The sequence below is a fragment of the Oxyura jamaicensis genome, chromosome 6 (genome assembly GCF_011077185.1).
Source record: "Oxyura jamaicensis isolate SHBP4307 breed ruddy duck chromosome 6, BPBGC_Ojam_1.0, whole genome shotgun sequence".
Taxonomy (NCBI): Eukaryota; Metazoa; Chordata; class Aves; order Anseriformes; family Anatidae; genus Oxyura; species Oxyura jamaicensis.
The window spans coordinates 25925384-25980055 of NC_048898.1; the positions used below are offsets into that span (position 1 = coordinate 25925384).

General features: G+C 41.6%; 1 long non-coding RNA gene across 1 annotated transcript; it reads left to right on the forward strand.

Annotated features, from left to right (window-relative positions):
- The first annotated feature begins 16666 nt into the window (after positions 1–16666).
- On the forward strand, positions 16667–38285 carry LOC118169075. The gene is made up of 8 exons (XR_004751914.1): positions 16667–16794; positions 18588–18694; positions 23880–24035; positions 26066–26137; positions 33008–33062; positions 36042–36211; positions 36577–36634; positions 37956–38285. It is a non-coding gene; the product is annotated as an uncharacterized LOC118169075 (long non-coding RNA).
- The last annotated feature ends 16387 nt before the right edge of the window (positions 38286–54672 follow it).

Consider the following 54672-nt stretch of genomic DNA (forward strand, 5'->3'; position numbering starts at 1 on the left):
ACCAGACTTCAAATTCCATCTCTGCCCAAGTAGAGTTGACCCTCCAGATCTCAGTTTGCACAGACCAGTTAAATGCTGATCGTCACAAGAAGACTGAGAGGTAGCAAGGCCCTAATATTTGGCACTGATGCCAAGAAGGAGGCAGTGGGTGCTGATAGTTGTTAAATGGATGTAAAATAGATGTTGAACCAATAACTTACCAGCTCTTTACCTCTTCTGTCAGAGATGTGGTTTAACCCTGCAGGACACAGCCGTGTTCCCATTTGTGTCACTAACTCTGGCTTCATTACACTTGAATTTTTGTCACCTTGGGCTGAACCCAAGATCACTGCTCTGAGTGAGGGATGTTTGCATCCCATCAGGCAGGAGTGGGAGAAAACTTCAAGCACAGCAGGAATGAGGCACCAAACAGTCCCCAGCCTGCAGCCCTCTCCTTCAGTGCCTCTGTCCCAGGGACCTTCAGCTGCTCCTGTAATATAGGTGTAATAAGACTACAAATCATTTATTTAAAAATTAATCAGATCCTTCACGACACTTTAGTCTTTGCCTTATCTGCTGGAGCCTTACAGATTGCTATGTTTACAGCTGCTCCTACTGCTAATGTGGTTTTGTTTATGATACAGAAAAAAAACATGCCACTTTTTATTTTCTTTGCTTCTCCTGTTTTATATTTTTTTGCCATCCATCTAGAAGACCGGAGATAACTCAGATGAAAAGGAGTCAATTAAGTGGTGCCTGGGATACTAGAAGTCTGGACTTTATGAGCCGGGAAGTTTCTCTCTGCACCATGCTCCCAATTTGTTGGCTTTTTTTTTTTTTTTTCTCTTTAATATCAACAAATAAAATAACATATCCTGGATACTCTGCAGTCAACAACATTCACTTATTGGCAGTAACTGGCTTGGAAGCTACTATATCTCCAGGACTCTTCCATTTAAATAATAAATATATATTTAGATAAATATATCATATTTTTCTTACATCAGTTAGGAATTATATTTTTTTGCTTTTCATCAGAATTTGGATGTTTGCTGACACCAGATATTTGAAGAGCTTCTGAAATGAATCCAAGCCAGGAATTTTCAATTTTCCAATCTGCGAGGAGCATGGTATTTTAGAAATACCACTGATAAAATAAGAGAAGAATTAGGTCAGCGATAAGTCCTTGGGACCTCCTAGCCAGTGGCTGCTAGGACTGTCAAGCTCTTCTTCTTCCTAAAGATTAGATTTATTCCTGACTTAGGGAGGTGTACACCTTGGACAAATATCTCCTACTAGCGTGATTGCAATGCTTAAGTCTTCCCTCCTGAACAACTTTCTGTCTAAAATGGCAAGCAGCCAAGCAATAATGGCCGTGCTTATGAGACTTTTGAATTTTTATTAGTGTTTTAAAGTTGAAGAGGAGCTTACAGATTTCAGTATTAGAATGTATTGAGAAGCGTGCTCGGAGTAAAGTCACCATCCTTTTTGACTGAGTCCTAGGACAGTAGGTTTGAGGAGATATTGTAAGGGTGAGAGTGTGACTTGTTGAAAAGTACTGGAAAATTGTTCTGCTTCTGCTGAAGCTTTATTTCTGGATGCTGAAAACCCACTGAAATATCCTACATATTGTGCAGTATAAGGCTACATATTTATTGTATTATTTCAGTATAAGATTATGCACAAATATTCTTTACTATATTTGAGGGAGGATTTATTCATTCCTTGTTCTTTATATTTTTATTATTTATTTATTTATTTATTTTACCTGGCAGAGGGCTTGTTTTGAATGTCCATGCCTGTGGAATAGCCCGTGTATCTCTGCCCAAGCCTGGCTCTGCCGGCAGGGTCGGGACCCGGTCCTGGACCCAGAGGAAGCAGCTTGCCCTCTTTCCAGGAGCTGCACCCATCGGCAGTGCCCTTGCAAGGGGACACTTTCAGAGGAGCCAGTGGGGGAGAGCTGGCCTGCAGGCTCAGGGCTGGTACCCAGCAGTTCTTCAGGAAGAAATATTACTGAAGGGGAAAAAATACAAGAAAACAAGCAAATGCAGGAGACGACAGGAGTAGCCATAAGTATGTTATCTTAAGGGAACTGAAAGCCCTCTTGCTGCACCACAGCATTTTAAGCAGAGTCATTATTATCAATCTTCTTTTAATATATAATAAAAGAGAACACAGCACAGCCCATGCTTCTCTCACTGATGTGTACCCAGGAGTGGATTTAACGTAAAGTGATCCTTGTAATCTGGCAGAAATAAAATCCTGAAGGCAGGAATTGATCAATTCAGAGAGTGGTAGGTAAAGGCGGTGCAAATACCTGCTCTAAAAGCTTTGGATACAGTAATTCCCACAGGCATCAGGAAGCTGTTAGCTAATCAAACAATGATGCACCATATGGTTTGCTGTTTAGTTAAAAGAAAAAAAAAAGGTGGGAAAGGGACAAAATCTCAAAGCGTGCCATCAGCAAGTGTGAAATGTCCATGCTAAGCTTCCCTGAAAGAGGGGAAAGCCACAGCCAAGGCTGTGACTCACTCGCTAATTAGCAGGGCTAATGGCGCTGCAGAAGCTGCTGGCTGGGTTTCAGATGTGACCAGCCATGTGGCCGTGTCATTCACCACGGGCCAGCCCAGCACTGCCATGAGCATGCAGAGCAGGTGTAGAAGAGCCAGCTCTTTCTTCCCCATGCAACTTTGAGGTGTATGGGAGAGTGCTTCCAGAGGGCTCTGCCAGCCCGTCCTGCACGCACCAGGAGTCCTTGCGGAGTGCTCTGAAGGCTGGAGGGGCTCCGTGTCCAGTGGGCTTGGCTCTAACCAAGGCAGAAGAAAATGGTGGTGGTTTGTGCTTCAGCTAGAGGCAACCCACCAGAGGTTGGTGTTACACAGGCTGCTTGTGGGAGAAGCCACATGCAATCCACAGCAAAAGTCCTGTAGAAACCAGGAGCTCCTGTAGATACCTTTGATCACCACTGTTCGCACACACACAGATATATAACCAATATATTGTACTGGTTATATTATAATCCTATATGTAGAGACTGTGCTTTATAGATCACAGATTATATTTTATTCTGGGTGTGTTATCAGTTCTCTTTTCTATATCTGTAGGTTCAGATCAAGAAGTACAGAAGTGCTGAAGCATTGTCCTGGTCTCAACAGATTTACAGGCTGAGGGTGCCATAAGATGAGGTAAGATCATTTCCTTGTTGACTACTGCTCACTAATCCTTCATCCTCTCCAGTCCAACTGTTAAGAACCTACCAGTTATCTGCACAATTTCTGCTGCCTGTAGGGCCCTTTTTATGCTGACAAGACTCACTAACCTGGCAGAAAATTTACTACAGCAGGAAAAAAAGAAGTGTTTTGTTTTAAGCTGTATTCATGAGTTGATTTCGTTCCTGGTTTTATTTCCATAGATGAGTAGGAAACCTCCTTTTAGCTCATTAGTGGGGACTAATTCTCATATCCAGTTTTATCTCATCTCCTGAACCATTCTGTCCTAGATGCCCTTTTGACAAGTGTAGGTACTTGCAAAATGAACCTCATGCCTTTTGCCTCCTCTGTCTAGAGAGAGAGTATTTTATCATTGCAGATGGATGCAGCACTGAACATTTCCTTCCCAGCACCATGTGGAGCTGGGCTGCAGGCTGCTTGGAAAGTGCATGAAATGCACAGCTCCAAGTGCTGCGGAGGGCAAAACAGTGGACAAATAAAGGAATTGTTTTTATGTGCATTGATAGCAGGGGACTGACTGTCAGGTTGGGCACCAACGGGTTATTTGTTTTTCCTTAGATTTGTATCTCCCAGAGCTGGTTTGTTTGTTATTCTTTTCGTTAAGCAATTGTTTGTCGTTGCACAGTGTTTTAAATACACCTGCCTCATGACTGCTGGTCTGGTCTGGTGTGCAGGGAAAAGTCTTCCCTGTAGGGCAGATGTTCAGCTCCATCCTCTGGGCTGCCCCAGACTTGTTTCAGGGCTTAGCTCCTGTGGAGGAGTCAGAGCTTGGTGTACCCAAGCAGGACCCTGCAGGGAAATGTCTCTCTTGTTGAATATCTACAGCTCTCAGGTGTGTCTGGTGAAAGGGACAGGTGCTTGACACTAGAAGCATGCCTGACTTGTGGGCCATGGAAATGTTCCTGACAGTGGCTTTCTTCTCTTTTTTCATCCCTCAGCTGTTCTTCTCCACTACCAAAATTCTTCCTACTTTCTGCCTGAAGGCCCTCTGAGAACCCTCCCAGAATTACGTCCCTTTCTCCATATTCAGCTGCCTGCTCTGCTTCTCTGCAGAGATGCCTGGAACAAATTGGTTCTCTTGGATCTCAGCCCATGAACCCACCACCTACTATCTGATTCAAGTGCAATCATTAAAGGCTAATGATGCTCCATTGTCTTGAATTATATCTATATTGCACAATGTAGTGGAGAGCTATCAAACTAACTGTAAATGAATTTAGTCAGCACAGTAAGCAGTTTAGCTAAGCTACCATAGGGCTACTAAAGGGGTAATTTACCCCCTCTAGGAGCAGATCAGCAGAGACAAACCTTAATCTGCAGTCTAGACGTTCATCCAAAACTCAAGCTGAGTTACACTTTTGAGAAGAAACCAAAGCAAACAGCCTGGATTAATCTACAGAGTAAGGAAAAAAAAGAAAAGGGTAAAGTGAAAAGAAGTCTCTTGTTTTGTAATTGCATTTTCTGTAGCCTCAGAGCTAAAAGGATACTTTGCACCTGTGTTTAATCAGCAGGTGCTATTCACTGTGGGCATATAGGTGTGGTAGTTAAGGCCAATGGCAATGATATGCCCAGCCTGATACAGAAATAGCAGTACTGTTTTGGGGGACAGGGAGACCAAAAACAGTTTTGCCCTACGAAATCTGTGTGTGCGAGAAGTGCTGAGCTGGACAGGAGACAGCACACAACCAGTCTGTGGGAGGAGCTGTCTGAGATCATGGCTGCAAAAGCAAATGAGCATTGTTAACCTGTCTGGGAGCTACCTGGGTGAAGGACAAAACTGAGAGGTCAAGCTTTCCCCACAGTGAAGGCACTGGTCTCTTCCATTTCATTAGTATTCCCCAGGCTTCCTCCATCTGTCATAGTCTGCATCAGACACGGAGGGATGAAATCACCCTTATCATTTCCCCTCCCACTTTAAGTGAGAACTGCTTGTGCTTTGTGTAATTAAAATATGCTGTTGTTGTTTTCAGGATTCATTAATAGCAGGATTAATCCAAAGCTACTGTACAAAGAGAACGTTTTGGCACCTTTGACAATAAGCTTAATGTGACACGGGTCTCAGTGAGGTGTGATATCTGGGCTGGAGGGCAACGTTGTGGAACTGTCCCCACGTGCATTATTGTGTCTTCTGATAAAATGGTGGCTTGTCTACCTTTAAATGGTCCCTGGAAGAAAGCAAAGCTGAAACACTGAGCATCCTGTAGATCAGCTTGCATTGGGCATCTGTGGATTTTAGGAAGATCTCCAAGACTGGAAGGGTTAACAAGGTGAGAACCCCAGAGCAAAAGACTGACTCACTGCTGCCTGAAGTGTAAGCAGAAAGAAGGGCAGAGATGCCACCAATACAACAAAACTAGTTTGCCAGGCAACTTGGTATCAGACAACACAACTTTTCTCCAAATAGATACAAATGGACAGAGTGACGAAAGCAGTAGATAAGGGACCATAGGTTAATGATGTTAGAGTCTACTCTACCCTTGGGCAATGGCAAAGACTGTGTTTGGTCGTGAAATGTGGAGACGTCACCACATTCCAAGTGCTATCTGCAATTACGGATGTCGTAGATCTCTTGCGAGGACTTGTGTAAGGGGAAATGTTTCCCATAGCTGGAGAGATTTCCATGTAAAGATTCCTTCTTGTCTTATGCCCTGTGCCAAGGAAAACAGTGCTTGGGCAAGGGAATCTTACAGCAGAAAGAAATGAGTCCATGAATGAGCCCACAGTAGCACCCATAATGGGCATGAATGTGTACTGGTCTTCGCGTGGGTGGGGGAACTGGAAATGGGCACCGGACATAGCCCTGCCCTTTGGCTGGCTGTTGTTGATCCTGTCTCAGAATAGAAGATGGAGAAAGCTGTAACAAACTGCCAGGCTTGTCAGTACTGGAAGGAAGAAGAGAAAGAAAGAGAGGATGGAAGGACAAAAAGAAACAAGGAAGGGCAGAAGGAGAGCACTCCTGAAAGAGAAGCTTACATCAATCCCCGTGTTTCTGAACCAAGACAGTCAAGTGTGAAAGTCATGATGAGAATTCATTACCCCTGGCAACCTATGGTGATTAATTCTCCCTGGCAGCAATACATAAGCTTATGGCAACGTCCAGCTTGTGGCTGGAGCTCTGCATGCTGGAATGCAGAGACACAATAGGGCACAAATACTCGCATTATAGGTGTTAAGGAAGTTGAAGAAGATAAAAACAGTGCCATGGGAAATGGAGCAGTTAAGTGGGAAAGGTGAAACAACAAATCATTGGCAGAGATTGCTCCTCCTGGCACTGAAGTTCAGTGCTGCATCCACAGGAGAAAACACCTCTTCCAAGGATGACAGATACTCTCCATCTATCGTTTCATAGCTCTTCATCTTCCCTATGGTGTCACAGGAACTCACAGCCATAAGTACTTTATTAACTTAGTCCTTAAATGCTCCAGGAAGGAAATCAACCTGGCTGAGCTTTCCCTACTACATTGAAATAGCCCAAGAAATGCTGAGTCTGGTTCAGTCCAACAACCCTATAAGATTTTTTTCACTACTGAAAAGAGGGATGCTGGTATTTATGTAACAGCCTGAAAAGTGGATTTTCTCACCACACTTTTTCACCCTTTTCATTTGCAGCCATTCTAGCTGTCTTCCTGGGAAAAACAATCCCTGTCTCTCAAACCCCTCCAGCCTCTTGGAGACCCTGCTGTGTGCCTTGTGGCTTAGGGTCTTCAGACAAAATCAGGGATCAGAATCTAGATTCCATTAGCAAAGGATCTTCAAAGGGAATGCCTGATCTCTCACGCTGATAGGTATAGAAATCCACTTAACTGCCCTGCTACTCTCAGCTCTGGCTGTTGAGGCTGACAGAGAGGAATGCTGTCTCAGAGTACGCCCCTTAGCCACTCTTGATCAAAGCCTGGATCAAAGCCGGGCAGCTGGTATCCAGAAGCAAACAAACAAATGCACAGGTGAAGAAACGAGGATCTGAAATTTGCCCTTGGGTAGCCTACCTCCTATATCAACACCGTAAGTATTCTCAACCATTAAATAAAATTTGAGAAGATAAATCCTGAATATAAGAAATTAAAATCAATAAACTCACCGAGTCCTCCATGTCACAGTTCAGACTCATAAAGAGATACAACCACTAAATCCCTCCAGTGCTGCTCTTTCACAATTGCACACATTAAGAAAAGGGAGGAAAGAGTTATATGAAACATTTGGCTGGGTATAGGAATCAGTTATCTTAATGATGCAATATCAAAAGGAAATATAGTCTCATTTAGAGATCTACCAGCTACAGTCACTACAATACTCCCCGAAGGATGGTAACTATTCTCACAGATGCCTAGAAATTAAGAATTATACTCTCGCTACATTTAATATCCTAGCTGTACTTTCAAAGATCATCTATCTTAGTAAAGCTTTGGGGATCTAATTCAATTGCTTTCTGTCTGCCATTGCTTATTTATAAAACACGTGTCCTTCTGATGATACTCTGTTCCAGTGGATCTCCCAGAAGATGGAAGAAGAACTGAAGTTATTCAGTCTCCTGAGCGATGAAAAAGAAAGATTTGATCTGCTCACCATGCCTCTACGACTGCATCCTGTCCTTAACTGTCTTGTTTTGCAATGCAAACAGCATACCTAAAATATGCATTTTCCTCATGCTAATCTAGCCACGTGGTAGGACAGAGACATACTTGCCTTTAATACTTTGTGCTGATTGTTCTGCTAAAATGAACAGCTAGCACAGCAAGCAACATCTCTCGTGTGTGTTACATTTGTTTACCTGTGTGCAAAGAATTATTTATATTAAATTATTAACAGTTAACATTTATGGTGTGACTTTACCAGGAACCCCCGAGTAACACCAAATTGATAAACTATGCACAGACAGCTGAAATGCAGCCTTTCCTCAACTGAGACTTCGTGGTGCTTGAGGACAGCATATGTATGCGTTTATGATACAGTCAAAATATCAGTGTAATATGTGAGAGCAGGGAAAAAAGAAGGACTCAGTGTAAAACTTCTCAGCAAAAATTCTGCTCATGTTTGGGAGTGAGCCCAAGCACGCAGTGCTATGGGGAGACCGCACCCTGGGAAGGTAGGATCTGAGAAAGTGCTGAAAAGCGAATGGTGGCAACACAGGATCCTAAGGAAGGAGGCAACATCAGTGGTCCCAGGGGTGGACTGGGTGGGATGAGGAGCAAAGAGGTGGTGGTGAAAGGAGAGACACTGAGCCTCCTTCAGCTGCTAAGCCTGTAAGCACATTGTTACTTATCTGAGCTGGGTTTCCACAAAGCAATTAAAAATATTAAAAGTATTAAAAATGCACTCAACTCGAAGGGCAGAAGTACTCATCTTGGATTAAATGCTCACATGCTTAAAACTAAGTATATACTTAAGCACCTTTCTGGATGGGAACATTAACTGATAGGTAGTGTCAAATGCTGTGCCAACAAGTGTGTGTAGGGTCTTATCAGCTTCCTATAGAAAACAATTGGCAGTGCCTTCCAGCCTTGAAAGCTACTTCCCTCAACAGTCTTAAGTATATTGTTCCTCTGATTAACAGACCGCAAGATAGATTTCTTTCCAGACATCTGATGCTTTGTGAATAATTTTCTTAATCAAAATGAATAAGCAGGAAGCACATATTTTATCATTGTTGCTATGATACTTTGAATTATTGCATTTTTACTCAACTGCTCTTGTGGTTTTGTTCAGTTCTAGGAAATACGTGAAGACATCATTCTGGATAAGGCTTTAATGTGATGCTATAGGAGTTTGGATTCAGCTGGCTACCAGATGCTGAGTCATAAAGGAGAGGGATGCTTCAGAGGTAATGGGTTACAGATAACGTTTGTAGGACTCAGTAGTTATTTTTATTAAAAATCAGCGATTTATGTTGGTGATGACTCTTGTTTGCTCAAGATCGCTGTCAGATAAAATTTCTGGTCAATGTGGGAGAACTTCTGACCCTGGCAAAGCACCGGCACCAGCTGTACAGCTGCTGATGCAGGTCTTTGGGCAAGAGGCAGACAGGCTGTAACACCAGTGAGTGCATCTAGGGGAAAAAGATCTGCTGAGTCTGGAGAGTGAATAAGGGCAAAAGTGGAAAAAAATTATCATTTGTTTTTAAATCCTGCCGGGGAGCACAGCCGTCTGCCATAAAAGTGAGAAACCAGCACAGAGCAATGGCAGAACCACGCAGGGAGAAGCGCAGGTGAGTGGTGTCACTAAATCCGGGGGGAGGGGGGTGTGTGGGTGTGTGTGTGTGTGTGTGTGTGTGTGTGTGTGTCACAGCACAGCTTGGGGCTCTCCCAGGTGCTCTCAGGCTGTGACCCTGCTCTCTGCCACGGTGCTATGGCCACTAGTCCTTGGGGGAGCAGGTGCCCTAAGCGGGGATGGAGCGTTTTGCTCTGCCTCCAGTTAGTGTAAGATTCAAGTCACTAGTCTGGATTTCTCTCTCACACGTGCACATGTATGCACACAAAGTGATGATGACAGCAAAACACAAGATGGAAAGCACAGCTGTCAGGAGTTTCCTGGCTAGCACGTGGGAGATGGGGAATGGCCAAAAGAATTAGGAGGAGGAGGGCAAATCCCTTGTAAAGAAAAACAAAGTAGATAGAAAAACAAAAAGGGGGTTCTTCTAAAGCTAGAGAGAGTGGAAGGAAAAGAAAACTGTGGAGGAGGAGGAAGAAGAGGAGAAAAAGGAGGGAAAGCTGGGGAGATACTAATGCTGCAGGGTCACAGATATGTATGACTGCTGTGTGCTAATTTCACTAGGTTTATAACAAGCATCAAACTTCATCCCCAGTTGCATTTAGGGATTGAAAGCTCTTCAGAGCGCTTGTTAGGGAAGGTTGTTTTCCTTCTGAGATGTTTAGTGATGGGAAATGATCTGGTGGCCACTGTGCCCATTTTCTAACAGAAGCAACCTTCCACAAAACCAGTAGTGAGATTCCCACTCTGTGAACCACTCTGCTCAAGCCCAGTTTTAATTTCTGCTGGAGAAATGTGATCCCAAGCCTGCAGACTGATGAAAGATGGGAGTGAAGGTGTGTGAGGAAGGTAGCTGGGGGCAGCTGGGAAGAGAAATAGGAAAATGGATGGAGAAAATATACCTGGGTGCTAGCCCTCTCTGTTCAGGCATTTGCAGTTAAAATGTGGTGTAGTGACCTCCAAAATATGTATAAATATGTATCTGACAATAAGGTTTTTTTTTTTTTTTTTAAATAAAAGGTATTTGCTATAAGTTCGGAGATGTCCCTGGGGATGACACAAGGTTTCCCTTGTTACTCTTACATTTGCAACACAATCTCAGGGAAGGGAGGGCTAGGGGAACTGCAGTCACCATTGCCATATGGGGTTGTGTTCCCAAGGAAGAAAGTTCAAGGAGAAGTCAGGAATGAAAGAGCAGAGGCAAGATGAAGAAAGTGCTGACTCTGAGGGATCCTCACAGGTCTTTGGAGTGGGGCTGAACCCACCTGGCGCTTGGCTATGGGGTTGAGCCTGAAGGCCAGTGAGCAGCAAGAGGATGCTGAGGTACTCGCACAGCTCAGCAGCTGAGAAATGTCTCTGAGACTCCCAAAGTAGGACCACAGGACAGAGAGGTCATTGTAGGCACAGGCTTTTCAAGGTACTTGTTTCTCTTTTGCAGCTTTCAATTTGGTAGTTGAGAACTTAAATTAACCCTTGAACTTTTGTCTCTAAGCTTCTCTAGGCACATGGCTAAGCCCAGATCAGTCCAAGGCTTGCTGCCTCTCTGGAAGCAATAAATCCAGGTAAGGCAGAACATGCAGGCTGCACACCTTTCCAGCAGGGATGCGTTAGGAAATGGCTGCAAAATGCTGAAAGCCACCAGGGCACACCAGGGTCAACCCAGCAGTCTGAAAGAGACAGCATGGGCTTAGTGCCGTCAGTGACAGCTCACAGGCAGAAATTCCTCAGGTTTGCTCATATGCCCACCTTGAGCTGGAGGTAAACTATGGGGAGATAGCTTGGTATGTGTTTTTATCCCAAACTGTCCCACTGAACAGTGACAGCCTCACATGTTAAAGCAGGTGGCCCCACTATTAGGAAAAAAAGACGAAGATTTTGAAACAGAACCTGACTTCAGCCTGGTACTTCAGGATTGGTTTTGAGGAGTCAAATGTGTCCAAACATGTTCTCTTCAAGGTGAACCACTTCTGTCCCCGTTGTTTGCATACAATATTTTCAGCTTCTTATCTCACTGAAACCTTCCTTCCTCTCTCCCTGATGCAGTGTTCCTTCAGTCACTTACCTGGCAGGTACCCATGAAATACAGTGTTAGTTCAAGGACATTTACTAATAAAATAAACGTATCACCTGGTCAATATGCTTAACAATTTGTGCCACAGATAAAACCAGAAGGAGCTGGTGAAGCAACAGCAGTGTTTATGGAGTAGTCACACGTTACTGAGCAATGTAGACAGGCAGGATTCATCCCTGGTCAGTCCTCCCTTGCTGTTATATTTCTCCAGGGAAGAGTGTTTTATTCATCTACCTGTGGAGTCCAGCTATTAATAGGGTTCTAAAGTGCACCAAATTGGCCATTGGCAGTCCCATTAAGATACATAAGTGCATATTACTCATTTTATAGTTTGTGTGTAATTTGAGCCTTTCAAATTTCCCTTGAAAGTCTTAGCTTAGTTACTTACCATCACCTTAAGCAAAGGTCATGAAGTTCAGGGAATGTTTGCTGTTGGGCTCCCTGCTGTAAGGAGCCGTTGGGCTGCAAGTTTCTGTGCGTGCAGGACACAAACTGCTGGAGGCTGTCAATGTGTGCTGGGGAAGCATCACAGTGGTTGTTGGTGACAGCCTAGTGTTGTAGACAGGATGTTTGTCCAGCCCACTTCGTCTGTGCTTATTTTCTTTGTTGTATCACAGCCGATAGCCCAGGGGACAGGATGCAGCAGCTTTGATTTGTACTTTTCATAGGGCAGTTGGAGAGGACTCCAGGCTAACCCAAGATACCTTGAGGGCTTGCTGACAAACCTGCACCCCATGCTAAAAAATATAACTTGGTTCCATCTCATCAAATATTGCTGATTTGAGAAAGGACCACCAGAAACAGCCTACCTGGCTGTCCTCTACCTTGCCTGAGCACAGTGGGATTGCCTGGACCCCTGGGCAGTTGGCCCCACTCTGGCTGAGCACTTTCCCAAGTGAAGGATCTGGGTAAGCCTGTGCTGGCAATGCAAAAATCACTCTTCAGAAGACTATGTCTTCAGGAAGAGAAAAACATGATCTTTTATGGGGGACGTAAGTGCCCCAAATACTTGCATCGTGCTGCTCAGATTGTACATGCTACAGCTCTTCTGCCTTCTGGCTGTGCGTATTCTGAAGACCCTGATCACCTTGGCATGAATTATTGAGAGGAACTGAGCAAATGCTTAAAAACAAGAAAATGTGCCTGTGATCCAAGAAGCTTTTTAAGCATCTTTTTAATGCCTTCTTCATCGTATTGCCTGCTGCTTCCTAAACAGTGTGGATGTTCTTGTCTGTACTTCCATTAGCACTGTACGTGAATCCTTAAGCTGACTATTAACATCCTTCAACTAGGAACAGACTTCCCGTAAGGGGAATTATTACACAATTATGGCAATTTTGTAACTTCTTCTGAGGCATCCAGTGTTGGCCACTCAGTGCAGACAGGGCTTTGGCTTATAGTGACTATTGGCATGGCAGTGTGCAGAAGCATCTTCTCTTGGAGCTGTCTTGGGTGGGTAAGTAATAGAATTAAGTAGAGTGACTACAGGAACAAAGCCAGAGGTTCCTTCATCTTATTATTATTTTTTATTTTATTTTATTTTTATTCTTGGATGAGCTGCAGTTCAGTTTCAGTTGGGATGTTTCATGAGAAGGTAATGAAGGAATCAGAGAGAGCAATGTGAACTGACCTAGGCTGGAGAAAAAGGCATTGGACAAATTATCTTTCCTGTTTTCTGGCGAGTGTGTAATATGTCAAAGACTTGCTTTATGCTTTATAGCAATACTATCATCAATATTGCTGATACCTTTACCACATATACGCTGTTTGAAACCAATAGAAAGAAAAAGGATTTCCTGTAATAATAGTTATATTACCAGGCTGGAAGACTTATGGATCAACACCAATGAACGTTTTGATTCTTGTTATTTGTTCTTTTGATCACATTAGTATCTAGTGTTAAAATAGGTCATGTGCAGAGTGCTGTGCAAACATACCAGAGCAGACCTTCAGCTAAGTTGTCATGGAGCCATTGTTTTCACTGGTAAACCAATTTCATGCCTCTCTGGCAGCTCTGCGATCCTTTTTCCTGGGACAGACTTTTCAAATAACTGGAAGGAATGATGTGGTGGGATGTGGGAAGAGGTGACATGCAACAAATGATGACTCAAAGGCATTTTTTACCTTGTCAAGAACAAGTAATAGAAGTGACTTCATTAAGAGATGGCATTTCTCCTTGGGTTTGGAGAGACGAGAGTTTTGGAGATGGTTGTGTGAAGATGGGATAGTGTCTGATAGTGGTTTTGCTATAGAAAAGAGCCAGGTTGTGTGCATGGGAATGAGATTGCCATCTCAGATCATTCTGGGTTCATTGACTGTCAGTGCTGTTAATATTGAATGCTTTTAACGTTGTGAAAAGGAGAGGGAAAGCCAGTGATTAATAAAGAAAAAATAATAATAAAACAACAACAACAACAAAAAACTGGGAATGCAAAATATTTAAATGCAATTGTGCCCCTCTTATTGCTTATTCTGTCACATGAAGTATCACAAAGCTCTTCTGTATGGTTGTTAAGAGATTTAGGAAAGGGAGTGACTCAGAAACATGAGAGAAAGTGGCAGATCATGAAGTCTTCCTAAATAACTGGGAAATATAGCCATATCTCTATAGCCCCTTGCTTTCCCAAAGCTCTTCTGAACTGCAGCTTATCAATGGGGATCGCTTTATCCACCGAATACAGCAGGTTGAAGACTACACCTGTTTTATGGAGCACAGCCAACTAAACAACAATTTGGAGCTAGAAGAGTGCAGCTTGTCTTTGATGCTGGTTGGGGTCTGTTGACAGAGAGCATGTAATGAGGGTACAAGCACTCCCCAGGGCTTAGACATCTCTTGCAAAAAGGCTGTCAGACACCCAGTGACCATGACATTTTGAGGAATTTATTTTCAGTTTTGGCTCTGGTATACAACTTCTCTGAGTATGTGGACTAGGGAAAAATGGTATACTGCAACCGTTAGGGAGGGTGGCCCCCAGATTAAATCTGGTCTCAGTCAATTAAGTATGCAAAATCTGCAAGGATCCTGGTAACACTCCAGTGGGCAGTATCCAGACTTGCAAATGAAGCGATTCATGTACAAAAGAGAAGGGATGAAATATCAGTCAAGAGTTCCTCCTGCCTTCCTTTCCCTTACATTTCAGTGCATCACATTCTCCTGTGTACAGGTAATGCAGAAAATAATGCAGCCTCCATTTATCTTGGATAGCAGCAAAATAGCTGAAGGGGAATCAAGAGTCTGATCTATAGCAGAAACAAAGGACTGCAAATGTAAATTCACTTAAATTTAGAGCTACACAGATCTGGATTTGATTTCATTTATGCCATTTCCAAAACAATATTATAAGTTCAATGTGTGAAATGTATATTTTATTCTGAACAGAAATGTGCATACAAGTTGTTAGTATGGTTTTGTTAATCCATTAAAAAAAATAAGCCTAATTAATGTTTCTGGATGTTTACATGAGTCCCATGAAAGTGTAAAAGGATGGCTTCAGGATTTCCTTTCAAATAATACAAATCTTTTGGTTTAGTGTGCCATATTGTTCAGCTTGAGTTCAACGGAGAGTAGGACTTTGCCAGGCAGGTCTCCGACAACACAGGGGATGCTCAGCTGAGAACGAGTGGAAGACCAATAAGAGAATACTCATCAAACAAAAGTGTAACAGATATAATTTGATAAGGAATCTGGCCTCATGGGTTCTTGCATTGGAAGTAACAAAAGTCTGGGGCAGTTTTAATTTTCTATTTCAGACTACCGAGGTGCTGTGCCTGCAGCTACTGGCAAATTCCCAATGCACTGAGACATAGGTCATCTCCCATTATCAAACTGGTAATAAAGAAGAAATCTGCATGGGGGACTTCATGGAAGACAGCCAGTCAGATCTGGTTTTCATTTGTCCAGAGAGAGAATTTCCTTTGCTATGTATTGGCGTCTGCCTAACGTGAACGAAATGATGGAGGAAGGCTGTCTGCAATGAACCAGACTCACTCTGGGCAGATAAAATAGAAAGGCAACAGAAGGGACTTCAGTGCAATCTGGAAAAGAAATAAATAAATAAAAAGGGGATTAAAGTGATAATTTTTAGTTGACAGCCTTTGTTTGTAAACTACAGCCATCTAATAGGGAAACTGAATTTCCTGGATAGCATATATATGCTGCCCTGGAGTCACCTGATTAAATAATGGATGGGAAATGAAAGTACAAGTGCATGCAGGATGAGAAGGCACATGGTCTATCTCTGGCATCCCCTCCCCCTCCCCCCCCTTTTTTTTTTCCTCTTGTACTAAACCAGTCCCACCAACACAATTCTGAGGGGAGCTTCGTCTTCGTACCTCACTCCTCCAGGAGAGCAGGCTGGTACGTAACGCTGCTTCACATCTGCTGGGTGGGGAGGACAGACTTCTTGGAGGTGCTTCCTCAGCTTCAGTTACAGGTACTAGAATAGCATGGGGGCCACTGGTCTAAATGTGCTGTGCCACAGAGAGGCACAGGAGCAGGACTGAAAGCTGGTGATGATACTTTCAGGGATGTAAATAGGCGGTCATCCTCTTGTAATGTAAGATGTTAGAGCCATAAAAGTGATCAGAGGAAGCAACTTCCCCAAGAGGATAGAGGAGTGTGTAGGCGAGTACTGCAGATGGGAATCTGTAGTACATCATGGACATTGAGGGACACAGGCCATAAGTACGGAAGAGAACTAGGTAGGGTCTTTACTGGGCACAGTCTTCACTGTGAAGACATGGTCTTCACAACAACAATCTGGATCAATAATCTGGATCATGACCTAGTTTACATAATGATAAACAAAAAGGCCTTCTAGGTGGGCTGTTGCATCTGGAAGTGTTCATGCTAAAGGTCAATGCAGATTGGTGGAAATGGGGCTGCCTTTCTATTGGATACAGTGAGAAATGAGATCTTCAAAGGGGCAACGTTTTCGGAATGTGAGTCAGATTTATTCCTTTCCTAGTAAGTCATCCTGGATCAGGGATGGGGCAGAATAAAGCCCCCAAGGAGCACAGCGTTGTCTACTGGGTTATAGCTAGCCAAAAGAGATAGAGCCATTCTGGTCAAGAGATACATTAACTCTTCATCTTTCCAGGTTTCCTCTCATGGAGTTTGTACGAGAGCTTCACTGACTTCCCAAGCAGACTGCATGAAGGAACTCAAGGAGACAAGGAAGTTATTTCCTTTCCTGATGAAGTAAATGCCCTCTCTGAGTCATACAGTTCAGGGTAGTCCAAAAGGCAGCAAATAAAGAAGTGCTCCGTGCTCACTGAGTAGATGTGGAGCCCTATAAATAATACAATAAGGTAGGTGTGGGCAAATGGGGAGACCTCAATGTCTTCCTGAAATCTGTGTCAGAAACCACATCAGCATGAAAAGCAAATGGGGCAGAGCTGCCCTCTCACTTGCCTCCCCATTTCTACAGTCTGAGATGACCTCTCCTAGCCAGAGTGCTCTGCATTGTGGAAGAAGCACAGTATTTTTTTTGGCATTTGAGATATCCCTTAAGCCATACTGAAAGAAAAGGGCAACAAGGGCTTAACACAGAATAAGCTTCTGTGCAGCAGCAAACTTCATCAATCATGTTCCGTGCTTTCATTTTGTAATCAGACCTTCAAAGTCAGCTTTGGTTTACTTGACATAATTATTATAATAGCACTCATTTAGGGTACAGCTTGTTAAAGAAGGAGGCTTGGATATTTGGCATTCAGGTCAATATTCCATATGTAGATATTCCCTGTCTTAGCACAGTACTTCTTAGTGTCATGCTCAGGAATAGGCTAATGTTGTGTGAATGTTTTCAGCAGGGCAAGATTATTTAGATCTACTCACCCGCAAGCTCACTTTATTTTGAAGAGCCATATTTAAATTCATAGGAAGCAGAGAAGACTGCTCAAGTGAAGGGTTGCCTCCCAGCAATATCCAGTTTAAACAAAATTAACCCTTTGGGAAGTCTAAATTGTTTATGATTCCTTTGCCTCCAGCTCAGTGGAACATGAAAAGGATCCACTCCCTCCCTGAAACCCAACCCAAGTACTTATGTGCAGACTAACTCAGAGAAAAGCAGCACATAAAAGTCTGAAATGTATGGTTTTATCTCTGCACCCACATTAATAATCCAATCCTTTCCAATAACTTCACATATCTGTGCTTGTTTGTGACAGTTAAGTTTATAGAGCCATGGGGATTTATAACAGATCCATAAAGATCTTCCTTAAGTAACTGTTAAAACTCTAATTAGTTAGGAAATAATTTGGCTTTTCAAATTATAATAATCTGGCCTCAGCCACTTGGCTTATGTAATGTTTGGTGCCTTAATAGATAAAAAAAAAAAAAAAAAAAAAGTGTTATATGTCATCGCCATCATCATCAATAAGCTGAAAGAATAAGACCTCCTCTTCTCTAAAATATTTTCCATTTTTGCCACAAAAGACATTTCTTTTTCTGCATAAATATTTGTTGAAGATTTTCATTATTTTAGAAGAGACACTACTGCCATTGCCTTTTTACACAGAGGAAAATCAGACAAGGAAGAGGTTAAATGATTTATTTTGGTTTCTGTCAGGGTAGTGATGGGAGATGTGCGTGCTGGCAAATGTGACCTTGGACGCTGATGTTCTGGGCACCCCAGAGTTGCCTGGCTGCAGAGGAGTAGGACCAAGCATGAGAGAACAGGCTGTGTTTTACACAACTTTGGACTTGGGTCACAGGCTCCTACATGCCTGCAATCTGCTGGGTATGCTAAAATATGCTTCAATGCCTGGTGTGTCTCAGATTGCAGGGTAATGTAACTTCTTAGTGCCTTGGTTTCTTCTCTATTAGTTAGGATCCTTCTCCAGAAAAATGAAATGAAATTGAATTCACTTACAGTGGGAGGAGACAAGAAGTTGTAGAAGCACAGTTACCTGTGCACATCCCACCGAAATATGCCTACAAGATATATTAAGGGAATACACCTGAGCCTAGAGACAATCAAAAGTCATGTTGTTAGTATGGTTATTATTACTATTATCATCATCATCTAATAACTATTTTGCTTAGGAATTTTGCAGCTGAATAATTCAATGACTATTTCTGGACTACTTTTGTTCCCTTGCAGGTGTGTCCATCATATCAGGGTGTGCGTAAAAGATTGCTGCTTGATAGTCTGTGTGTGTGAAAAGATCAGACGCTTGGAGAGTGGTAGGCAAGCAAAAAGAAGTCAAGGTAAACACTTTGCTGCTTTTTGAAGGGTCTTTATTGAAAACTTACTGAAGGCAATACAATTTTTTCTACTGTGTAGGGTGAGGATTTTATCAAAGAGCAGATAGTCATCATTACACTCAAGTTCAAAACATGGCAGTACTGAAGAGTTTTCAGCTCCTATTTGTTGAACATGTAATGAGATGATAACTGACATGAATAATTCTTCTGAGATATGTGGGACTGAAAAATTTACCACAGGCTCCTACTGATATGGGTAGGGATACAGGGCTCCATGTTTTGCCTCATCTTAATATTAGTCTAATACACTCTTATGTACTTTAAATGGAACAAGAAGACTGAAGTAGAGGATACTGAGGCCTGCCACTAATGCATGATCTGGGAGGGGAGCCCGACATATCATCATTCCAAGTCTGCCTTTGTTTAATAGCATTTTCAATATGTAACAAAGGTGATTCTGAATTTTTATTTTTTTTGATCTAGTTCTATTAGTGTGAGGGGGAGTTTTATGGTGCAGTCGTATTTTATTACCATTTATATAGCAATAGTGTGGTAAGATTTCAGAGCTATTAACTATGATTGCCCAACCTTGGTGAGCTATGGGTAGAAACTGGTGAAAGGAACTGACACAGCCAGTCCCTCTGTTCATTCCAAATATTAGGATAAAACAAAACAAAAAAATCACGTCCAGTGTGCTTTGATATAGGTTAAATTCACTTAGATGTCCATCAGACTGTAGCAGTTTATGCCTCTCCACTGCAATGGGAAACTTTCATTTGATTTCGAAGGAGCTTGAGTTTGGTTTCCTGTTAAATTAAGTTGTTAGAGTGTTAGTGCCTCTGAAAACTGTTACCGAACTCTTCCATCCTCCTCCATTCAACTTCATGCTTCTAATTTCTATGCTTCTAATGAAAGGGATGTTTACTACCAGACATCTAACTTGAACTGATCTGGCAAGTTGCTGAGAAATCTAGTTGCAAAACATTTGATATGAATGAAGTTTTCTCCATCAAAAGGTCTTACGTTAAAAGTGAAGACAGCTCTCTGCTTTTCCTCTTCTTAAGTACTGGATGTTAGACATTAATAATTGAACTGGAAATATAATTACAGGATTATTAATCAGATTCATTTTTTTTTTTCAACTTGGAAATAAAAAAGGCCAAGTGAAACATGAAAGTCCACTGGGAAAAACTGCCAATATAAAACAATTAAAAGAGGATGTGGAATTCTTAATTCTTACACTTGTCTAAAAAGATGATTGACTAGGCTTAACTCTCCTGGGAGTGGGTGTACTGGGCAGTTTTTTATTTGCCTCTTAAGATCAAATGTTTCTATTTCTTTTATGAGGCATAATTAATTTTCTTTGCAGCAAACTTTACTTATTATGATATGGGTAGCTGATCAAGTTTAAAATGTTTGATCAGGTTAAGCAATGCCTGTCATTTAACATTCCCACTCACGGAGAGAAGCACTTATTCCTTCCACTCTCATAACATTCTGCAGACAGACTTTCTGACAGCTGAAGTGTAGCCAGTAAATTTCTTTTCCATTAGTTGCAAATTGTACAATAATATACTAAGGTAATTACACCATAAATCTTCTTGCCATGAAGTTAGGCTCTGCGGTACACACTTATAAAATTGTGCAGTAGCAGATAAAATCCTTGCATCTGTATCTACTAGTCTTGCAGTAACTTTTTTGAGGGTGGTCTAAAATACTGCCAAGGGAAACTGAGGGGAACCGGGAGGAATTCAATGGTTCTTGTTTTTCGTAGGAGAGGAGCTATAATAATTAAGGACTTCAAAAATCAGGGTTACCTTGTAGCCACACATGGGGCAGAGCACAGATTATTGTCAGCAGTATCTTTAGATATGTAGTGTGAACTGGAATATATTCTCTGGATCATCCAGGATATGAGGAGTCTTAGTTGAAGATCTGAGTCTAATACAAACTGTGTTGAAGCACTTAAGGAGCCTACCCAATCCAGATAGAATACCTCTGGGCTGAATCTGATCATTGCATGTCTCTAAAATGCTTTAAAGATGAGGAAAACACAAGCAAGAATATTTGCACTAAAAGAAACATCCACCAGTACATCTGTTCTTGCTTCCTTCTTAGGTCCCTAGAAAACAACAGACAGGTACTGTAACTAAAATGTCTTTCAGCACCTGAGAGCATTTGAGACAGTCTTCCTTCAACCTGTTGTAGGTATTTGCACCCACATATCCACAGACCTTTCTCTGGATTAGGAGCATGTGCTTAAAACTTCAGTACTGACCCAAGGCAATGGAAATTGCATGTGTACTTTGCACAGCTTCTCTTCTTCCCTTCCACTTCTCCAGGTGAGCTACCAGATCCCCAGGAAGCCAAATTTTGCTGAAGACCAGCTCCAGGTCTATCTCGTCAGTTGCCCAGCTGGATACCCTGAGCTAAGAAATGCAGACTGGATTTATAGCAGCCCATGTCAGGTTTAATTTGCTATACTGTATGTGGCTTAGTGGTGAGAATGCGTGAGCTTTGCTCCCTCCCCTTCCTTTCCAGAGAAATGCCATTCACCATTCACTCCTGCGTAAGGGACAATATTTACAGAGGTCAGGTTATTTACAGGACCATTCTTCTTCTTCTTCTTCTTCTTTTTTTTTAAAATTTATTTATTTATTTTTGGGGCAGGGGGAGGGCTTGGTGGCACAAGTGGACAGGTGGATTCATGGTAGTGATAACACAGCTGAAGGAAGCAGCGTAGAGGCAGGGTGCAGGGCAGGAAAAGCTTTGGATAAAAAGGCCTGCATTGCAGCTTCCCATTCATTCTACTTAACACTGAGGACATAGGCCTCTGCCAGGGATCAGGCAAGACCATAAGTAGCCTTCAGCGTAGGATCATTTTAGGTGAACAGACTTTGTTATTCTGTGAATAATTACCCTCACACAGGCAGCATCTTCGACTGGGTCTGGAGTGACTGAGTAGTGTGAAATGGGCATTTGACTTGTATTCATCTGGGAACTGGGCATGTAGGGGCACTGGAGAGAGATTTTTTCCCACACATCAATGCCCAGGAAGTACATTTGATTTTATTCACTATATTTGGTGTGATTTGCTGCACTCAGATATTCAGCTGCAATTAGGTGGTTAGAAACTCATCATTTATCTTTGGCTCTGTGCTGTCTATCATTCTGTTCCCCCATAAGTCTTAGCTTATGGCATCATTCTGAACATTTTGATTAGGAAATATCCCTGACTTGGAGCTGTTGTTGGTAGGATTTTTGTGTGCATCTCCTGTCAGTATCTAAATCTCTTCTATTCAAGGCTCTTTAGAGCACTTGTTTCTCAAATGATGATTACAATTCCTGTCTGATTCAGCGAACTCTCAGAAGCCTGCTCTGACATTAGACCCCAAGAAATTTTTTGTTCCCTGATATCTGAACATATTCCTTAGTGAATGTCCTAATTTTCTTTTTCTGCCACTAGGGTTTCTTAGGATGTTCAGGTTCTCCTAAATAATCTCCTTCTGCTTTCCTACCTCCTAAAACAGCTCACATTCTTGGTGCCCTTATTACGTTGAAAATGCTTTGGATTTGATTCTGCACTCACTGCTCTTCCTGCTTTTCAGTTCACTCTTTCATAAACAATTAAATAAGAGAAAAGCAGGGAACATTTAATTGTGTTTGTGGTGGGGAAAGGACTTATTAGGAAAGACACTGTGGGAATGGTAGTGGGGAACCTTTGCTCTTTTACATGTCAGATTATTTAAAGGCAGCTCTCAATTCTCTTAGCTTTTAGCTGATGAGAGAGGCCAGTAAGTGGATGGACTTCTCCCTGCCCGCACCCTTATGTCTGGAAGATTTAATCTTGTTTAGCCTTGGTCTGCTATGAACATATGGCTCATTGGTGATATCTCCTACCAGGTAAGGAAACCCGAACAGACCACAGGTAAAGCTGATCTATATCCATACAGAGCACAGTCACCCTGTAGACTGATCAACCTGGACAGGTTTATGGGGAACATTTTACATATGTCTATCACTCTGTTGCATTCTGTATCGCAGCCACCATTCCCTATGAAATCCCCAGGATGTTTTTGGTTAATGATGAACTTGATTTTTTGATTTTTTTTTTTTTTTTTCAAGTACTAGAAAGAACAGATGCACCCAGGATAGGAACTCTAGCCTAAGCCTTATGCTTGTACCACATTGAAGAACACCATGAAAGACATTGGGGAAGTGATGGACAGAATCCAAGCAGTTCATGTGTTTCTCCTCATACACAAATCACAAACAAATCTCAGTCTTAAGAAGCTTTTCATTTGCATCTCATTCTTTATCTGTGGAGTCAGCATGAATTTTGCCTGGTAATAGAGCTCACCCAGTCACTGGAGATACTAATGTCACTCTGAATCTTCCAAGATTAAAGACTCTGAGACTCTCCTTTTTAAAAAAAAATAATTAAAAATTCAGCCACACTCTAAGATATGCTGAGGAAGTTGTGATGTGGATGGAGCTATGCAGAGATTAGACTTGACTAATAGTGCTTTTGAAATCTATGGATCTACCTCAGTTATACCCTCCTGCTGATGAAAAAATAATGAAACTGTAAAGCTGGGCGTTTTGTGGAATTTAGCATAAAAGAGCATTAGCTCCTCTTACCCTGGGATATCCCTTTATGCATCTCTTAATCTTCCTACAAATTCAGACTTTTTTGTTTCACTGTTTAGGCAAGTGTGGGTGCTATATTCGGTCTATGATATAGATATAATAGTGGAGGGAAACTGAGCTGGATTATTAATATTTTTCTTCTATTTCTTTGATGAGATATTTTATCAGATTGGTTCTGTCTGTCCCTTAGATATTAAAGATGCAAATTGGTGATTTTAATAGCTCCATTCACCTGCACAAAATTCCCCACAACTCTTAACCAACAAGCCAAATCCCATGGACATCTACTGTAAAAGGAATAAAAGCAAAACCAAACCAAAACTTGTGAAACAGGTAAATGCATATGAATTTCCTCTGATAAACATTTGCAGTTACTTTTGGAATAGCCAGTTTATTACAAATGCTGTAAGTATAGTACTGAAATTAAACAGTAGGAAGAGAACAACATGAAGCTAGCTATTAATCTCTTTATATCCAAAGCTGTTGTGAGTAAAAAAGTTTTGGGGAAGAAAAAATATTGTCTTTGTTTTTGTTCCAGAGATGGGTCAGGGCCTCCTCACTGTCTGAAGTCTCTGCTCTGCTTTACTTTCACCATCTGGTTCCAGAGAAGCCAAACCAAATCATTTACTGCATATCTTGCCTTGCTGTAAATTTACATTTGGCATCAGGATACAGCTGTACTGACTCTTCCCAAGTAAGTCAAGGTCATATTCATCAGTCCATATTTAAATAATCCTTGTGTTTTCAGTTTTTTGTAGTACACATCCTACTAGACCATTAAATTATCATCATGAAATTTGTCATTTTTCCTGAGGCTGGTGAAATGAATGATGATGATGTACTTCTTACCAAAAACATCTATCATTTAAAATCCCACACGTCCCCTGAGCCTTCAGAACTGTTAAAAGTCAATATAAGGCCTTTATCCTGATATTAATTTGTGAAGACTGACAATAGTGTTTACGTGGAATCCAAAGGGACCCAGCAGGTATCTGTTATTGGGGTTAACATCTGGACTGTTTTGTCAGAAGTCCAGTTTCCACTAGTGACCAGGTTTTATGGTAATCCACATCAATTCTGTGCAATTAGGGGAGATCAAATAAAAGTTTTTCTATTTTCTCTTAGGAAAAAATGCTTAGCAGGCAAGAAATCTGGGAAGTTTTGCTTAGTGAAATTGCATTTTCTCTTCTTGTCCTCTTCCTTACAGTTGATGAGGTATTAAACATGAGACTCAATTTGTTTTCTATTTTTATGGTGGAATTCACCTATCTGAATAAGTAATAAACAAGTTTAAATCAGCCAGTTCTTAAAAAACAAAACAAAACAAAAACTAAGATGCTTGCAGCAGGTATTAGATAAACCAATGCTGGTGCTAACATTATATTTTGTAATATCCAGACACTAACCAAATCTGGGAGAAGTGTGGGAAAAGACAGATTTGGAAAGATTGAACCTGCATGTTATAGGCAAAGGTTTTTCAAACAACCCTAAACATTTCCCAGACTCATCAGAAGTTATCAGAAAGTTGTTCGATTTTGTGTGTGTGTGTTGTTTTACCCTTTTGAAGTCACACTCTGTGTCTCCTGATTGTTCCTACAGGGGATAATGCAGGGCCCTTCCAGTGAGAGGTGACACTTTGGCAAGGATTGAGAGGGTTGAAGATAATTCACTAATAAACTCTAATAATCAACAGCATTAAGAATTGGAATTAACACATTCAGCCTGTAGTACGCCTTGATCCAAAGGATATATTTACCCATCCTTTATGTCCGTCAGGGTGCCAGGTCGTTTCACAGGTGGTAAGGCTGCGGCAAGCACTGAGCACCACTCAGGAAGCACTAAGATGCTGTTTTTCTGCAACAGACTTACCTACTCTTAGATCTTAGTAACAAAAAGGAATCCTAGGAGGACATAGGGCAGTCCAAATAAGAAAAAAAAAAAAGAAAAAAAGAAAAAGAGAGAATTTGTGCAGGAGACTTGCAGAAAACTATCATGACTAGCACTGGGAATTCATGGTAATGTAAATATCAATTTGCATGATTAAATTTAAAAACAGCTGCTTGGTTCAGTATAGTTTGTACAGGCACATTTTGTGTGTGTGTATGTGTGTGTGTGTCTTATACTTCTGAGTATATTAGCCAATTTCAGCTAAATCAGATGAAGGGGCCCAGGATTGTAGGACTTGGGATAATTCAATTCCCATGAGGTTTTTGGAACACAACAACTACAGATTGTGCCAAAGTGAAAACTAAGCACTCTGAGAAATTGTATTTGTTCCTTGGTTGTGCATCACTTACAGGATATTCTCAAAAGAAATGAGGAGACCACAGGAAATGCTTTTAAGCTGATATGCCCGAGGCTTAGAGCTGTGTTAGCTTTCTGATATGGGCAAAAGTCGCTTTAGAGTGCTTTGATGGTGTAGCAATGCTACTTGTAAGTGATTTAATCCAAACTTTTCTGTATTGCCAACATTCTTCCTGGTAAAATATCACAAACATGGTGTAAAACAAGAGAGCAGTCTCCACTGGAGACATGCATGTAACGCTAGAAACCAAGTCCAGGTAGAGCAAAAACCACTACGAAACACTGAAATGTACTGGAGCACAGCCTTAGTATGGTGAGTCATATCCTCGGTCCTTAAATCGCAGACAGGGAGGTGGGTTGGTCAGTGAGCAGCTACAGCCTTTCTGCAATTGTTCTTATTTGTATCATCTGTCCGTGTAGGAGCTCAGTCGTAGTTGAAGATCCTTTGAGTCTGTACTGCGCAAACCTGAAAAAAGATTCCACCTCATGGAGGTAAGTACATTCTGCTGTTCACTTATTTATTTATTTTATTTTCATTGCACATGTCACTGTTTCTTCATTCTTTAGTTTACTGCCTCCAGGGAGAAAAGGAAAATATTTAATATCTCATCTTAGGCAAGAGAGAATAATTCAGAGATATTTTCACCTCAGTACAAGCTGTTAGAGTTGGTTCTTTCTAGGTAAATAGTATCAGATCCCTCAGGGTATGGGGAAAGACACAGAGAGATTTCAACCGTTGATTGAAAATTGAGCTAAGAACTCCTTTTCCAGCATGGGTGGATTTCAGAGGAGCCAAGGACTTAAAGACAAACCAGAGTGAAGCCTGGGGAGCTCGTCTCCCTGAGGGTAAGAAGCAGGAATAAGGCAAGTGCTGGGGTCGAATTTTCCGATAACTCTCCCAGAGGCTGCAAAACTCTGATGTCCAGAAATGGATGAGCAAGCCAGGTGCTGAAATTGCAGCAAACCTGCAATAATGTCTGCATGCTGAAGTTTTCTCATAGTGGATGATGCCTTTACTTTGCTACAGGAGGTGCTCTAGAAAGGCTGTAGAGTAGAACTGAGGTTTGTCTTGACCCTCTACTAGAACTCCAGACTAAGGCTAGAGACATAAAGGAACTAGAGAGCAGAAAGACATGAGGTAGCAAAATTTCCTTGTTTCTCCTACTTAATGACACAAGAACTCCTGATTGAGAAAAACTTTTTCATGCTGAGAAGGGCCTGATTTGTTCTTTTGGAACTTCCTCATAATTAGCTCAGTTGTTGCCTACCAGGACTTGGAAAGCTGCTGCTGAAAATGTTGTATTTCTTATGTTCTTCATTACAAGAAACCACAAGCGATGACAACCACAACTGTTGGCCAGTCTTTTATCATTATGCACCATTATGAAAATCTTTTATCCATTTGGATAGGCCAATGGTGCCATTGATTGCATTGTTCTCTGGCAGTTGGTGCCAGACTTAAGATCCTTTAAGCCACATGAAGATTATCTTGGTTTCCTTTCCGCTGCATAATTTGTTTCTTGCCACTCATTGCAAGAATTGATTTGGGACTACCTGGCTTTCTATCTTTGAGTATCCCATCAAGGTTTCTTTCTTGTAGGAACTCAGGACATTTTTTTTTTTTTTTGGTGAAGCCTGTGCCATGTGCTCAAACTGATTTAAATCATAGCTGTTGTGCCTGATGGGATGTGGGTCTGAGCAATGCTGTCCCTATTTGCCTGCTGGGTGGGTGGTCACGTTGCGAGTGCTGTAGTGTGTTGTAGAGAGGTCCAAATAACTAATCACATCTATTCCCTGACTGAGTGCATTGTATTTAATACTGTGTAAGAACAGGAATTGTCATGACATAAGGCAAGTTAAAAAATGTTAATAACAGCTAGCCAGTGCGATAGACAACCTGAGAGGGGATCAGGTCTGACCTAATTTAAAGAGACAAGTTGTTGAATATTTTAGGCCCTGTTCTGGTTTTGCAGAAAAAAACTTTGCAAAAGTATGAGAAGGCTTTAATTTGAAACCTTTGTGCAGCTTTTCAGTGTGCATTGGGGTATGGACTTCATGCAAAATGGACATTTAAATATTCAGCCACCATGCTGAGCCATCTGGATCTTGCAGTGGCCTGCAGTAGCCAACCAACAGGAGATGATCATTGTGACATGAATGGAGAGGAAAAATGAGCTAATTTACATCTAAGGTTTTTAGAACTCTTAATACTCAGTGTATATTCACATCCAATACATGGGAAAATTATAGATGTGCTTTGGGAGGTATTCTCACATCATGATGACATTGTCCTGAGCTGGTAACCACATCAGGCCCGCAATGAGGTATTTCCTCCATTTCCTTGGAGTTGGAAAGTCTGCAGGCTCCTGGTGATGCATGTTCATTGGTCCAGCAGCAGAGGTTCCTGCAACAATGCTGGGGTCAATAGTGACTCAGCAGGGACACAGGCACACCATTCTCCGGGAGCCATTTGCTTGGAGCAGGTAGTGGGGAGAGAAGTGGGCTTTCTGCTGCTCGCTGCTGCTCTGCTGTGCAGGCTGAGTCAGAGGATCAGAAGGTGATGCTTCCCCAGCATAACATTTATCCAGTATTAAGAACCTGGGAGACTTGGTGTGATGCATCTTGCATTTTCTGGCAGAATATTATGAGTAAAAATAATTAAACTGTATTTTGTGGCACACCAATGTAACAATGCGATGGCAGATCTACGGCAATATGATGACTCATTTAGTTTGAAACTTTGAGTCTTCATACAGCATTATGTGTAAGAAACCAGCAATGGCTGGAAGCATCTTGTAATGGTAACACAAGTGTTTCCTTAGGGCCTTCCTGCATCTACTGGACTTGATCTCTTTTGGGGTTGTTTATGTCTTTAGGGCTTTGAAAAACTTCTGGCAACTTTCTTTTCTGTGGTGGTTAAGCAGATGCATTTATTGCCAGAGGGCAATAAAATTAAAGAAGTCAATAGCAAATAAAGGCAATCGCTTATCTTCTTTGGCATCTACAAAGAGACTAAAACTGAAATGGACTTTGTGCAGACATAAAATGCAGTTTGTGTGATAAAGCTCCTTGTGGTTCCCAAATCAACCTATCATCTCTTCCTAGATGGAATAGGAAGAATCTAGATTACACTTGATTATGTGGTGTAATATGCCAGATTACAAATGGATAACCCAGTTCAGGAGATGGTTAAACACACTCAAGCGCTTAAAAAAAATTACCTAGTGAATAAGACAATTTTCTTGAACTAGTGCCTGAAACTACTAAGTCTGTGAGCACTCCCAGGAAACACATCCAAGGATTTATTTGAGAATCAGCACATCATGAGACCCTCTGGGAGCCTTCCTGCAGTCCTTCATATATTGTGAGGCTCCAGCCAGCTGGATGTAAGTCATTAAAGCTCCTTATTCTGTCCATTAGTACATTCATTAATATTTCTCAGTAACTTGGGACACAACATTCCCCATGCCAAGCTTAGGAAAGTTTTCTCTTCCAACTAATTTTGACCTAGAGACAGTTATAATGACCAAAAGCTCACCACAGAGTGGAGGAAAAACTTTTCATGAAATCTGTTTGCAGAACCTGTTATCCTGTGCAAAATGGTAGAGGGCTTTCAGGTTAGAGCTTAAAGTCTTCCGCAGAGTTGTTGACTGCAAGGGTGTTTAACTTGTCATTGGGCATAGTATTCCTGTCTGAAGCTCATTGATCTATTAGCAGTAAGGCAATGAACTTTTCACAATAGGTCTCGAAAAGGAAAACAAAGAAATGCAAAGACTCCTTCTGGGACCTGAAGAACTGGATAAACATGGTGTTAAATTGTCCATATACTCCAGAGATGGGTACCAGTAGAAGACAGTCAACTTAAGCACAAATAATTGCTTTTGGGTAGAAAAACACAATCCAAGTTTTCTTCCATACATTTGTACACACATAGTCATAGATATATTCTTATATAAATATAGATTATATATGCATGTATATATATATATATATTAAAATATAAAAAATATCATATATGTATATACAACCATATGTTTTAACAGTAATATCTGGGACATTGGCAGGAATCTGCAGACTTGCATTCGCAAGGGAACCTGAGGGGAAAAAACCCTAACTATTTGATTCCACCAAGAAAAAACACTTCAGTGCTAAACCCAGCAGGTGATCTAAAATGGTGACGTTATTGCTGTTCTTAAAGCAACCAATAAACAGTGGCTTCTCATCACTTACCATGCTGTAATTTAGCCTTGAGGTCAGATGTTAAGTGTTTTCTTTTCGCTCTTGGACATATGTGAGAATTTTTTTTAAATAAATATCTTTCATTCCTAAGAGGATTTTATGGAAGAAGCAAACTAGGGGCAGCAGGAAGAGACTCAGAGCCCTGCAGGGTGTACACTGTGCTGCCAAAGTCAATATTGCCTTTCTGTACACAAAACAAGGAACCCTCAGGCTCCAAAAACAAGTACAAGAACTCACTTTCTGAAGGATTCTGTTTTAGCTTTCCATCTGGGATATAGTGTTTTGATTCTTGCATTGGTAGCACTACTGGAATTTCACATTCTCTTCTATCAAATTGGGTATTTGTGGCATTTCTCCACTTATCAGAGGTTAACTTCTTGTCCTCTAGTTCTCTTGTATTGACTCTCATTGAAAGCTCGGTAGGACTCTTGTTGAAATCTGTCTAGACTGTGCAGGACTGGAGCAGTGGTATTGTATAGCTGATGTCAAACCATCTAATTGAAGAAGACAGAGCAGCATGGCCAGAGGGGCTGAAGTAAGGATGGGATGGACAGTGGTCCACAGAGACAGTTGAGGAATGGAGAGCGTGCATTGAATCCCATGCATTTTGAGCTTTGTTGTTCAGAGGACTCTTCTGGGACACCACAGGGCCCAGCTGCTGAAGGTGTGGTTTTGTGGGAATATTGCTAGGCCTCTGGCACCTTGCCCAGCAAGAGCTGCTTTTGAGGGTGTTTGGTACCTCCAGCTGAGTAACTGATGCCACTGGCATTTAGATTGCAGCCACATTTCCTCCTATGCACAGCAGCATTGATAATGATGAGCAGAAGCTCTTCTTCTTGCCATCTACCTGCCTGCTACATCCTCCCACAGTCTTCAGGCCTGGGAAGTGGGCTCTCACCAAGTGGATTTGATCTGAGCATGGTACAAATGGTGTTTGTCAGAGAGGCCTGTGAAGTGCTGCCAAGCCAGGACAGGGACTCTCTTGTCCTTCCATACCAAATTCCCCTGTGCATTCGATGTGGCTTCTGGTACAAAGGAAATTCAGAGGACTCATCTCTTCTGCCTGTGTCTCCTTCCTTCTCATAATCCTTCTCCAACATTGTATGTACCTTTCTTCCTCTGCCTCAGCTTAGAACTCCTTGTTCTTCCAGGGCTTCTGCATAGCTGAGGTCTTCAAAGAGTCTGCTTAATTATTTGTTTGCACTTCGAAGTACTGAATGAAGGTGTGAGGCAGAGGCAGGTTCTTTCAGAGTATTTGTGTATAAACATGAAAGTTACAACCTTTCTGCTCCTTGCTCCTTTCATCTTTTCAGGCTCAGAGATAAAAATGCAGTTGCGTTTTTGAACTTTACAGAAAGTTTTATTAAAAGAATGACTCAGACTCAGAAGTCTTCTGCTGAGTTCCTTTTCTCTTTTTCATTCCTTTCCTTTTTCTTCTTCTTTTTCTTTATATTAATTTTTCTTTATATATATATTTTTTTCTTCTGCTTCCATTGTTGCTTTCTCCTATTTTTTACTCCTTTTCAATCCAGCACTAGTTTCAGGCTATTTTGTTGGACGTCTTGTTGCATTGTTGTTTTGCAGCACATCAGGGATATATAGCTAGGGGCCTCCTTCATTACAGTCCCCAAATCTGTATAATGCATAGATTGTGCCACCTTTGATATGGGTGAAAATGTGTGAAAAGTTGAGAGTTTCAACATCATGTTGCCAGTTTGCCTCCAGACTGCCATGGGGAGGAGTAGTAAGAATGTGTCTCCATTAACAAAAGAGAAAGCATAGATGACTAACTTCAATACATAATTTTCAGATTTTTTTCCCATATTTCTTGGGGTAGTCAAGCTCAAGAAATCTTCCAACAGGAAGGTGGAAATTGGAGCAGGAGTGAAAATGATGTATCTGTACATGAAGAGAGGTGACTTTGAATGTTCTCATATTATCCAGAAACACAGAAATAACTTCTCTCTCAGGTTCCCAGCATATTCTCAGCTTCTTTTTCTTCGTCATTCTTTAAGTAGCTCAGTCTATCTATACCAGGTTTGATTTCTTATATTGATATCAACTGTAAAGTAGCATTGACAGGTAAAATAGCAACAATAATTTCAAATGTCAGTTCTTATATGTCTAGGTTACAGTGCCTGTTAACTCTAACAAGGATGTTATTGTTAAAACTAGAGGTAGGATCAAGGATTCCTGAGTTCTTTTGGGCTGAACCTTCCATTCATCCCAATTTTCTTTTCATCTTCCAACCAAAATTTAAGCAATGAGCATCCCAGTTGCAAATGTCTGTCTGCTCTTTGAGAAAAGAGGTAATTAAGAGACATCAGGATATCCATGAGCCAATCATTAGTGACTTCTAGGATGAACCCCATATGCAGATGTATTCTCTGGGAAGCTTGCGTTACTTGCTTGACTTGAGTTTTGTGTTGGATGGATTCTGATAATTTAACTGATAATGACTTGTCTTGGTGCAGCTATTTTTCTTCCAGTACTCATTCTTTACAATGTATTGCCAAAAATTTGCTTCTTCTAAGCTTACACAGCTCTTAGGTCCTTCAGGTATGCTTTCATTTATTTATTTGTACAGTCTGATGCTGAGAGTCCTAGCTATAATGTAAACTTTCCATGTTTGCAACAGAGCTCGCTGAACTCCATTACAATGACTTCAGTGGCTTAACTTCAAGCATTTTGTTTGTATGTGGAAAAAACAAACAAACAACAACAAAACAACAACAAAAAAAGTCTACAAAGTGAATAGCTCTTTTTTTTGTTGTTGTTATTGCCAACATGACATTCAACCTCAGCCATCTCTAATTTCCCGAGACTTAGATACTGTCCACACTTGATTAGACTGGGCCAAGGATGTAGGGTATCAGGTGGAATTTGCAGCACTTTCCTTTTAATGACTGTTTTAATGAGGATTTTCCTTGTTCAAGTTTTATCCACTGCCTTGGCACAGAAGTGCAATGCGAGCTTTCTTTTGAAGTCCACTAGGACTCCCTTAAATTTATGGTCAGATAGTTCCAAGCAATGGAATTATCATCTCCCATGTGAGAGGAGACAGCTTCCTGCACAGACCATTTCCAGCAAAGGTTGTTTAAGATAAACCTTTTTATTTTGCAGTGCAAGATGCTGGAAGCACAGTAGCTTTGAATTTCTTCAGTTCAGCTAAAGGTAGGTAAGTTCTTTAAATATGTATTAGTATCATCATAAATTCAACATACATTAATATAAAAAATGCCTGTTGGTTACTTGAGACCTCTGACCCTCCCTTTGCTAACAAGTGATACAGAACCCTTAGAAATTGGAGTTTGTTGGTGAAAGTAATGCTCTTCAGATGTTTCTTCCCATTCATTTTTCTGAATTTCTCACATCGCACTTTGCTGAAAACCTTCTCTGTGGTCTCTGGGGTTTGAGGCAGGCAGGATCTGTAAGCCAGTGTGATGCTCAGCTGAGATACTCCCATCCCACATGAAGTCCACCTCTTTCCTGACCTCAGTCTGCATATGGACAGCAGCCACCCACGCATGGCACATTAGAGGATTAAGACCTTAATAACATTTTTTAAATGCCACTATTAAAAGGGGACTTCCGTCCTGTAGAACACTTAAAAAATAACATTTATAAAAATGCTTCCTGAGCAGCATATTCCCTTTAACATTATATCATCTGTGTGCTAGTAAGAATTTTCTTCTCAGTCTCTGCTTGAACAATTCAACAGTGAATATATGATTCCATGCTTTGTGCTGTCAAGATTTTACTTATATTTAGAAAAATAGTATCTCAATAATTAATTGCAGATAAATTATTGACAAAACAGCAGCAGATGCAAAGGAAGAGTGCTCTGTATCTAAGAGGCTTTTCAAACAGATACATTTGTAATATCACATATATATATGCTTCTAATATTCACTTTTCTGAAATAAATCCATGGTTATCTAGCATTTGTTGCTTCATGTGATATCACAAACTACTGTGAAAAATTAGCATTTTGTCTCAAAATATATCCTTAACTCATATGCACATCTGTTAGTAATATCTCCCAAGAGTAAAATATGCCAATGTATCCAGACTATACTTCTGTGAAAAAAGTCCTCCATATTTAGGAAGCACAGCTTTGCTAACAGAGAAACTGTCAAGTCAAATACAGACTCTGAAGTTTTCTGCTTGTTTAAAAATGCTCATAGTCTGAATTGTTCAAATACTGTTATTAAGAGCAATGGAGTTAATTAGTTATATAGTTAATTCAAGAATGTTACTGAAACTTCAGTGCCAGCTGAAAGAATCTTCAGCCAAGGTTTTCAGTCCCTTTTCTGAGATCACTGAGTTCCCGTGCATCTCTAAACCTCAGTATCTGGATACACAGTCTTAGCCTGAAGTAATGCAAGGTATACTGAATCCTTGTGAGCCACAGATGCAAGGAACGGTTCAGGCTGGAAGGGACCTCTGGAAGTCATTCTGTCCATCCTCCTACTCAAAACACGATCAACACCAAATGCAGGTCAAGTTGCTCAGGGATTTGGGCTGAGGGTGGAGAGTCCATAGACTCTCTGGTCCATTGTTTCAGTGCTTAACCTCTTTCCTGGTGATGATTTTTATCTCATGTCTTTGTGATTGCTGTCCCCCATCCTTTCATTATGTTTCTACAGGAGGAGCTTGGCTCCTTTTCCATAATCTCCGTTCAGGTACTAGAAGACAACAAACACTTCTTTAGCTTTCTCACCTCCGAGTCTGAACATCCCCAGTGCTTTCAGCATCTCTGCATGCAGCGTGTGCTTCAGCACCCAGTTATGCTGATGGCCTTTGGCTGGGCCCTCCCTGGGATGTCCGCAAACCATGTTGCATCTTGTTGGTGCCATCAGCTATCAGTGTGGACATTTATGTTGGCTCAGGTGACAAACACACAGGTTTGGTAATCTTTGATAACCTGTGGTATTTTTGAGCTCTGAGCAATTGTGGCCAGATCCAGAAACATGCATCATTTTTTTCCAGATCTCCAAATAAGTGTACATCAATATAAGCTGTTCTCTGCTTTTTCGCATCTCTTCAGAAAAATGGTTTTGAAGGGCTAAGTGTGGCAGACAGTCTTCCACTTTAACATAACTCTAAAACATGTAAGAGTTTAGACCAAGGAAGTAATTTTAAGGCCTAGTTCAACATTACAGCTCTCCTCTTGAAAAGTCAGTCTTCAAAGAGCTGCTCCAAGGCCCAGGGATGCCAAAAAGAATATTCCCATTGACTTTTGCCCACTTTACTTTCTCTTCTAAAAACAATCCAATTTTCAGCTATGCTATCAACTGCATTTGGCATAAAACATGGGGCAATTTCACATCTCAGCTACCTCAAGGAGCCTGGTTTTTATGCTATGCTTCATGAAAACAGAAGCTCAGCCATGGAGTCCTCTCTCCTTGAGTCAGCTGAGAAACTGGCTGGATGGCAGGTGCAGAAATACATTACATAATATCAAGCACTGTCAAGGCCATTAGGAAGACAAATCCTGAATACTGTTTTGAGAGAAATTCAAAGCAAGACTCTACAGTAGCTAAGAATATTTGTTTGCAACACAAAATTATGATTGGACGCACGCTAATTTTTCTTCACCAAAATGGAAGCTTTTGTACAAAAAGTATTCATTAAAGTATTTGAATCTTCAAAACATGCCAGTCATTCTATCTATAAGAAGGTAAAAAACAGCAAAATACTCTCACGACTATTTCCTTACTGAAAAAAATCAATGAAATTGAAACTACCTCAGTGTGCGTGTATTGACTTTTATTCCTTACACTGATTTAACTGCAAAGGCCTGTTAAAATAGAGATCAAAGTATCTACCAAGGAGTTCACTTAGCTCTGTAAAAGCATAGAGTACTTAGAATAGAATATAAGAAAATGATAGAAAATACAGGTTTACGACGTAATTTGTGATGGAACTGTAATGGGGTCTCATTGTACTAAATACTGCTGAAGAGAAAACACCTTGGACTTTGACTGGAGAGAGAACAGGATGAAAGACGAAGTTTTATTGCACTTTTGCCCAAATAGAGGGGGAATAACTGAGTCATGCCAGAAGTTTGAATTGGTACTGACTATAAAAGCAAGATCTGAGTCCTAATCTGATGTCTTCATGCTAAAAGAGTCTTTCTTTTTGCTACACACAGAGGGGAATAAGCTATATTCCAAATAACCTCAGGACTATGTACTTGAGTTAAGGTACATAAAGGAGCGAGCAGCACCATGTAAGCAGCTGTGGACTGGCATGAAGATAGATGGTGTCTGGGATGAGAAGGGTTGAAAAGAAGAGAAGAAGCAAAAGGTTTTTTCCATTGCGGTGAGTCACGTAAAGCAGGCAAACACACATAAGCTGAAGATTTTTTCCTTTGTTTTTCAACAGCCACAAAGAAGCCATCTTAGCAGCCGCACATTTAAAGGAACCCAGGCTCCTCCTGTGCACAGGGAGTAATTGTTTCTTGCCTGCAGAAGGAAATGCACACACGTGCATGCACACACACATACACACACAGACTTAAAAATGGTTTAAAAATGTCATATTTGACTTCCTGGCCAGTTTCACAATTCTCTTCAAAAATAGCTCTCATGGCTGCAGGCTGGCAGAGCTGCTCCTGCCCTGATTTAAACGGCAAAACTCAATTAGAGTTTGAATCTGTTGCACTGAAATGGAATTGTCTCTTGCAGGCAGAGCTCTGTCATGGACGTGGCGTCGGGAACTGTGGAGGCCGTGCCTGTGGGGAGGGTAGGTTGTGGGATCTCAGTTCCTTGGGGCAGGGATTTCCTATCTGCTGTTGCTCTGGAAAGGGAGCTCCATTGCTGTTCTCCACGCTTATGCAAGGACCTGCTGCTTCTTGCAGGCTTTTGCTGTCCAAACGCCTCCATGCATAAGGCCAAAGCTGGGTCCGGGGGCAGCAAGGGCTGTGTGCTTGGCTCTGTTCATGAGGACAATCATCTTTTGCTCAGCCTCTTGGGCTTTGAGCAAACCTACTCCATCCCCAGGCTCTTTCCCTCGGGTTTAAGGATTTTGCTTATCCTCCTGCAGCCTGGAAATATTTGTGAGGATCTTGGCTGGGCTGGAGCTGAGGCAAGGGCAAAAAGTTCACCTTTTTCTTGGCAGGTTAGCCATGGGAGGCTCCCCAGTCCCTCCCTGTATCCCACTGCAGTCCCATATCTCCCCTTGCTGTCCTACAGCAGGCTGTTTCCAGACACTTCAGTGCTGCCTCTGCTTCTGATAGCCCTGAGCTGGCCTCAGCATTTTTCTCATCAGCGTGCACTGAGATGTATGCAGAAATCACTGACTGCCCCCTGCCTCAATTATCTGGGGTCTCAGTCTTAGCCTTGGTTTCCATTTGCTCCGTAAGTCATCTGTGTTAAGCTGCTCCTCATAAATAGCAGCTTCCAGCATGTCTTCTGTCATCTGTAGCTTGTAGTTGTGTGCAAGAGGGAGAAAACAGGTCTAATTTACATCAATGCAGCTGGCTCCTCTGATCTGCCACCTGGAGACTTGGCTGACTGGGAATGTGTCTGCAGGAGGGGGCAGACCTTTGCTCCCTCCAGCTGCACCAGTCTCCACCGGTCACCTGCTGGCAGAGGGCAAACATGCTGCTTGACCTCAACCCTCAGGGACCTGCTGGACAGTTTTAGTGGATGCTGTGGACTGCAGGAAGGATGCACGTGTCCCAGCAGTGCAGCAGGTTCCAGTGATCCTCTTGCCAGATGTGCAGTGCAAAAGTTGAAGTGTATTTACAGAGGCATGCCCTGCCCTGTGGTTACAGTCTCTCTGTCCTTTGAGGGCGTTAATGCTTTAACTCTCCTCACTACAGGCTCCTGCTGCTTTTGTGTTACAGGCCAGATGTATGCACATGGTTGCCGTCATGGTGCTGTTGTATGTTGCTTGGGTTGCCCAGTCATCAACATGGGGCAATTAAAATTCCTACACTGGGGCAGGCCAAGAGATTTTGACAAACTTTGACAGTTACTGCAATGATGCTCTCTAACCTGTACTCCAAGGAGATGATCCAGGGACTTTTGGCTTCTACTTTTATTATTATTATTATTTTCAGGTTGGTATTTTCTTTGGCACCAAAGAAAAGAGCAGTCAGTAAAGGAAAGAGTTTGGAAAAAAATGCTTTATATGTGCAAGACCAATTAGCAAGGCAAGAGACATGGCTGTGCAGCAGGTTTTCTGAGGAGAGAATTCACATCAAAACTATTGGGTGTCTGTGACACTTTCGAAGGTACCGGGAAAAACCCATCAACAACAAAGCTGTGACGCTGTCAGCAGCTGCCTGACGTACCCGGGGCTGTGTACGTCCCTCGGTGAACGTCAGAGCTCTGCAGTGAGGAGGGAAGATCATTCTCACTGGAACAAATCCCACTGAGATGAGATTTTCCCAGGAACAACTCACCACTGTGCTGTCCTAGGCTGGTCAGCGAGAAGTGGGCAAATTTTTATTTTTATTTTTCCCATGCAGAATTCAGTGCACGACTTCATTGGAAGTGCCCTGCAGCCTCCCTGCTGCTGTCTGACCTTCCAGCCAGGTTACCTCTGCCAGAAATTAACCCAAACCTCGAGGTGTGGCAAGATCTCCTGAAAGCCCTGAAAGAGACAGATGGGATGGATGAACCCATCAGCATGGTATTTTCTCTCTTTGTATAGTTCTGGAACCCCAAAAGTGGTTACAAGAAGGAGAGTGGACTGGCCAAGAGCACAAACAATGAAACACTCTCACTGATGTCCAGTCCTACGTGACAGACATGCTCAGGTGCATGTCCAGCCCCTTTCAGGGGTGTTCCCAGATCCCAGACACAGCGTCCCTCCTTGGCCAGGGCAGGGTGTGAATGGTCATAGCAAAAAGGCAAAAATCCCTGGGAACCAAGGTGTCTGGAAAGATCTCCTCAGAAAAATCAGCTGAGCTATGGTGACAGAAGTGTGAAGATGAAGGCCCTGTCCTGTTCCTGCTCAGGCTGTGGCTCCTGCAGCAGGAGCAGTGGTTGCAGCACCGGGGAGAAACCCCAGGGTGCGACAGGGTGGGGGCAGTGGTGGGAATGGGGACAAGGATCAGGCCCAGGAGGGACTGTTCCTGGTCATGCACTGCAGATGCCAGCCCATGTAGTGGGCTCTGCCCGCAGCCAAAGCTTTAATGATCTCAGGAGAGGAGGAGCTAAAATGAAACCTTTGTCTGCTCTGAGGTTCTTTAGAAAAATGCAAACAACTTGAAAACCACGGCAAGCACTTAACATAAGACATGTTTCTCTGTCTGCAAAGCATATCATCCCCTGGGCAGGTCTTCTGCCTGCTCTACTGCCCCACACCAGCTCATTTTTCCAGCTAATGCTGTGAGGGGGCATCCTGGTTCCCAAACCATGCTGCTTGGAGAGGTGGGAGCAGCTGGGGGCAGCTGGGGAAGGGAGATTTCAGGGAGGACGTGTGCCACCAGCAAGCAGCCAGCAGTGGTGGCTGGTTCAGAAAGACCGGGACAGGAGAAATCCATCGCTGAGAGGACTGGTGTTTGGTGGGGCTGCCTGAGTGCAGCCACAGAGCCCTCTTGTGTTGTCTGCTGGGCTGCAGACCAGCCAGAAGAGCAGTCTCACTTTCACAGCACCAAGGAGGGTAAAAAATTATTGGCTTAGCTTTTTTTTTTTTTTTTTTTTTTTTTTTTTTAATTTCCTGTGAAGTTTTCAGCATGTGTTTAGAGGGCAAGAATGGCAGGAATGAAACGAGCCAAGTTCCCCTAGTTTGTGGGAGTGGGGAACGTGCTCTGCCCATCTTCCAAAGACCCGTACACCAGGAGGAGGGATTTGCACTGGAGCTGTTCCCATGGTGTTACCTGTTATTAATTGGTTGATTTCCCAGAAAATATTTTGGCTTCTTGCCAGAAACCCAAGCTTCAGTAACTTATTGCTTCAGCCAAAAGAAATCTATAAAGAATTGGTTTTCTTACAAAAATTCTGTTCATATTTTTCCTGTGGAAAACAAACACTTTTTTTTTTTTTTTTTTTCCTAAAAGGAAAGGGAAAAAAACACCCTTTGGCTGAACTGTCAAATCTCTGAAGACTAAAAGTTCAGGCAGCCTTTCTCTGGGCAACATGAGACCCACAACAGGCTGTTCCACCCAACATTTTGTATTCTGACCTTCGCGATCTTTGCTACAAAAGGAAAAATTGTTAGTGGAGAAGAGGAAAGCAGAGAAGGTTTTACCAGCCACCTTTTTCTTTTATAAAGCAGGAGTTATCTTTAATCCCTTCTGTAGTGCTCTAAGCTTTTCCCCTGCTACTGCAAAACACCAAAGTATCTGCCTAAGTTTAAGGCTGCAAATAACCCCCCTCACTTCATTATCCCTTTAAGGGACTGCATTATTCTCTTTAAGTGAAGCCACCTTAGACACAAGGGCTTTTTGTAGTGAAGGCTGTTGAAGTTCCAGCGAGTCCTGCTCCAACGAAGTCCCCAGGCACACAATGCTATCTCCTCCTGACATTCATCAACCATTGTATAAGTCTCCAGAAATCACAACCAGCTTAAAGATCAGAGGATTTTTCTTTACAATGGCACAGGTATGATTCTGTCTCTTTTTTTTTTTTTTTTTTTTTTTTAATGGTTTCAAAAAATGTAAAGCCAGAAAGGAGTATTAGATCATTTTAATTTGCTTTCTGATGTTTTTGTGTAGCATTCTATTACCTAGGCATTAATCTCCAAGCAAATACCACCAGCAAAGAAAAAAGATGCCGTCAAAGCTAAGAATGCTTTAAAACTACTGTGGGGGAAAAAAAGGGTAGAAAATACTTATAAAAAAAATGTCCTACACTGCAGAGAAAGGTAAGTGTTGTTCTTCCTTTTGTCTGCACAAAATTCCAATTAATCTGAAGAAGGATAAAATTCTTTCCTGCATTCAGGTCCAGTGGTCTCCAAGACCCTGAGAATACAAATAGGGATCATATGACTCAGTTATCCAACTACAGTGCAAGGGAGGTCTTGTTTCAGTCACGTCCATAAACGTGAGCTGTGTGTCAGAATCTGTTCTTTTCCTGCTTGCAGTCTGTTGAATAGACTCTTCCAGTATGTGTAATATGTGCACGCAGTTAGGAGGAGTTTATGAGAGGTTAGGAAGCTGGTATGTGTTTTGGAACTTCCTATCCACTGAACTAGCTTTTTCTAATAATTCAAGATCTTGTCAAATGAATTAAAATGATTCTGATTGTGATGCTATGTATGTGTCAGCTTCTATTTGAATAATGTATTCTGTATTTTGGCTGCTTAGGATAGGATTTTTGATACCTTTTTTTTTTTTTTCCCCACACTGGTGACAGCATGATTCTATTTGATCTGTGTTGGCAATAGAAATGTAAGAATGAGGATCTGTTTTAGCAGTCCTTTTATTTTATACTGATTACACTTCTAACCTGAGCTTTTGTATTAGCAACCTACCAAAATATTTGGATTGGAATTATTTTATTTAATTTTTTTTTAAGGACAATTCCTTCAAAATCTAAGTTAATTCATTAAAATATTTTTACTCATGGCAAATTTGGGAAATACTGCCTGATTTCAGAACAAAACTCTAGGGTCTCTTTCTTCCCTATCCTCAGAATGTGTGCTCATAAAAGGCTGGCAAGCTTACAGCTTTGAAGAACAATCGAAGTAGCAACGTGTTACAGCATGACCTTTTGGTGTTGCATTGTTGTGCCAAGGCAAACAAGGTGCTGCCCAGAGCATTCCCTGGTACAGCTCTGTTTATGCCTTTTGGTAAGAGACAGATCCTTAGTCTGGCCCACAGTAGCTACAGTTAATATCTCATCTGTTTACTGATTACCTCTCTCATTGTCTTCTTGCAAAGCCACCCCTTCTACTGACAGTAATTGAATTGGCTGTCTGTATTAGGTTCTTAGATTCACCATATGCTCTCAGTCTAATATTATTTATTTGAGATTAATGGAAACAACACCAAGAAAGAGCAAATGCAAAGCTTACAGGAGAGGTCACAGAGCATCTTGTTGTGCCAGATGGTGTTGTAGCTATCCTGAAAGCTATCAGGTGGGTGTTTCAGACACATATTCTTTACCTATTGAATTTGAGATAAATTTAAGGAACATTCAGAAAAAGAGAGACATTTAAATGGGCAGGGAAAGAACTTGAATTGCCTACATTATGATTTTTAGAGGAAAGGCAGATCTGAAAAAATGGCACAGATTTTCAGGATTTATGTCTGAACATGAATTTTGTTTCTGTGATCCAGTCATCTTTGTTTTGGGTATGTTTTCATGGATTACATAAAAGAAGTGTTATTTGTAAACTCTCTCTCTGTTCCATGTTACCCTTACCAGAAGGTGTCTCACTTGCATGGTCATTGCAAAAAATTGTAGGTCCGTTTACTTGCTATGAGGTATCTTTAGGTGCACTGCATACTGTTAGTTTGCTTTGAAATGATGTATTGCAGCCCCTCAGCAGCATGGTAAAGAGAATGTATTAACCTAAACTACCTGATGTTTGTGCAAGGCTTGAATAAGCACGGCACCATCTCATAAATGTTAGTTACCAGCAGAAATATTTTTCAACGTGGGTTACGCTGAAAGGAGAGAAAGCCAATAAAGCTAAGGGAAAGGGAGAAAGAAAGACTAGTGACAAGGGAGAAGGTACTCAAGTACAGCAATGATAAGCAGAGCACGAGGGGATGGGAGAAGGTGAGAGATGCTGTGTTAGACAGAGATGGGCAGCGCAGCCTGGGTGAGAGAGGAGATGCCTGGAGAGGGAGGAGTTCTCTGATCAGAGTAGAAGGTGTAACTGGGAAAGAGTAACAGGCATCTCGGGCATTCCGCTAAAAGGTCTGCTGCTGTGCTAGTGGTCACATCCCCGTGTCATGCTGGGCCCTTACCCAGCTGGATCCCGTCTGCCTGAAATGTTCTCCCAGGGCTGAGCCTTGCCCTGCCAGGAGGCTCTGCAGCTTCAAATGTCTTTCAAATTAATTAACTCAGTCAAGAATGGGAGACATTAAGGAATGAGGGGAAGAGAGAAAAGCACAGCTAAGAAGTTGTTTTAATGAATGTGGCTTTCCTCGCTGAAGGATTGAAGACATGAAAGATGTTTTCAAGGAAGCAGGAGAGTTTGCTTAAGGAAGGGATTATTCAGAGCTTGAAAAGTGCTGATTACAAATTGCCTTGTGTATGCTTTAGGTTGTTAAGTGTAAAGAGATCTTAATAACTAAGCTAATAAACTCCTCAGTGTTTCACCTTGATATTTTTATTTATGTCTTCAGAAATATGCTAGTTTGCTGCATAAATAACAAGACATATTTCATCTTGGAGCAAGCAACAAAGACACTCAGATTTCTCCAATGTAGCAAGAAGGAAGGACTTTTCATTCATTTTATTGGTATTTGGTATCTTTTGTGCCGCACATGGTCCAGCAGTGAAGTGGATACACTTTTTACCTGCACAAGGAGCTTTGTGGAATATTGTGCAGAGCTCTGCATCCAAGTGATACATGAAACTCACCACCAGCATGGGGGTAGGATGTTTTTAAATATGGATAATTTTCTTATGGATAAGTTTCAAATGATTTAAGATTTAGAACTTTTATTTCATTTATTTATTTATTTATTTATTTATTTATTTATTTATTAAAGCCAGGTTAACACGATTCCCCAATTCCAAGTGAAAGCTCTTGCCATCTTCTGATTCAAAACCAGTTCAAGGACTGAGTTACAAATAAGATTTTTTCCCAGGAAGGTGAGAGCTTAAAGCAAGCGGCCTTTGTTTGCTGGGCAGAAAGATTTCTTGAAATAGCTGTTACCCAGTCATTCTTAATGCCTGTCCCCTGAGGCAGGCAGGGCCTGTTTTGACTGTACTTATTGATCTGTGTTATGAAAACAATTACAATAGCATTCATGAGCCTTTAAAACCATAGAGTAAAGATAGCATGCATATTTCACTTAAATCAATAAGTTTGGTGGGGGGTATAATATGCCTCTTGAAGCATAGCTTGAGGAGATTATCTTGCTTTGCACTGCATGAGGAGGCTCTGGTAATGTATTTAATAATGACAATGATAAAAATAAGACTCAGCAAATTACCTGCTTCATGTGGTATTGCAAAACCTCTGCTCTGTGCTGCCCTATGTGCTGCCTCAGCTGGCCCCAGATCTCCTCCTGCCCCAAGCCTGTGGCAAGTGAAGGAGCAAGTGCCCTTTCTGCCTTCTGCCCTCCTCCTTTCTGCTGAGATGACAAATACTTCAGGCAGGAGCTAGCTCTCGCTGGCTTTGCACAGCACCTGATAGAAAGTAAGGTCTCATTTCAGCTGGGGATCTCAAGCCCTGTAGTAGCACAAATAATTTTATGTAATGATTTCATTTTATTTATGGTCCTAAGCTTTGCCTAGAGACTTGTGGTGGAACCATTATGCATGTCTGGGATTGTTGTGAACCTCTTCCCCCAAAAGTGATTTATCTGACTGAGGGTGGTGTGGTGCAGTTGTACAGCAGCTTCTGACAATTATTCTAAGACAGCTCACCTCCAGCCTCTGTAAAAACCATCTCAAGATGAATAAAAACTGTGTTGCTCTGAAAACAGCCACTGCCCCATCAGGCTGGAAGTGAAGGCTTGTTACCTTCACTTGATGCATATGTTGGATACCCACCTCTTGTACTGACTTTTAGGGACCTTGCTATCTGCTGATGGCATTTCCCACATTTTCAGATTTTGACAGCATGTCGTGTCAAAAATTAAAGATCCAGGGAATCAGAAAGCCTCAGGATGCCAGGAGCAGTGACAAAATTGAATGTATGTATGTTCATCTCAGCCTGTTCTATTTTCTGCAGCTTTAAAACTAAGTTTCTCCCACCCTTTGGAAAGTTCCTTGAGCCAGAAACACGGTGAATCATTTGGGTTTGGGTACAGATTACTTCACTGAGTGAACTGCATCAGGAAAGCATGGGCAGGTCTTACAGAGCCAGTGTGGCTGGTGAATGGATTAGTGGCTGTAGTGTCTTTCCAAGACCATTGACTACTATGAGAGCTGACTGGTTTCACTGAATTACCTTTCTGAGAGAGGAAGGTAATCTCATTAGAGCAACCCTACCAACACCACCCAAGGCTGATGAGGTCTAAGCAACAGATTGAACTGACCAGAGAGATTGCTAGGAGCAGCTCTCACACAGAATGAGGTGGAGGAAAGTGATCCAGTAACAGTCCAAGGAATAGCATTTTTCTGAACTGCTGAGTGAATGAAACAGCAGGGGAGGCAACTTTTTTCTTGCTAAAGGGATACGTGGGCCTGCAGGAATCATCTGAAGGGGGTGAACCACCACAACATGAACCACCACTCATGGGCTATTTTATGCCATCCAGGTGTTCTGCCCACAGGAAAGGACAGAGCTAGCCCTGCCAGGGCCTAACCCAGCTGCTCTCATACTCACTGAGAATGAGTAACTGCAAATTCTTATTCTATGCATATTACTGTGAACACTAAACAGCCATCCTGCAGTACCTGGCTCCAGCCTGAAACAGTGAAGACAAGCATGACAATGGTCAGAAATGCATTTGTGGATAGAAGCCCAGTCACTAAATGAACTCCCACTGAAATTAGAGGTATTGCAGTTCTGTAACTTCAGTGAATTTTAAACCAGGCTCTTTCAGGGCATCCTCAAAATAACAGCCTGTGGTGAGGAAGCAACTAATTTGCTGAAATACCCAGTGCTTGGCATATGACAGCCTCAGCAATGCAGAACTCTTCCTGCCTGATGTGCAGCATGTATACCTTTCTCAGTTATGTGCCCTTCAACGTGACCTGTCTGATCTGGTCAATACAACTGTGTTTGTCCTGCCAGAACATGCAAATACATGTGATAAAAATGAAAATTTGGGCAGAGCTCAAAAGTACTTGAAAGACAAACAAACAAACAAACAATTATTTATGCTTCTTAAGTCCTTTTAAATTGACTCAGCTTGAGGGATTTCTTGTATTCTTTTCCTTGCATACAAGACTGCTCCTATGAGGTGGCTACAGGGTTTTCATCCAGTTCTCAGCAAGGGTAAGTCTGGAGATGTGGTCTGTGCTGGCTGCTGTCTCCATCATCACTGAGAGAGAGAGGCTGTGTGGTGTAGGGTTGTGTGGATAAGAACAAGAGAGACAATATGAAGAATGTCCACAAAAGGACATTCATACTGTAAAATACTGAGAGCATTCTTTCTCCCTTTGCACCAGCCCTATGCTGAATGAATTTAATGCCCTGCAAAATGCCTATTTTTGGGGGGTGGGGGTGGTGAGTTAATTTAATTCAAGAAGCAGACAGTGATTTGGTCCCACAATCAATCATGGCTGGGAATACCACAGTATCTCTCTTTCCACTCCTTCTCCTCATCTTGCCTGTTATTTTTAGTTTTTTGGTTTGTTTGTTTATCAGATTTGCAAAATAGATTTCCGGGACCATGAAAAGCAGAAGAAAACTTTAAAAATTGTGATTAGAGGCTCAAAACTCAAAATCTTAATCTTGTTCAAGGAAGCAAGTCTGGGCAATTAGTGAGTGCCAGTGATCTGGTCTTTTGAAACTAAGAGCTATCTTAGTGGAAAAGACTCTGCTTTAAAGAAGGTTAAATGTACCACTGCAGAAACACTTCCCACTGACAGGCATGAGCTCTGTGCAGACTGGTAAAGTCTGTCCCTGATGCTTTTCCTGAGTACATGGTTTTGTTTTAATTAGTCCCTCCTAGTGCCACTTTGACAGACTAAATTAGGTGTCACTAATAATATATCTTGTAAATGCAATCATTTTGCCTATCCACAAATTCTGCATGCTCAGGCTGTGGTGGTTTTTCCATGTCCATTCATGGCACAATTATATCATCATCTTGTGGAAATAAACATGAAATAGTTGCCAATCTTCAGCTGCTCCCATTTCTCAGCTGTTACTCATGGGGTGTGACAGGCCACCTAGTCCGCAGGACAGTAAGTTTGCTCCTCAGTCAAGTGATAGAAATGTTAATTCTGGGGGTTAATGAATATCAATTAGTGATACAGTCTGTTTGGAGCAGATCTTTTTATTTAGCAGAACTGATTATAAAGTGCAGGCAAATATTTTCCTAGCCTCTGGGTTTCTTACACTGTGATCTTCACCACAAATCCTCTGTGCTGTGCATGTATTCCAGTTAGAGGACAATTTCAGTTCCTTCCAATCCCTTTCATCTGTTTGTGTGACCATCAGGGTCAGACCAGAGCCACCAAGTGAATCAAAGGTTTAGTGCTTGAGCTTGGTGTGAGTCCTGAGTTAACACAACAGTGTAGGCATCAAGGGCAGATTTTAAGATCAAAATGGAGCTTTAAGATAACATCAGCCACAGAATTTCTTATGATTACATGGGTCTGGAGTCCAGGAGCTCATGTATTCATCAAAACAGAGCTTCTAGATCTACTGGCTTAACTAAAAGACATCAAGATATAGACCACCAATTCCCTTTGTTAATTGTTCTTATCCCAGGTCTCCCTTACTGTTAAATAAATTAGTATATTTTAGTAATGAGAGAATGGAGAACCACTAGAAAACAGAACAACATTTTATCCATATTTATAGTTTGTTAAAAACCCTCTTTTTTTTCTTTTTTTCTTTTTTTTTTTTTTTTTTCTCCAGTGAGAAGATATTGTTTCCAATTCAGCAGATGTTTTGTGGGAAGATAAGAACCCATGTTTTTAGCAAAAGACCCTGTTCAGGTTAGATTTTGTTGTAGCTGACAAAGCAAAAGGTGGAAGTGACCGCTGTGTGCTCAGATTTCTGTGTACCATTTCAGTGAAGGATGTAATATAAGAAGAGGACCATGTGTTTTTCATCAACAAGGTTCATAGGAAAACATTTTCTTTTTCTTTTCATACTGGCTATACTTTATATTTAGAGTATCCTGAGTAAATTGCAAGTCAAACCACTATTTTATTTGTTTTCTTTTTCTTTTTTATCCTTGCAGGAATAAGAGCTTTCTTTCTTCCTTTTTTTTTTTTTTTTGTATTCACATTTTTATTGAAAAAATAACAATACTGCAGGGAAATAAGACAGGAGTCACAATTTTTTCTTTTATATTGTGAAACCTTGTTCTAAAAGTTGGTGATTATAAGACCATTTGAAAATATTCTTTAAGAATGGGAAGTATGTAGAAATAATAGACTTAAATTTATCTAGTAGGCTGTTGCCTGAAGAAAGTCTTATTGTGGCTTCACAGTGGTGGCTGCAATCTCAATAATGAAACATGAAGAATAGTTTTCTTACCTGGCATTTATACAAAGCTTAACAGTACAAAAGCGAGAAACTTAAGAAGACAAAAAAAGATTCTAAAGATTTTTCAAGCATCCCAGGCATCTGATTTACAATGCCACTCTTATATGAATGAGAGAGGGCACTTTAGAAAGCTGTCAGGTATGGGTATGGGGTCTATGGTTTGCGGCAGATCCTATTGGAAATGTGTGTCCCTTATCCTGGTATGATTTCCCCTGCCTTTCCAAGGATGTAGTTTGTGAAATTTTGGGGATTCAGCATTTGTGATGGAATCTGTAACAAAACCCAGCATGGGAACTGCAAGAAGGTATTTAAGTAGTTTGAGTGCGAGTCGGAAACTGGTTTAAAAAGCATTTCCTGAAGGTACAATCACTTCTGGCACCAGAGTAAAAACACTTATGCGTATTTCTGCACCCTGGGGCAGTTTTCAAGAATGTTACTAATGTTAAATTTGAACTCAGAGGGCTTTAATTTTTCTGTTTGATGGGAACACTCGTTATGCAAATAAGATAGCCTTTGGGCAGCTGTCTATTTTCCAAAGTTTTTTTATTTTTTGGAAGGATGCTAGTTTAAAATGGAAATTTCCACACTGAAGTTACCTATTTAGACATATCTTTTTAGTGTGCCTGGAAACGTGAGTTTAAACACAATCAGATACAAACATTGTTAGTTAACCCCTATCCTGGCATGAAAGGGTCCCTGGTTCAGTTTGGCACTGTCAGTGTTGTAACTCCTCCTAGACAGGGAAATTGCAACTACTTCCACTTGTCCTTGACCTCATGGCAGAGGTAAAACATCTTTGGTTTTCTCCAGGGCTGAACTTTGGTGGCCAGGCTATGAAACCAGCTAAATCCTTCCATTTCTCCTGGACTGTCTCCACACTGTCAGCTTTTGGGTCACGACAGTTTGGATGAGGGCATCCTCAGCATTATAAGGGTAGCCGATGTCTGTACTCTGCCTTGCAGTACTCTTGCTGCTCTTCTGCCGTGTGGTATTACCTGAATGACCTTGATTCATTCTTCCTGGCTAGCACGTCCATGTGATTGTGCCATAGGGAGTGGTAGGAGATGTGACCATGCAAGAAGTAGATGGACATTTTGGCCTACATTTTTCTACCTGGTGGATTCCTAAACTTGCCTGAATGAGGGCATGCATCCTGGCAGGCTTTGTTCATGGAATTGTATTAGGTAGTTGCAGTGTTTGGTAAGCTTGGGCCTTATTCACCAACAGCAAAGTCAAAAGAATTAGTCAGAAAATTACCTGAGGACACATCCTGCATTTGCATAACTTGCATGCAGTGACCAAAGCCAATGGAGCAAGAATGTTTTACCTCTGCAGATATCTGTTTTCTTCTGATATTTTTATTCTTCAGTCTCAAAATCTTATGTAGGATTCAGGGGTTTTGGCTCTCATCACCTTCTCAAAGTCTAGAGGTGGGGACCTTTAAGAAGGAGTCTTCAACCTATGGGGAAAAGACAGACCACAAAGAGCATGAAAAATTGGAAAACAGGAAAATCCTTTCAGTAATTTATTTTAACTTACTCCCTATTGACTTTTCTGTCTCAGCAGCATTTCATAAGTGACATACTGCTGTGGTGTGCAAGGTTGATCTCACGTGGTGACATACACATGAAGGCAAGAACTTGGACATTCATCTCCTGCAGCTCAGTGAGATTCTGGAGCAACCACTTCATGGGAGCAGTGGGAGAAAAGAGCTGTCCTCCCTTTTAAAGCGCTCCTTGTTTAGATGAAATCATAAATTTTCTGACTTGGTACCTATGAAACACTCAGATATTGCCTTCCCACTCTAAGTTGAGAATATCTGCTTGCCAACATCCAAAAGGGATTTGCTATACAGTGTTAAGGAGAGCTTTCCCTGCTGAGTTTGGCTTGCTTAATTAAGTAACAATTTACAAAATGTTTTGGATCCATCTGGAGGGAAGATCCTTCTGAAATGTAGCTCATTATCCTAACAATGCAAACCGACCTGGGTGAGCAAGGGCTGAGGGACCAAACCTGCTCCATAAAGGAGATGCATTACAGAAGTTGGGCAGCTTGCTGAAGGAAAAGCAGGTGGCTCCTGTAGGTTGAGTGGGAGTTCTGCTCTCCTGGGGAGGGGAGCAACAGCAGCGTAAGTGCTGAGACTGACAGGAAAAGTTAGTGGAAGTGTTTTCCTATGTTGCTGGGCACAGCTGCAGCACAGCGCTTAGCTGTACTTGAGGACTTTGTGTTGCTGAGCTTGCAGCTGGAGGCAGGGAGCTACAAAGCCAGCCGGGGAAGGTTGCACACAGTGAACTTCACTTTTCATCTATCCGTCTCTGTAAAATAATCAGAGTGGATGGTATCAGAACTCCAGCTTTCCAGAAGTGTGGGTTGAAATTAAACAACCCTGGGACATCTCTAGATGGATGAAGAGTACACAACAGTCTTCTACAGGGACATAGTTCGGTCTCCCTCATTCCCAAGCCCTCTGCTTGCCACGTGTTTCTTGTGGTTGCGCTTAAGGGTGATTAAAGTTATGACCTCCTGCTTGGCTATCTTTAATCACTAAGCAGAGGGACATTGGGGCAGGGCCCTCAGAAGCGTACCAGGCAGCTCCTAAGGGTAATGACCCATAACTTCACCATCACAGCTGCTTTCTGTTTGGGGTGGGTGCTGTTTGCTGTGCCACCTTCTTGAAGGTTCCCACTCCCAACTTGTTTTACTGCCAGGAACAACCTGAGTACAGTGGTCAGAAGAGCTTTCTGTGTTGCCAAGCGTATTTTGGGAAGAAGAATTGCTATTACCTTATCAGCAAATCATTTCCCACAGGCATTTTATTTTCCTACGGCTGAGGACAAAGAGAACTGCTGAGAAGGCCGCTGAGGCAGTTGTGGCTGAGTGAACCGTAGCTGGATGCTTAACACTGTGGATGTTTCTTTACTCTAGCATCTGGATCATGTTTGGTACAGTTGTAGGACCTTTTGAAACGCAACATTTTATTTTTCTAACACTTGGAAAAAATAGACCCTAAAAGAGAAACAACAAGCAAACTAAATCAAAACACATTTTCCCAAAATACACATAAACTTCCCTTTCCAGTAAGTAAGTAAATACCCTAAGGGCATTGGATCTCAGCATTAAATCCAAGACTTTGGAAACAGCCTCCACGAGACAAACAAGGAAAGAAACAAACCCTGCTGTCCTGCCAAGGGCAGCCACGTGCCTCTGGTGTCTTTGTTCTCAGAGGGAATGCTGCAGACACCAGGAGGATACAGGCTCCTGTGACGTTTTAGGAATGCTCTGAGAGGAGGGGAGCAGAGAAGCCTGTTTGGACCGAGTGCCACCCAACCTGATATCTCTGCAGCTGAGCAGGTGCAAATCCTACACAGGATGGGTCTTCTCTATTTTTGTATAAACAAGGGTAGGAGGTGTTTACTGAGCTGGGGTGAATTATTGTACCAGCGCAAATGAAAACAAAGCTGTGCTTTCCTTTTCAAAGAACACTGCAGGCCTTGTTCACTCTTCCTGCTAATTTTATTCTAAGGGAATATTGGTGACTTCAGGGAATATCCTGTTGCCTTCAGAGTCAGACGCTAAATGCTGCCAATTCACACAAAAAAGGGACAAGTACTGACCTAAGGTGCCATATAAAGAATGGCTATGGCTATGTTTTAGGACTGGGTTGGTATTTTCTCTCTTTCTTTTCAGAAATGAGTTGACACAGCAGTAACATCAGTGACCGGACATCACACGAACATGCCCCCAGTTTCACTGTGCATCCACAGCCTGCCCGGGGGAGTTCCCTTCTGTCTGGATACAACGAGCCTTGAAAGAGCATTCATGGACATAAAGAATCAATTAGTAAGAGTTAGAAGAGCTGTCCAAGAACTACTTTTATGATTTCAGTTTGAGAAGAGCCAGGTGCTTGATTAAAAGCACAGCAGCTGGCATTTTGAAGGCCACAGAATAGTCATGACCTATCCATGAAATACAGTGAAAGTGAGAAGAAAGAACAGTTCCCAGGGAGTGACTTCTTTTTTTCTTTAATGCCAAGAAAATAGGTGCACATGATGGCTACAACAATGCTGTGGGAAAAGGTCCTCTGAAGAGGTGAGGCAGATGGTGGCACGACAGGAGCAGACAGTGACCTTGTGTCCCATTCCTGAGACTTCACAGAACCCAGGAACGATTGCACGGAGATAGTGGCATTTGATGTGAGTTTTCACAGATGTACCTGGAATACCTAGGGTCATATCTTTCTCTGGTGGATAAAATAAACCTCTGACAGCTGGAGAGAAACTGCACAGATTCAGTTTCCCAGGTAAATCATTATCAACACTCACGGTACTGATGTGCTGTCTGTGGAGTACTTCCTGCATGATAACAACATGTAGGCCTTATATCACCCTCTGCACAGCGCTGACAGCACTGTGGGCAAGATCTGTGGGCAGTTATCCTCGCTGAAAATCAGAGCCAGGCTGTGAAGTGGGATGGAGATAGGAAAGCCCATTTCACAGGGGACAGGAATGAAATCTGATAACTTGGCTGTCGAAGGGGATGGAGCTCCTGCTCCAGCACGATGTGATATGGAGGTGGGGTGCGCCGTATCTGGGCACTCCCAGTACGCCACCAGCCACAGCCATCTGTCGGGTATTTTCCTCTTTGATTTCGCTGCTCTTCCAAGTGTCCTCAGACAACTTTTTAAAGTTACTGAACTGGCAAATTCTTTTTCCTTGGGTATTTCTGCCCGTCTCTGTAACCATAGATGTGAGAAGACTGTAACTGCCACAGGATGGGCCCATATGCTATCGAGCAGATACCACTCCAAGGCAGCTGGGATGGGTGGCTTATATGCTATGACAGTTTCTATCTTTTGCCAGGAAATGTCAATTGGTGCTTGATTACTTAAACTAAACTTTCAGGACAAAATTCATCAAAGGAAATAAAACACTATTTGGTGAGTAATTTGAACATCAGCTATAATAAAATGTACTACTTTTAAAATGAATGATCATCTCCTTTCAGTCCCAATTTCCTGAGTTTTCATAAATGTAGATTAAAATAAAAAAAAAAAAAGCTTTTGCTTTTAATACATTGGAAAGTCCAGAGAAAGACTTTGATATGAAAATCTAAAATAACTTTACTGATATTACTCCAGATTTATAACTGAGTTCACAATCCAAACTAAATTTCTATTTTCTTGTCAGACATATTTGCATATGCCATTCCAAGAGACTTTGAAAAAAAGGTGTAAGTTTTTTCAGCTTTTTTCCTTATTCCAGACAGAGTTTTGGTATTTATACTGAATTGTTGACAGTTTGGATAGGGTAGGTATGAATTAAATTGTTATTAGATTTCAAAATCCAGCCAATGTTTGTGTAAACAACATCATTTAAACATAATATGTTCAAATCCCGTTGCTATTGATAAGATGAACAGTTAGTAGATGGGCCAAAACTGAGGTAAAGTGTGATAACTTCACTGAAGTCAATTGAGCTTAGGCTAATTTACTTTAGAAAAGATCTGGCACATTTTTCCCTTTAATGTGATACTGTCCTGCTTTCTTTTCTGTGAAACTTCTTATGCTGGCCTCCAAATTTCTTTGTAAAAAAAAATATATATATATTTTTTCTGCATCCTACAGATCCTCGCCTCTCCCTTCTCCCTTCTCCCTTCTCCTTCGTGTTTTCCTTTACATTTTTCTTTCTTTCTTAAGGAGTTAAATACAAGCTATAGAAAACCTAACATTGGGCAAATACTGTTTAGCAAAAAAAATGCAGTGACATGGGTGGTGTTTGTGGTTCAGGAGTTGAGAAATGCATTCCTACTTTGCATAAAAGATTAAGAGCTTGATCCTGTTTTCATGGAGTTAGTGGGAGTTCTGCCACCTTTCAGTAAGGGAAGGATCAGATCCTTAAGATATCTGATGAAATGGCTTGGCCAAGGATTATAATTTCGAATACACAAGAACAGACAAAAACTGCAGCCAAAATAAACTCAATATATAATACCAGTTTCTGGTGGCTGAGCAGTATGTAAGATCCTGCTTTGAAACTGGGGCTGTTGTGTGTAAATTATTGAGCAGGTTTGGTAGAGAGGGCATAGAATATTTTTCCCTAGGAATATCTGATGAAAGATTCATATTTTGCTATGCAGAGTAGGTTGAGTAGGCAAAGATACTGATAGCATAGGAAGGGGACATACAAGGCCAAGGGACTTAACAAGGATCTTAAGTCATGTCCTAGGAACCAGGGCTCCACTGGCACAGGAAAGCCTTGATTCTTCCCATTTCATGAGTTTTCTTAGCTGGCTCCTTCATTGTTGGTCTCTTAAATTCTTCTTGTGTGATGGGTGAAATAAACCTTTATGATAACAGTCATGCACATTTGAAGATACATAAATTTATAAAGCACAAAGAAATCATACATTGAAATGGAAAAGAGTGGAAAAGGTGTTTGCTGAGTTGTGATTGTAAGATCTACCAAGGGATATATGCTGCTGAAGTGCAAGGTTTGTGTTTCGTAGTGAGAGGTCTGAAAGAAAATGGAGAG